This window comes from Sphaerodactylus townsendi, linkage group LG07 (genome assembly GCF_021028975.2).
Source record: "Sphaerodactylus townsendi isolate TG3544 linkage group LG07, MPM_Stown_v2.3, whole genome shotgun sequence".
Lineage (NCBI taxonomy): Eukaryota > Metazoa > Chordata > Lepidosauria > Squamata > Sphaerodactylidae > Sphaerodactylus > Sphaerodactylus townsendi.
Genome location: NC_059431.1, coordinates 94,388,585 through 94,460,673, shown reverse-complemented (window position 1 = coordinate 94,460,673; position 72,089 = coordinate 94,388,585). Strand labels below are relative to the sequence as shown.

The 72,089-nt window shown below is 46.6% G+C and overlaps 1 protein-coding gene across 1 annotated transcript; it reads left to right on the top strand.

Annotated features, from left to right (window-relative positions):
- Positions 1–25,955: 25,955 nt before the first annotated feature.
- On the top strand, positions 25,956–70,931 carry LOC125437020. The gene is made up of 3 exons (XM_048504390.1): positions 25,956–26,022; positions 69,527–70,405; positions 70,785–70,931. Exons 1-3 carry the CDS (start codon positions 25,975–25,977, stop codon positions 70,929–70,931), a joined length of 1,074 nt encoding a protein of 357 aa, XP_048360347.1. The 5' UTR covers positions 25,956–25,974.
- Positions 70,932–72,089: the final 1,158 nt, after the last annotated feature.

Below are 72,089 nucleotides of genomic sequence, written 5' to 3'. Positions count from 1 at the left end.
AGACTTAAACCAATCACAGGAAATGTCCTTACAATGATTTTTTTCCCATTTAAATTTGCACACAAGGAACTTAGAGCTAAAGTGTGGTTCTCTCTTTCCTCCTCTGCACCCCCATTTCTTTCCAGTGTTTATCTAACACTGACCAACAGATGGCAGAAGAACTCAGTATAATGATCCTTAACAGCCCTTTGAACTGTGGATGGAGGAAAAATGTTCCTAGGGTTGCTGTTTTAAAGTTTTCTTTCTTTCATTATTATTAGAGTGCCAGTTGGCGCAATAGACTAAATTTATTTGTTGTTCTCATTAAAGTCAATAATCTTTACTGACATTTCTAAGAGAAACTAATGGCCAACCTACATGGGATGAATAGGAAAGTATTGTTGCTTCAACACACACACACACACACACACACACACACACACAAAGAGGCTGTTGAAGATTGGTGGGTGGAGGAGCGGGAATTAACTCTTTCCTTTCTAAGCCATTTGCTTCCTCAAAATTCCCACTTTCCAAGTTGCTTCTGATTTAGCGGAAGTAACGGGGAAAGCTGCTTATACTAGGGGAGTGCACTGCTTTTCTCCCAGCTCCATTGAAGTCTGGGAAATTGTGGAGGAAGGGGAACTCTGGGGGTTGTTTTTCAAGGTAGAGGCACCCAATTTGCAGCATAGCTGCAGGTGACTCTCCTTAGAAGAACTCCTATAAAATAGAATCCTCTGATCCAATTTTGAGGAGAGTCAACTGCAGCTATGTATCAAATTTGGTCCCTCTGTTTTTAAATGAATACCTCTCTCCACAGAGTCCTGCAAAGATCTCCCACTGAATGCAACTCGACCAAAACTTTCCCAGGCTCCCATCCTCCCATTGTTTCCAATGTAGTAAAAACACTCTTCCTCCTGGGATAAAGCAAACAAGTATTCCTGTGAGCACGCACAGGTGAATGCCTCTTACTCAGAGCCGTATGGAGGGGAAATGGCACCTGGGGACAAAATCTGTTCTGGGCACCCATCTCTGATAGAAGAGGGGGGTGGGGGTGGGGGTGGGGGTGGGGCGGCAGCAGCTGTCCTGGGCTGGGAGTCTGTCAGGCGCTCCCAGGTCAGCCACCCCCCTAACCTGCATTGGAGGCGTGTGCCTTCTAATGGTCTCCGAAAGAGGTGGGGGCGGCAGAAGCTTGGCTGGGAATCTGCTGGGCGCTCCCCCCAACTTCATTGTAGCAGCCAGCCTGGGTTGGGAGCCTGCTGGCCATTCCTGGCCCAGCACTGGCTGCTGCTAGCCCACCCCCAACTCTGCCCTGTGGAGAGGCAGTGGAGAGGCACACCTCTGCCCTGTGGAGAGGCACATGTCTGTCCTGGGAGGGGCAGGAGACAGCCTGTGGTTATGATGTATACCTCAGCTGGCAAGCAGCCCCCGCCATTCTGTCACGTGGACAGCCACTGGACACTGGCTAGGTCCTGTGGAAAGGGGATCCGGCTGGCGCCCAGCGCCCCCCACAAGACATGTGCCCGGGGACGTGGGATACCCCATGTCCCCACTGATGGTACGCCACTGCCGTCAAGATGAAGAACATTTTTTATGCAACCACGTTAGTCTCAGCATGCAGTTTTGGTTGGGGGTGGCTGGTCAAGGACTAGTGGGTGACCCATGGGGTGACATTGTATCACAACATTTATTAGGCAGACTTCTTAGCAGGGAGGAACCTTATAATCTCAGAGTTATGGATTACACTATCAGACCCTGGCAGCATGGCCAATTGGCCATGCTGCCAGGGGCTGATGGGAATTGTAGTCCATAACATCTGGAGTGCCAAAGGTTCGCCACCACTGCTCTATGGGGTGGCTTGCCACTGCCTTCCCCAGTTGTCTACACTTTACTTCCAGCAAGCCAGCTACTCATTTTACTGACCTCAGAAGTATGCAAGGCTGAGTAAAACTTGAGTCAGAGACCTGTAACCAACTTCTGTTGGGATCAAACTCAGATCAAGAGCAAAGTTTTGACTGCAGAATTGCAGCTTATCACTGAACTGTGTGGGGAGGGGACCGACAGTCAAATTGGTGTAGTGGCTGAACATCACTCGGGAGGGGTCCCAAAGCTGGGGGTCTGGCAACCCTAGAATCAAGAATTCCAATACCACGAAATCATTTATTGTACTATGCCCAAGGGAAGAATGAAAGGAGCATGCAAGCATGCCAACAAGTCATTGTTGTGTCAGTCATGAATAGAGGTTTGTCATGGAATCTGAGACCAACATATGAACAATTTTACTGGCATTTACATGCCTAGTGAAAGTCTAACTCAGGTAGAAATCACCCTTAGCAAGTGGGTTTGTGGTTTATAATATTTTGACCACTGAAACACTTAGGTTTTCAAATGAGAAATTTAGCCTACCTGCTAAATGAAATGACCTGAGAACATCAGAAAGAAGAGGAACAGGAGAGAGGAAATGTACCATTTCAACCAGTCTAAGCCAATGATATCTAATAACATTAAAACTATGTTACTTAGGAAAACACAGATAACTCCTGTGAAGATTTTTGTCTGAAAAAATTGAATTCTAGAGATTTACATGAATATCTTAGGAGATTTTTCAAATACTGCTTCTTTAAACAATAAAGCAAGTAAAATCAGACTGAAACCAATATATATTAAGAGCAGAGGTTATGGTACAATTGCAAATATTCAGAGCAAAATGCAAGATAAGCAATCCTAGATGTACCTAGGAAAAATGTAGTATGATTAGAACTCTAATGGCCTCTCAAAAGATTCAAGGGGATTTTCATCATTTCCTGTTGCTCCTACACCATTAATTAGCTCTCTTGCTACATTTTTTCTGGGTCTCATAAAAATAGGGCTATTACTGTGTAAAACAAAGTTATAAACCTTTCTCTCCACATGGGCCCAAAGGCTTCTATCACAATAAACTGCAGAACAGCAAAGGTAGCAAGACAGCAATTTTTCAAAGCAGAATCTTTCAGATTTTGCTCTCACACTTTCCCATTAATCTAATCAACAAATGGCTCATTGCTGAACCAGCCAGCAAGACACTAAAAAACAGAAAATACCTTACAAGTTATGTCTTTGCTTATTTTAAAAACGAGAACAATAAATTCTAATATTTTCCTGCTGCAAGGGGTGGAACGTTGGGAACAATTTCATGTATTAAGGTTTATGAGACTTCCGTGCTAGTTTAATGTAAAGCTTACTGCAATAGAAACGTTCCAAAAGAATAAATTTCAGACATATAATATGAAGCCAAACAAGCAGAAAGAAGGTGGCTCAGATTCAAAAGAGCATATGTAATGCAACTGGAATGATGTCTGTGAAGTCCTTCTTTTAAAAACCTGAAAGCCTTGGCAGTCAACAGTTGGGCAAGGAGGGGTAAGAAGGGAAGTGATAGTAAGCCAACTTGTTAAGTGAGGGTAGTATGTTTGATCAGAAAGGGAAGCATGATTATAGTACTTGTTTGCACATCTGATTCTCCCTCCAGCTAGGCTCTGCCAACATTGCATTGGGAAATTTCTGGAGATTTGGGGTAATGCCTGGGCATGGTGGAGTCTGGGGAGGGAGCTAGGCAGAATGGGATATCACTCAAGGTCTTCAGTTTCTCCTACAGGCTATGGTATACCATAAAGATCATTTGTTGAAGCTCCCTTTATCTTCTGGGGAACTGATCTCAGTAGTCTGAAGGTCAGTTGTAAATCTGGAAGAACTTTGAGCCATACCATGAGGTTGGTAACACTCCATAGAAGCCTGGTTCTCTGTGAATGTATCCACCGGCAGAATCAAAGAAATCAGGTTTCAGCAGAGAAAATTAAGTGCACCTAAACAATATGATGTACATGATACCACCCTGCATATTTTCTTGGAACCGAAGCCAGATGTTGGCATAAGACCAGTGTGCTTAAACATATAAAGTAGGGGAAAATATGATAGATAGGTAGAATTGGGGGTGGGGGTGGTTATAAGTATTCCTCATGCTTCACACGCAGCTTTTTCCTCAATGCTCTTTCTCCAAACAAAGGAAAGCCCAGTGAGAATGCGGTAATAATTTTGGTAGACCGACAGCAGGATAAGAAGGCAGCTGAGGGTTCAGCATCATTTGCCCCTCACTTCTTCTACCGTAAGCCACCCTTCCCTCTACTGTTTGACCTGTGATTGGAACAAACCCATCTCTAGACACATAGGTCTGTTATTGTCTTATCCAGTCTTGCCATAAATGTGGTATTTCATGCAGCTTGCTTCATTTTGAGGCGACATTACAACCAGTTGATATGATTTGGCTCTCCGAGGGACAGTGGGTGAGGTCAGGTCTTCTGGAGGGATGGGGGGCATACTGGCAGCAAACAGAAACCTAGGAACTGTTTTAACCATAGCGTTTTTGCCCAAATATCAGAGCACCCCCATGGCACTGGTGGAGTAATGATATAACTTCTGGGGAGCACCAGGAGTGAAGTATTGCTGGTGACAGAGGCCTAAGCCTCAGTTTGGTGCTGGTAAGTTCCCCCCCTCCTGGCCTGAATGGCACTGGGGGAAGGAGCCCCCAAACCAGGGGCGTCTCTCAGTCCCACTGAGGGTCTGGAGCCCTAGCCAGTGATCAGATTGGATTTAGTGACTGACATGGTTTTCTTCCAAGAGGATAAATATAACAGATAAAACTGCATTGCTAACACTTTTCCAGCAGTAGTAAGCACTACTAAATAAAAATGGGACTTACTAGTGTGGCTCATTCTCACTGAATAGTGGAAATCAATAGGGATTATTTATGAGTAACTGGGAGCGCAAAACAAATAATTCCAAAATTCAAATGCACATACGCATTTATTTACCTAACTTCTTGCACCACTTGTAAAGCATGGCTCTTTGAAACAGACAGAATTCTCCACCTTTGCATATTCTGTAATGTCAAATTTTTAATGCAGTATTATAAAGAGCGTTGCCAAAGTTGTCAGTACATTTCGTTAAAAACACAAGCTTTTGGGACTGTTGAAACACCTACACTTTTGGAAACCATGCAAGACCCATTTCAAAGAAAACTCCAGTCCCTAAATTGCTTATAAACATAATATTAATCAGGCTGATGCAAGACAAAATGTTTCCAAATCCACAACCCAACAAAATCAGTCTGAAATTTTGTTGAATCACCAATTCCTGAAGGCCAAATAAGCCCACCAGAAAGACTCTGAAGGCCTAATATATAAGGATGTATCACAGTGATTAATTTTAATATGGCTTGTTTTTATTTGATTTTGAATAAGCGTCTAGACAACATAAAGTGAAGCCATGCTGGGCAGTAATGAGACACAGAGCCACATGGATGGAATGGCAGAAAACGGCTTTGTTCTTATCAAGTATGTGCAGTTCATATTACTACTACAGTTCAGAATTGTGCTGTTGGGCAAAAACTCCTATGGTTAAAACAGTTCTTAGGGTTTACTACAGTCACAGTCCTGTCACACACACATTTACTATGGAGTAAGCATTCTATATCACTGCTTTTTCATACACATGTCACCTTTATATTTACGTTCCTTTATATTTGTAACAGTTTATAACAGTAGCCCTAGCTGCTGGCTGAAACCAAAAATAGGCACTTTCTACTGACTAACTTTGGCTCGTTATGGGTGGAACCAGTGGTAGGATTCAAATAATTTAACAACCGGTTCCGGTGGTGGGAATTCAAATAATTTAACAACTGATTGTTTACAAGCACCATTTTAACAACCGGTTCTGCTGAAGTGATGCAAACTTGCTGAATCCCATCACTGGGTGGAATGCTCACCTTAGGACTCTTAGTTGCACAGTAGGGCTGTAGTATGGTACCCTCATGTTTCTTTGTTTACATGTGAGGAGTCATTCACTGCCTGCTCTGCAGATTGTTGCTGAAGCCTCAACAGGCCTCTGCTTTTCCTAGTTCTCTTAACTCTGCCCATCAACTCACTCTTAAAGACCCAGATCTCATCACACTCAGTAGTTGCAAGATTGCTGGCTTTGTTAAAGCCCTTTAAATCACAGTTATAATGATATACCTGTCATTGCAGTTATATTGGTGTTGTAGCTCCTTCCCCAAAATAACCTCCCTGCAGAAGAAAGAGGCAAAGTGATTCCTGGACCACACTCTGCTGAAGAAGGGGATTGTGCCTTAGAACTGATATTCTCCCCATCACCCTCCCCACACATCTAGGAGAGAGAAGCTTGCTGTTAAATGGTTAACCCACCATTCATAATGCAACCTACAGACATCCCCTCTCCCCAGCCTGCTGTTAACTGCAATGGCTCTGAAAGGGACAGTGAGAGGGAAATGACTGATCTGCCATTTGGATGTTTTCAAATGCAATAAAAGGCAACAATTTTGCAGCAATTTGGTAATTGTTCTGTAAATGGTAATGTTGTTCTCAGCCTAAGTTCTGGAATCCTGATGTGGAGGAATCTATTTTTACCTAAAGTCCCACAAACAGGTGTCTTGCTGTTAGTATGATAGTTTAAAAAGCATCTGGGATGTACTATCATTCAGCCTAATGGTTATTTCCTGTGACCTATTCAGCCTCCCTTTTTAGTCACAGAAAAGAAGCAGCCTATTTTTTTTTCAATTAAACACACACAATGAATCTAAAAGGGTGGGTTTCCAAAATGCACTCCAAAACATTTCAACTACAAGATCTATCCGAATATGGGAGAGGCATCGTGAAATTTGCAATACTATACAAATCCTAATTTGTCTTTCTTACAATGCAAACTCTCAGTTCTACCATCTTGGCTTGAAAGTTTCAAATTACCAGCCACCATTTAAATTACTGATGGAAGTAGTCGTATTGCTACCTTTAGTGTAATTTTTATCATTATTTTAAACTTGGCTTGCTAATTAAAATAATAACATTACTTCTCATTTGGTATCATTACTCTTTTTTCCAGTTTTTTGTTGTGTTGCACAATGTAGAATGTGTTTCCATGAACCCTTATTTTTAGCAGTTCAGTTGCTCATCTACATCTGCTTTGGATTATATTATTTCCCAGTGGAGACAAAAGATAATTCTGGATGTTGCCCAGAAAATATTCAGTGGATCCAATTTTTCACATATAGGGAGAATCCCAAGATACCAAAGCAGACATTTCTGACTTCCCATGTAGCTGACCTTTCGTACTCTGGAGACAACTTTAAAAGTTAAAACAAATTTTTATTTTCTCTGTCCTCTCGAAGAATGAAATCTTGTTATTCCTGTGAGTCCACCATCGAATGAAGGAAACCAAATTGACAATTTTACTAAAACAAAATAAAACACACCCATTTGCTTAAATAATTTTGATTCCATTTGAAAAGTATTCTTCACTTTGTTGTCATAATCACTGTGAATGCAGAGATACGTTCATCGGTGATGGACTCTCACATGAGGAGTTTTCTGTATACATTGGTGATCTCACCATCTTCTTCACACATGTGCTATAGTGTAACAGCACTTACCCATTTTTCCAAGAAGCCCTATGGGTGGCACAGCAGGAAAAAAGGATATGAAAATGCAAACTGGAAAGCACTGACAGTAGGAAAATGGCACGGAGGCGAGTGGGACCTTTGCAGGCCAGGTGGCACAATTCCGTGCTTCCCCAAAAGTTCAGGGTAAATCAGGTTTGGGAAAGAATACGTTGAGGAACATAAAAAACTTGGAATTGCAGTGGGATGTCCACATGGAAGCAACCATTTTATGAACATGCTGCAGGACAGCATCTATTTACTATGTGTAAGTTATATGTAAGTTTCTTTGCCTGAGTAAGGAAAGAACAGTGCTAAACTAGATAAGAAGAGAGGTGAACCGTTTACAGTTTTCCTCCTGTACAATGTCAGAGACCTTCCTTTGCTCAACCTGAACTATAAGGCATGTGATGTCAGCAAACTTATTTATTAGCAATCTGTGTGTACCTTGTGATTTTTGAGTAGGTTTGGCAGTAGAATATAACACCATGGGACCACAATTATGAGAAGACTATTTAATGCTAAAAAATTTCATAAGCAAGACATTGCTGAATATCATCCATCCCTTGAAAGGACAACAAACATACCACATCATGGCCAAATACACTAGGGGGTACTGTTCAGTCATGGAATATTTACGGCAATCTTTCTCTTTGCTTGTCTCTTATCTTGGCCCGCTTTCAAGCTGTGTCCTGCTCAAACATTCCTGCCAGAGTTTTAGCATACAGAGTAACTGATTATAAGAATAACAAAGATTCTGAAAGACATGTTGCTGGAAAGCTATGCACACAACTGAAATGTGACTTTCCCCCCCTGCATAGACTTACGGTAACTGCAACACTCGCAGGTAATCAAGCCAAGGAAACGAAACTTCTTTTCACACAGAATGATATGTATGACTTAGATGCTATAGCTCACCCTAATGTCCCACTGTGTCTTACCCAGAAGAGGCTTAGAGATTATCAAACAACAGAGAGCAACTCCATTTTCTGTCAGCAGCCTCAAAGTGAACATCTTGGGATGACGCAACAGTTCCCCAGCTGCTGTCTTTTCAGCTTGCCTGTTAGTTGTACCCCATACAGTGTTGTTTTCCTGTCTTTTCTTTCTCAACTATAACTTTAAAAAATATATTCAAAACTATGATACAATGCAGATGTCACAGACATCCATAAATAAATACATAAATGAAACAGAAACCTTCCCCCGTTGTTGTTGTTGTTGTTGTGGCTGCTGCTGCTCCTGCTAAAATATATTGCCTGAATTTTCCCTCAAGATTAATAAATAATTAGAGACCATGGACTTGACACTATCACCTTTTCTGCTAGAACAGACCCAATGAAGCCTCTGTCTTGCATGGTCTTTATGAATACAAACCCCACGTTCTCTGGTGTAGCCCCTTCTGTGGACAAAAGAGACCCTTATTTCTTTTTCATTGGTTGTAAAGATAGTAAGATTCAACCCTATGCCTCATTTTTTATAGAATGTACATATTTGACCTGAAGCAGCTTTTACTTCAACAAGGGAGAGGAGGAGAAAGAAAGAGAAAGAGAAAGAACTGGGAGAGGAAAATTGCACTCTCAAAGGTTTCAGAAACCATAGAGATTCTGATCTGAGGTGCAGTGAATTTGGGAGAGGGTAAAACATGTTCATAAAAGGAATGCATGCTCAGTGCAAAGGAGACCACAAGGGTGCAAATGGTCCCAGATTGCTTGTTTTAAATTAGATGCCTTTGTTCTTTTATGTATGCAATGTATGTATGTTTCAAAACTTATCAATGACAGCCATTCAGAGTGCATTATGCTTCCTCCACCTCGCTACATACCCTGTCTAGGGGCCTTCCCAGGGTTGCCAACCTGCACGTGGTAGCTTAAAATGTCCTGCAATTATGATTGATCTCCAGGCAACAGAGGTGAGTTCACCTGCAGAAAATGGCTGCTTTGGAGGGTGGGCTCTGTGGCATTATAGCCTGTCGAAGTCCCTCTCCTTCCCAAATCATGCCCTTCTCAGGTTTCACCTCCCGAATTTCCAGGTATTTCCAAACCTAGTCATGGCAACCTAGTCTGTCCACCTTTACCCAGCCCTCCCCCAGCCAAATAGAGTCCCATCAACCCATTAACACTAGTAGACCAAGCATGAGGCACAGTTCTAATATGAAGATGAGCAAGTCACCACTGGGAAGTTTGCATGAATCAGTTTTTGTTGTTTTGCCCTTTTGGTAAATAATGCAGTACCCTTAATAACATGACAGAAACAGATGTGATGAGGGCAATGAGTAAAGCATTTGTCAGTATATCATGTGTGCTCCATCACTCCAAATGCACTTTTTATATGAGGTAATTCAGCAGCAGATTACACAGTGCTAATTAGTATGCTAGTAATCATGTGCCTCTGACATGCTAACATAACTAAAATATATTAAAACTGACAGATTCAAAGCTTTTTTGAGGAAGTGGTTTCAAATAAATTCAGTTAACTTTGAGAGTCCTGTTCATTTCAGCTTTAAGTTTTTCAAACAGCATTGAAACAATCCAACGCTGACGACTGATATCAGGAATATTATTTGTGTTGGCTTCAAGGTTTTGAAAGCAGGCCTTTAAAGAGACATAATTCAAGAGAACTGAGATGTACAAACAAACACTGAATTCAGGTCTAAAAGAGTCATGTCTGTCTGCCCCCCCCCCACCCCATACACAAATGTCTGAGCCTTTCACCACACACATAAAAAGGTCATTTGATTAATGTTGCTATCCTAATGTTGCTATCCTAATGTTGCTATCATCATTTACTCAAAAGTACTGATATCTGAAGAAATGTTTTCTCTCATTTTATTCCCTATACGTTGTACTGGGAGGGCCTGGGTGGTAAAACAAAGTCACATTGAGTGAGCTGGTGGTGATATGAATGGCTAGAATGGTTGCTCAAGAGAATTTGCAGTCCAGTTTTGTGAGGAAAGGGAAAGTCATCTATTTGGCTGGTTTCAAACCTACACACAGGAAATGGCAAAGGATCAGAAAGAAGTCCCAGGAGACAAGCCAAATCTTAAACCCTAGGGAGACAACAAGCAAAGAGGCTGAAGGAAAGGTTAGTAATAGACTGAAAAAGGCAAGCTTGAGGGAAAGATGCACCAAGAATGTGACTCAAGAGCAGAGGAATTCAGAGAAGTAAGAAAGGAATAATGAAAGAAGGGCAACCAGTCATATTCACGTTTTCATTTTATTTTACTAGCTTAGATTACACATTTAGCTCACCAGACAGCAAACACCACCAAATGAAAACAGGTCATAATTGACAGAGACCTACAAGCCTACCAAAAATAAATACAGAGCCCAATCCAAAGGATGTGTGTGTGAATGGGCCTATGGAGCTGGTGCGCATTTGACTGCTCTGCTGCAACAGTGAGCAAACTGTAAGGTGAACAGGCACCATAGAGTTCGGTGGCACCTGATCCAGAAGGAAGGCTGCGTTGGTGACCTGGGCTCAGTCACTCTCTCCTAGCATCACTTACATCACAGGGCTGTTGTGAGGGTAAAATACTTGAAGCTGCCTTATACTGAACCTGACCATTGGTCCGTCAAGGTCAGCACTATCTATTTAGACTTGCAGCAGCTCTCTGAGACCTCGAGAAGAGGTATTTCACATCCCTTATGACAAGATCCTTTAAACTGGAGATGCCAGTAGAGACGTAGCTCCAAGGGGACGGGGGGGATGTACCGGGCGCGCGCCCCTGTGGGAGAGTGGCAGGGTGGAGGTGGAGGAACACACCAGTGCACTGGGTGCTTTCCCCCCTTGCTACGCCTCTGGATGCCAGGGATTGAACCGGAGACTTTCTGCATGTAAAGCAGATAGCTGACTGTTGAGCCATGGCCCCTTGCCAAAAATCAGCCAGAACAGACCTGGCTCACAGTACTTAAAAAATGGACTGATAACCCCATCCGCAGTACAATGCACTCAAACACACCTTTGCATAGCAAGTTCCACCCAAACAGTTAATGATTGGTTCCCCACCCTGGGACATGGACAATATACCACACTAAACTTTCCCTTCTCACTTAGACACAGTAAGAAACAGACTTTTCTCTGTGATACACCTCTGAAGATGCCAGCCACAGATGCAGGCGAAACGTTAGGAACAAGATCTACCAGACCACGGCCACACAGACCAGGAAAACCCTCCAGAACCTGTTTTATGGTTCTCTGCTCAGCCTTAGGAATTCCAGAAAGGTGAAGAGAGCATTTTTTCCCTAAGGAAAATCCCCGAGAACTGAGAACTGAACTGAGAACTGAGGCAAATTCAACAAACAAAAGTAAAATGTATTGAACAAACTATATGGGATCAGGAGATATTTCAGTGAATGGAAATCAGGTAGGAATTAACTATATACAAACATCAGTTTTGGCACAGGCACAGTTCTTAATTCAAGATTTATAAGTTGCTTAGATGTTACAAGAGGTTATTTACAGTTAGATGTTACTGATCATGGATTTATGATGACTTTGGGCTCTAATAGGCTGGCACCCTTTCAGTGCACACAGTACACATACAGCCTTGACACTGTTAGCTACCCACTTCACATAAATCTTCTTCCTAAAGTAACTAATATGCTAGACTGGGAATCCACCAGAATGTATAATTCCCATTCTAACTGGTTTAGGAATTCTTCTACACCCAGGAGATATATTTCTTCCCTTTTATTTATGATCACCTGTGGAAAGTTTCACTACTATTCTGCCTTCATCCTTGACTACTAAATAAAACTCCCAGTTTTCTTGTCTATTTTCTGCTTTCAGTGCCTGTTCACACTCAGTATATTTTAAGTCAGGTCCACTTCCTGAGTGAAATCTCCTCACAGTAGATGTTAACTTGCAGAATTCCAAGTCCAAAAACTCACAAATCTTTTCCTCTCAAGAGAGATAATTCTTCCCCTCTGTCAGCTGGCTGCTCCACCAAACAGAGCACAGGTCAGCATACCCAATCAGGGCTCTTTCTGGTTTTCAGGAAGTCTTTCCCCATGCTGCTGTGATAGCATCTTTTCCACTGACTAACCTGAACTTTTAAACTTCTATTTTACTGCGCACTCTGTCACAGCTACAAACTGCTCCTCTAGAGGATATAGGGCCAAGTAGATATTTTAAATGCTCCAACCTACAGAGCTAAGGTGGGAGGTGACTGATTTCTCAGTTGTGGCGATTTGCCTATAGGACGCTAGGTACATCCACTGTTGTACTGTTTTATTTTCTTGCACCTTACTTGACTGATACCTTGACTTTTTTATATTACTGATTTGTGGCTGCTATCATCATTTTGGTATTATTGGTTATCTGTTTCACTTGACTTTACAATGATTCCTTGTTTTTATGGTTTTGATCCTAAGGAACATGGAGCCATGTGAGGGGAAGGCAACCTCCCTGCCTCCCACCCCCCCACCCCCCGTGAAGCCTTCTGTGTTTTCCAGAATTTTGCTCTGTGGGTCTGTGAACCTGAAAGAACAGTGTGGAGAAAAGATTGAGAGTCTCCTGCAAAATAAGGGAACTGGAAAAAAAATCTCTGTCTTTTTCTCTGTACATAGAAATCCACTCCATTGGAGAAGTTGCTGCTGCATCAACAGAATGGCAACTTATGATCCAAGCCTATAAATTATATGAAATTGTTATTATTATGAGCTGTCTTAATTGTGAACAGCCTTGAGAATTTATTTGGAAAGAAGAATGTATAGTCCGGAAATAGTATGTATCACACAAGTTATTGAGAGAATGGCAAGCATATGTGCCATCTCCTCTGTAAATCCCACCATTTAAGTCATGAAGCAGAATTTCCAACTTCTGTTAAATAATTTAAAATTTCACATGTGTAATATGACAATAGGTTCTCACAAATTGTTCCCTAGGGCTACTCAGAAACCTCCGGGTCAGTTCACGTTCTGATTGCCCTTCAAAAAGATGGAGTCAATTTTTCAACAGGATGTTTTGGCTGTTCACAAGCAGCTTGAGTCTGTTGTCAGACTATTTTTCACATATTCAAACACTGCAGTGCAATTAGCAGTATTATATTCATGCACATTCTTACACAGCCCTATGATCATCCCTGTCCCACAGCCCCTCATCACTGCTGGCACATGGATCTACCCCTCCCCTCTTTGGATTGGGCTGCCTTTTATTTATTTAGAAAAAAAAATTATGCCACCTCTCCAGAGAACTTGTTCAAGGTGGCTGATGAAGTAAAATACAATAACATTCATTAAAATTATTTGAAAATTAACAATTAAGAATCCATTAATTATTGGTCGAATTGAACCAATTATGACAGAGCTTTGTCCATTATGAGTTTTATTTGCTATGATAATGGAAAGTGCTGTCACATTGTAGCTGATTTATGGCAACCCTGTGGGGGTTTCAAGACAAAAGAAGTGGTTTCCTCTGCGAATGACCCTGGTATTCCTTAGTGGTCTCCCATGAAAGTAGTAACCAAGGCTAACCCTGCTTAGCTTCTGATGAGATCAAGCTAGCCCAAGCCATCCAGTTGAGAATCTCTAGGATGAATATAATTCACTAAGGCTCATTCCGCACATGCAGAATAATGCACTTTCAAACTGCTTTCAGTGCTCTTTGAGGCAGTGCGGAATAGCAAAATCCACTTGCAAACAGTTGTGAAAGTGGCTTGAAAACGCATTATTTTGCCTGTGCGGAAGGGGCCTAAGAGAGTCAAGGTTTGCACCCTAAGAGTTTCCCTATCTTCCAAGAACTTGTACTGTGGACCAATCTGCCTGGCTACTTATCACTTATTTCCATGTTACCTTGCATGTTTTCATTTTCCATCAGAGAAGATAAAACTGGCTCCAGATTAAAATACCGATGTTCAGTGAAACGATCCTAAGTAGATGATAGCTTTTCTCCAACCTGAATTTGCATGAAGCTCTAATCACACCAAAGGAGAAAGAGTTTATCTTTGTTTTCAAAGGCTTCAAGGAAAGCATTCTCTCTTGGCTCTCACCGGCCAATTTCTAGGCCCCTTTCCTCTTTTGTCGTCGCCAGACAATATATGACAACAAGAACAGTTTGCATGCCAGCACCTGGTTTCCATTTGAAATGACATGAGAAGTTCCGATTCTGTGCTCAGCATCTAATGAATACCATGTGGCTATAAATTGGAGCAGTGCTGAGCCAGAGTCTAAGATTCTCTGACGCCCCTAATTAAACTGAGAAAACTACTCTACTCACCTCCTCCCTCAACAGTTCAAAGTATTTATGCTAACAACAACAAAAACGTTGGCATGAAATGAGGGCAAGCTCCCCTTCAGAAAAAAATGTGCCCTGATAAAGCGACACATTGAGCATGGCTTCTTTTCTTAACCGGAGAACATTACTGTTGCTTTAAACCAAAACAAGCAACTCACCAGTGCATCGGTGAGACAGGGCAACACAAGTAAGCAATTTCCAGAGGTTCTGATGACATATTTGTGACACATATTACTCCAAAATGGAAATTTGTCACCAAATATCTGAAAAGGTTCAAGGGAAGCCAAAACGTATTTTAATAAATTACTCAATGAAATTCTTCAGGAACGTTCCTCACACCCCCAGCTTGTCAGTGGATTTTGAACAGAGAGAAAATCAAAGTGATTTGGTTCCAAAATTCCTTCTGAGGAATTTTGAAGGAGCTGGAATAACTTCCCAGGAATTTCTCAGAGTGGGTTGTATGTGCATTCCTAGTGACCCGATTCCTCTTACAGGATTTCCGAAGGGTGATACTTTAGAATGGAATGGCTAGTTAAGTTTACCTGGTGGGAAAACATCAAAGGAAATTTGGACATTCTTTGTTTGAGGCAAACATTGAAGGAATGTAGAGGAGTAAAATTCTTTCAGGGAGGAGCCATTCCCCTGCTGCTGAGATTAAAAGTGATGTAGGTGAAATTTGAACCAGGGACTCTGACTTACAGTACACACTTTTGATCAGTAATCTGCACCAGTTTAAAGGGGATATCATATTCACAACATAAGAAAGCCCCTGCTGGATCAGACCGCTGGATCTAATCCAGCATCCTGCTTCACACAGTACTTCACACAGTAGCTGAAACAGTTGCCTTGGAGAGTCAATAAATAGGAAAAAGAGGTCAAGGCTTTCTCCTGATGTTGCCTTCTAGAACTGGCATACATCAGTTTTCTGCCTGGTATATGGAAGTTCTCTTAACTCCCTGGGACCAGTAGCCATTGATAGAATTTCCTTCCATGAATCTAATTTCCATGGCCCTCACTACATTCCACAATTTAATTACTCATTGAGTAAAGAAGTACTTCTGTTTATCTGCCCTGAACCTGTCATCTATCTACTTTACAGCGTGTGAGCTCAGATATTGTGGGAAAAGGAGAAAAGGCTTTCTCCATCTCATGCACAATTTTATAAACCTCTATCAAGCCCACCCTAGTAATTTTTCCCCCTAAAATTAAAAGTCCAAGCCTGCAGTCTTTCCTCATAGGAGAGGAGTTCCAAAATTCTTAAAGAATGCCAAAAGAACTTCTCTTTGCAAAAACCATACTGATTTTCCTACAGCAGGCTTCATTCCTGAACGTGCTCAGTGACTTTGTCTTTAATAATAATTTCTCCTAATTTTCCAGGAACATATTTTAGGCTAACTGGCCTGTAATTTCCCGCATTCCTTTATTACAGTTGGTGTGAGATTCAGTACTTCCCAGTCATGAGCAAAGGAGGTAGCAGAGATCTAAGGAGGTCGAATACACTGCACCACTTAATACTGTAGGGAGAGGATCACATTTTGGAATGCTTCCCAATGATTAGAGGTCTGGGCAAATACAAAGCGCCCTAAAGTTAAAAAACAACACCAACAGACAGCAACCTTTCTCCATCTTTTGTTAGCTTGGTATTTTCATGGATTTTTTCATGCATAAGAACATTCAAAGTTGGATTTTTTTTACTTGTAATTTGTAGTACCGCAATTCACTCTATCACCTCTCTGTAGTGATAGAATTAGAAATTTGGAGACATTCTCCTATGTGAAAGAGAGTTAGGGAACTGTATATTGTAAACTTGCCCTAACATCACATAGTCTTGCCAAGATCTAGGTAGAAGTTCTCCTGGAATTACAACTGAACTTCGACTACAGAGATCTGGAGAAGAAGGCAGAGGTGGAGCGAGGGGAAACTGCACCTGGGGCACGTGCGCACCCTGTGGGGGCCACGCCATTAGAAGAAGGAAGCTTTGGATGGTGGACTCCATGGCATCACATCCCTGCTAAGGTCCCTCCCCAGACTTCACTTGCCAAATTCTACATTCCCCAAGCTCCACTCCCAAATCTCCATGATTGTCCTAACCTAGAGCTGGCAATCCTGCAATAACCCTAGTTTAAAAACTGCCGTATGCTTTAATCGCTAATCGTATTAAAGTTGTTTTAAACTACTCCTCATTCTCCAAGGCCCTTTCCGCACGGGCCATTTACAGTGCCCTAGGGAGCTGTTCGTACCACCCTTGCTCCCCCCCCAGCGGCGCGAAGCCGCTGTTTCCAAACCTCGCTCCCCGAGCAAGGTTTTCTGGAAACAGCGGCTTCCAGCAGCTGCCGTGCGAACGGCAGTGGCTGGAAGGCGCCATCCCCCCCTTTCTGAATGACTTACCTTTCCTGCGACCTTCCGGCGCGTCGCCCAGGCCTGGGGACACACACCCCTGCCCTGCGACTTCAGAGCTGTCGTGCAGGGCAGGGAGGCGTGTCCCCTGGCCTGGGCGACGTGGCGAAAGGTCGCAGGGAAGGTACGTTGATTGGGCGACGGTGCAGCGTTGCACCGTCTTCCCTGCCTTTACTGGGACCGTTCGCACGAACGGTCCCGGGGTGTGTGTGTCGGCGTTGTATACGCCAATGAACCCCGCAGTGTGGCTTTGCAGAAACGGCCTTTGTCTCTGGGTAGGCATAGAAATGGTATACACCTCAGGGCTCTGCCTCATCGTTTTGCAAGTGGGAACCAGGCCTTACTGTACTACAGCCAAACCTAGAGCTTGTGGCACCTTAAAAGACTAATTAATTAATTTCACCAGAAGCTTTCATAAATCACAAGCAACTTGGTCAGATGCATGAAGTGTCTGCATTAAATTGACAGAAACATGAATAAAGACACAAACTGAAGAAAGGACCGGGGAATAAAGGCCCCCAAAGCCCAAAATGTAGGAGTGTTGACTTTCATTGCAGATCTGAGATTGCAAATGCCTTAGCAGACCAGTGCTCGAGAGCAGCAGCAGCAGCAGCAGCAGCAGCAGCAGCAGCAGCAGCAGCAGCAGAAGGCCATTGCTTTCACATCCTGCGTGGGCCACTGCGAGTAACAGAGTGCTGGACTAAATTGACTCTCTGATTCAGCAGGCTCTTTTTTATGTTCTCATGTTCTTATCTACCAGATGAAAACGTTTCATCAGCTATGCAACTTTATATAGAAGTTCCAATGATCCCTTACAGGGCTCATGATGGAAGGATGAATGGAATAAGACCTGTAAAGACACCTGACATAAAAAAGCATTAAATAAGCAGTGATCACACTTATCTCTCACCAAAGGCAAAGGACACCTAATTAGCCTGCATTTCATTAATCAGGCAATGGCTTCTCTCCAGCTGGCTTCCTTCAATTACTGTTTGTTTGTGTAAGGATTACGGTGTCTGGAATTATTTCTCTTGGTATTATGGAATGATGCAAAGAAGAGGTAGAATTCCCGTGGCCTGAGTCACTTTAAAATAGACAAAATAAACTTTCCTTGAAGAAATATTTGTAGGGGAACAATTCAGTTCTGGTCAGGGTTAGCAGATGATCTATCTGGTCTGTCCTTTAAGTTCCAAAAATTCATTTGGATCCCCTACACTTTTCATAACATGACAACAAGCAAGCAGTTCAATTAAAAATAGAGGTGTTTCTACCAGTGATAAATCTAATTTATGTGCACATCATGTCTTTCTCTGTAAATTAGGTTCCCTTAGACTAAACTTCAGAATGTAAACTCCTTGGTCATTTCTGCATGGTCCAAATATCCTGGGTTGAGTAAGGGGAATATCCCGATTTGGCCAAGAAGTTTGCACAGGTTTGTCCAGTGATATTTCCTTCAACCTGGGATTTTAAAAAATTGCCAATTTGGCTATTCTTTTAAAAAAATCCTGTGGTGAATCCGCTACCATGCAAACACCACAGGAGCAGAAACAGTTTATTTTTCCTGTCCAGCTGCCTGAACTCCTCTCCCCGCTGCCTGCCCCCCTGATCTCCCCACCTGATGTCATGTCAGTTTTCAATATTGCTGAGCCACCGAACGTTGCAACCCATAGGAACCAAAAAACGCAGCATTCAGACCCGTATTAAGGAACACGAAAGACACTGTCGACTTAACCATCCTGAAAAATCTGCAGTTGCAGAACACGTCTTAAACAAAACTGGACATAATATTTTATTTGGGAACACTGAAATTCTGGACAATTCAGAAGCTTACTATGTCAGACTGCACAGGGAGGCCATTGAAATTCACAAACACCAGGACGACTTCAATAAGAAAGAAGAGACGTTAAAAATTAGCAAAGCCTGGCTCCGAGTACTTAAAAAATGGACTGATAACCCCACCCACAGTACAATGCACTCAAACACACCTTTGCATAGCAAGTTCCACCCAAACACTTAATGATTGGTTCCCCATCCTGGGACATGGGCAATATACCACACTAAACTTTCCCTTCTCACGTAGACACAGTGTGAAACAGACTTCCCCCTGTGATACACCTCTGAAGATGCCAGCCACAGATGCAGGCAAAACGTTAGGAGCAAAATCCACCAGACCACGGCCACACAGCCCGGAAAACCCACCAGAACCAGTTGCAACACATGCTTCCTGAAACAGCCCCCCCAACCATGTTCTGCTCATAGTATCGACTGGGTGCCATTTCGCCTGGGTTAATCAGGAGTAGAGTCCCAAAATGTCACTATTTTCTTTTCTGTACATGTACTGGTTGCTTTCTTGCCTTGAAAGCTCCACCAGGGGTTGCCATAAGTCAGATGTGACTTTATAGGTGCTTTTTAGCCATCAACTTGTCGGCAAAAAGCGTCAATAAAGTCATATCTTGCTGATGGTGACTGCTAGTAGGATTTTCAAAGCAGGAGACATTCAGATGTGATTTGCCATTGCCTGCCTCTGTGTCATGACCCTGGCTGTTCCTTGGTTATTCCCCATCCAAATACTTGCCAGGGTTGGCCCTGCTTAGCTTCAGAGATCTTACAAGACCAGGCTAGCCTGGGCTATCAAAGTTAGGGTCTGTTGCTTATATCTGAGATCATCACAAGATTATTCGAGGAGATGGAAATTGCAGGATGAGCCTCAACAGGATTTCAGAACATGAGGTGCGCCCCCCCCCCCCGTGGGATCAGTCATGTGCCCCACCTATTCCAATAACAGGTTGCCAATTTGGGGGGGGGGGGGCGGCAGCTACAGGACTACTTTCCCTTTGAAAGCTATTTGACAGGTTGAAATGTAATAAGTAATGTTTTATAGATACAATACAAGCAGGCACAGAGTGGGGAGTGGGAAACCACCTCGAAAAAGGTCCCAGCTGAAGTCTGTGGTCACCATACCCCTAGCTAGGGTTGCTGACTCTGGGATGGGAAATTCTTGGAAATTTGGGGTGGAATCTGGAGAGGGTGGGCATTATACCTCAGTAGGGTATAATGCTGTAGAGTTTACCTTTCAAAGCAGTAATTTTCTGCAGCAGAACTGATCTCTGTAATCTCCATGCCCCAAGTGGAGGTTGGAAATCTGCCCCCCCTCCGAAGGAGGCAAGGAGAGCATGCCCAGCCCGCCAAAAAGAGGTTGTGTTTGGCCAAGCTGTGTGACCACGGTAAGGGCAAACATGTGTCCCTTTGTCAAGGGAGGGCTGGAGGAGATCCATCACTGCATCAAGGCCAAGCTGGGCATGCTTTCCCTTACCTTTCACCCCAGCAAGGCTAGGCAGGTCCCTCACTGCAGCAGGCCAGGGCCAAGCCAGCTGGGTGAATCAATCACTGTGGCATTGTGTTGGGCAGGTCAGAGTCTTCTTTTCTGTGGATCCACCATGCAGCGACAAAGACTTTCACTCACCCTTCTTTTTGGGCTGGTGTGTCCTCAGTGGCCTCAATGGCCAATCTGCCCCTGCACATGAACTACCTCTCTTTTTGACCAACTGAAGGCCATATTCTAAAGGCCAAAAATGACAATTTCCCATAGTCCTTTAACAACTAGGAACAGCGATGGGGAGAAAGTGAATCTAAACAGAGAACTGAGCTAGGAGAGTTTAACCCTCTCCACTGTTCCAATTTTTATTATTCAAATTGCCACCCAGGAAATGTGTTACTGGGGTAAAGTTATATGTGCCTATATGATTCTTGCGAGTTTCCTGACAGGGCAAATAGTGCTTTGTCTTTAAGCATCAGGGTCCTGGAGGATTCCTCAAGAATAAAGATCCACTTGGGAGATGGAACTTATAGGTTTACCCTTCAGGGTAGATCAAAAATCTGGGTCTCAGCCTGGGGTTTTCTGGTTCTAAACTTGCAAGCTAGGCAGTCACATTTTGGCTCATGCAAACTGGTTAAATCAGAATTCCTACTCTGCCCAGGGCTTAAACACTCAACCACTCCTGGGCCTCCTTCTGCCAGCATGGAATCTCTATCCTGCAGGAAATGAAGGGTGCAGGGGCTTGGTGGTGGGAACATGGGCCAAGTCTCGTATTTCTTCACCAGTGAGCTGCTTCCTTGTGGCCCATAATCTCTGCTAATCCTGTTGGATTAGATAAAGAACTTGAGGGTCTGGTGGTCTGCTCCTAGAAGAAGAAGAAGAAGAAGAAGAAGAAGAAGAAGAGAAGGAGGAGGAGGAGGAGGAGGAGTTGTTTGGATTTATATCTCCCCTTTCTCTTCTGTAGGAGACTCAAAGGGGCTTACAATCTCCTTGCCCTTCCCCCCTCACAACAAACACCCTGTGAGGTGGGTGGGGCTGAGAGAGCTCTGAAAAGCTGTGACTAGCCCAAGGTCACCCAGCTGGCGTGTGTGGGAGTGTACAGGCTAATCTGAATTCCATAAGGATGAGGGATGCATGTCCCAACATCTGGTGCATTGAGAACATCTTCTGGTATCGAACCTTTCAAAGCAGGTCCCTCAGTTTCTGTAATGCTTTGTAATCAGGGGCTCTGACTGGGGCGGGGGATGGGTGGTTTCCTCTAAGCCCCCTGATATTCCCCTGGACTGATCCCTGGTCTCCTTTCTCAGATGAACAGTTCGCTTCAGGTCTGAGTTCAGTGCTGCCTTGGAGGAGTGCTGAACTGCAGGGGAGGGTTTTTCACAAGAGGAAATAGCAAAAACAAACCAAGGCTGCGAGATCCCCAAAATCAGCTCTTCCATGCATGTTAAAAAAATATTTTAGAACACGTTCAGATCCCAATCGTTAATTTTTCAGCTCTTGTTACATCTAGCCGTGACTCTATCCTCTTGGAATACAAGATTATTACTGTCCTGGGACCCTTACAGTATTAATCTAGACTTTCCATCCTGTACATACCTCAAGACTCATTCTTCCAATCTTAAAGGTGCATCAATCAGTGATCCAAATTTTCAAAAGCCAAAGCAAAATAATTCCACATCATGGGCTCCAACATTCATGAAAATCAGTGCAACTTTAATTTGGGTCTTTTTCTGTGGAGTTGGCTGCTCTCCACCTTTCCAAGCATTAACCTGAGGTAATGATGTCCTCAATTACTATTTGTACTCTAGGTTGTTACTTTTTTTTTTTAAAAAAGCTACCCTTTGATCTTCAAGCCTGCACATCATTGAAAGCTAACCTGTTTCACGAACTGGAAATCTTTGCAACCTGAAGCCCTGGCTGAGCCTGCCAAAAGTAGCAGACCTGGCACTGGGACAATAACAAAATAAAAAGTCTGCCCCTCGTTGGCATTCTCCCACCCTTTTCTCCAGTACTTCACCCCACTCCCCATTACTAGAGGTTAAAAACCAGAAGGCGAGAAAGTAACTTTAGATTGAAATGCAATTTCTAGGAAAGCCAAAGGCACTCAGCAAAGCTGGCTGTGGTCCAGCAGGGAATTCACAAAGCTGCCAGTGTTTTCTCTTCCAGGAAAGCTGGAACTGGGTTCTGAATGCACTGCTGTTCCCTCCATCTTTCGGTGTCATCAAACTGACATTTATAGTGCTCAGTTGCCATAGACATGGTGGGCTGTTGTGTGTTTTCCATGGCATGTTGAGAACAGCAGCGATGGGCCAGCGTGTTCTTTTCATCTTGTGAAGCAAATCATCTTTCTGATTCATGAAAGCAAAGTCTGGATTTTCAACCATAACATTTTTAACTGTTGCTGGAACCCCACCATCCCTTTGCAGGTTTCAGGTGCACATCCCTCGCTCTTCCTTCCAAGCCGGATCATCCTGTCAACCTTGTGAGGTAACCCTGAGGGTGAGAGCGATTGGCTCGAGGCCAGCCAATAAACTTTGCGTCTGAGTAGGAATTTGAACCCAGGTTTTGCCAACCAAACACTTTAACTGCTATTTCACACTGAATCATGAAATTATTCCCTTTCTGTAAAGCTATATTATGGATTTTTGATGTAATAGGGAGCAACAGTAGAATCTCCATAAATCTACCCATCTCACTTATTTAAATCATACCATACTGGACTATGATCCCTTTGATAGCTAACAGCCATTATTAATTTGATTTTGTTACTGTCTCCATCAAATTGGCCATGCAAAATGAAATAATCCTTTCTTGAAAGATCTCTACAGCTCATGTCTAAATAAATTTTCCTCAGTGGAACATTGCTAGCTAGGAATTGTTTCCTTTGAGAAGACGGACAGTGAACCATGTGTCCAACAGCTTTTCATGTGTTGCGAATTCGTCTTATTGTTGATAGATTTTGCAAGCTGCCTCGAGGTCAATATATGGTGGAAAGTGGAAAAAGACTTTAAATTAAATAAGTGAACATTGATGACTGGTGGATATTAACTAGTATAGTCTATGTGATGCCAAAGTGAGCACAGACACTGACATATATTTTGCAGCTAAGGGGCAAGACTGGCCCTGCTTGTCTGAATGCTTCCTTGCTCTCTCATGTTCACATTGTAAATACGATTTTTTAACAATCAGTTCTCCAGGATTGTCATCTCACAGGGAAGCTCACTGTGCTGTGCAAAGCTTCTGTAGTTTGACCATCAAGCAACAGGACAAGGGGGGGGGGGGAGACTCGAAGGCTGAAGTTATTCAGAACAGCAACTCCCACTATGCATTAGTGCTTTGAAATGTCACCTTTCCCTCAATGGTTTATCATTTTGGTGTCTTAAGCAAGGCCTTGCCATCAGTTTGATGTCTTAAGAATGGCTCCAGAATTCTCTGAAAGTTATTGGCCTTATGCCTCAAATACCACCCAAGCAAAACATGTAATAATAATTGTCCAGAAATTAAACATTGATTGTGCCTTTCATGCTAGAATAAACTTCAAAGGAAATCTCCACGTGGCAATCAGAAAGTTCAGGCGCTAAGATCTGCTTTTTTGCAACCAGGGTCGGCCTTACATTCTTGAAGCTGATCGCTTCATCACCAACTAATTAGGCTCTCTCTTGACCTTCCTGCTTCAATTTGCTAGAATGGCCAAATCAGATTAAACAAGGCATCCATCTCATGGAACATTCAGTCCCTCATGTTCATTTCCAACTGCTTCAACAGGCACGTTCACATTGAGGAAAATTGCCTTCAGTGGTTGCTTCCAATTCTGTATTGTTCATAGTAGAGTTGCACCAGGCAAATATTTTCACTCTTCATGCAGTTCCTTTGGGTACATGTTCTTTTTAGGCAGTACAGGTGGCTTCCCTCAAATGAGTTTCACAAAGTTGATTAGAATGTAACCATTTGGATGTGTGTCTGAAAGGACATCCTAACAAGCCCTAACAAGATGGGCTTGAGTACCCAGTGAGAGCTACATTAGAGCAAAAATCTTGCTGCCCAGCACTCAAAGGCAATGAAATGGCCGGTTAATGGTAAAACAAGGAGCACAGGCTCTGTTGTGTGTATAGCCGGGGTGTGTTCACTCGTTCCCTCTTCAGAATCAGGCATTACAAGAGTGTTTCATTTGCCCTCAGTCATGACTTGAAGTGAATGGTTACACACGACTACGATATAATCATGTTAACTATGTGGCCCATTATGCATTGAACTCTTACCTCAGGACTCTTCCCTGAGCAGAGGGCTTGCAGGGGGCCAGGTCCTTACATGGAAACAGAGAACTCTTCCGACCTGGCTCTCTTAACGTTGCCCATCAACTTATTCTTAAAGGCACTTATTCTTATAGGCACAGATCTCATTACACTCGGTAGTCAAGATTGCGGGCTTAGTCTTTAAACTGCACTTTTATCGATTTTACAGTTCCGAAAATAATCCCCCAAATGAAAGAGCAAAGCAATTCCCTGGATGACATGCTGCTAAAGAAGGGGACATTGTGATTTAGTTGATGATCCCCCCCCCACACACACGCATGCACGCACGCACTGCTGCGGGGTTACCCAGCTCTGCTGAGTCTGGAAGAAAAACACCAGTCTGAGTGTAGTTGGGCAAGAAAACAGCAGATATAGACCTATGTAGTATTGCCAGATCCTCCATGGCCACCAGCAGGGGATGGCAGGGGGAGGAGTATGGTTGCCAGTTCCAAACTGGAAACTCCTAGAGTTTTGGAAATGAAGCCTGGGAAAGACAGGGAGCTCAGTGAGGTACAATGTCATAGACTCCACCCTCCAAAACCCCCATTCTCTCTAGGAAACTTATCTCTGTAATCTGTAGATGAGCTGTAATTCCGAGGAATACCTGGGCCCCACCTGGAGGCTGGCATCCCTGGACCTATGACTGTCCCATGTATATATGTACTATCAGGTTGCAACCAACATGGTGACCCAAGCAAACAGCTTTCAAAGCAAGTAAAAAGCAGAGAGTCACTTTGCTGTCACCTTCCCCTGTGGAGTCTTCCATGGTGGTCCCTCATCTAAGCATCAACCCTGCTAAGAATCTGAAAACTAATAAGATTAGTTAATACTATGCCATTCCACTCCCATACAGCTATCCTACAAGAACGGTTGCCAACTTTGGGTTGGGAAATTCCTGGAGATTCAGGGTGAAGCCTAGGGAGGGCAGGGTTTGAGGTGGGGAGGGACGAGACCAGGGTATATGTTCCAAAGCAGTCATTTTCCCACACAGGAATTGATATCTGTAGTCTGGAGATCTCCTGGTCATGGCTACCTAGAAGCCATAAATTCCTGAGTCTTATATAACATAAACCTTGGCATGGAGGTCGAAATTCCCAGGCATGAAAGTATTAGCAAGTAGGTATGTCTTCCCATTGAGACCAATGGAAGTAACTATCAGTCTGATTTTCTAATATAATTTGATTATCATTCTAAAGAATGTTTAAATTTTCAGAAAGCTCAGTGATCCGAATCCAATTCTGCCTCTTTTTTGCAGCATCCTTGTTCACAGTTCAGCCCAGATGATGATTCTGCTGCTTTTGTGGAGCAAACTTCCAACTGCGATTCCAGTAAGGGTGTTATTTCTTCAAATCGAGAGCAAAATAAGAGTGTGCTTTTAAAAATAGGGGAAGCCCATAAAAACCTGTGCTAGTATGAGCCAAAAGGTTTTTATTATTGTAGAGGTCCAGGGTTTCTAGCCTGTCCCAACCTAAAGACTTTGCCATCCATCAGGTTTATGTCTCCCCTGATGCAAATATCGCCCGGCAGTGGTGTGTTCTGTATGACCTTCAAATACCCTTCCTGTATGGCAGAAGAGTTGTGGGATTTGGAACAAGGGAACTATTGTCCTCTTTCACTGGAAGAACCTAACCCAGTAGAATATGGAGCCATGCTTCAGTGACTGCCAGACTTTAAAAAAACCCACCAGTTTAAAAATAAAAGTGCTTCTTTCAGTATTTTCATAACTTTCACAGCCCCTTTTTCATTAAAAAGGTGTTTTAGAATAGTTCCAGAAAGCTGGTGCATCATGTACTTCCCTCATTGGTCTCTTCTGAGTCTCTCATCCATGACTGAGATATCACTGAAACACGTGGTCCATAAATAAGGCTAAGGAAAAAAAGGCCTGTCACTTTAATAGAGACAGAAATTGGTCTTTGATGCTTTCAGGGTGCAAGGCTAACTAACATCACTTAATAATTGCAGCACATCATTCTGGTAGCGGATGGACAGCTGGAAATAACTGAACATTTGGCAGACTTATCCACAATGCATGGTGATTGGTTGATTACATTTTTATCTTACCCTTCCTACTGGCAGTCTACATAGATTTTACCTCTTCCATTTTATTCTTGAGAATCCTGTAAGATATGTTAACCCTAACCAAAGCAATATAGGTTTGGGAGTGAGTGAATAGTGAGTAGTAGTTTATTTACGGTTAACAACCAGTAAAACAACAATTCATAAAAGGCTGAATTCCAGATTATTTACAAACAAAGAAAAGTTAAAATATAAGAAAGTTAAAATATAAAGTAAAACTTATTCTAACATTCCTTTATAGGAATTAAGGGTCTCCTGTCCACCTGCTCTCCTGTATTTGTTTACTAAAACACAAAACCGGGCTACATCACTGGAAACTCTTGGTCCTTAGGTATGGGAGAAGTACATGTATTTGGTTGTATTTTTACCTTCTTGTGTCAACAGAGCTGTAAAAGACGCAGGATGAAAGGTGGTGAACTTCTGGCCAGTGATCGACATTAACCTGCCAGACAATTTACCTAAATGAAGATTGAAAGAAAGAATTTCTCATGCTGCATTTGGAAATCCTGTTTGATTGTAATACCAAAATAAACTTGGAAGCTCCAGGTTCCAGTACAACTTGACACTGAACCTGGTCTTTCAGTCTTGTGGTGGAGTTCCATCTAGTGCTTACTTATGGTGACCTGGTTCTCCAGCTTTAAGTCTGCTGCTCTTAACCACCACATCATCACTCTTAATTGTCTTAAAATAACAAATATGCCCCAGATTATTCTAGTTGCTACAAGAAATAGCTATGATGACTGCTGGGATGGATGAAGCTAATGTGGTGCCTGTAGCATATATTATAAAGGGGCTCTTGTGGCAGGCTCACCACAGTGGTACAGTCACACCTTCCCGTGGCATAATAGTGCATGCTGAGCAGCTTGGAAGCATAGGAGATAGCACAAAGCAGCAAGGAGCGAATACATGCCTGCACACACACAGAGCCCACTACATGTTACCATGCAGCATGCAGCTCCCTCGACATGTAAACAACAGCATTGCCAGGTTGTGAGAATTTGGTGAGAAACCTACTGGTATTTCGCCAGACAGTTTGCAAACATTTAGTGCGGAGCCCTCAAAAAAGTGGGTCTCATAAAAAAATGTTACTTTCAGTTTAATCTGGCATTGGATGACTGAGAAAATGCATTTTGAGTTCCTGTACCTACTGGAATCACCTTGTTTACTTTTGACATGGGGTTCCATCCCGTTCTGTATGTCTTTAAAATCTGGAATGGATACATATTTGTTGGTTCTTTTTTTTATGTTTGCTTGCATTTCTGTCAGTGCTTTTGGTGCTCTGATTTTTGCTGCAGATTTTCTAGATGTATTTGTATTGCATATACATACTGTGTCCTGATTTGGATAGCCCAGGCTGATCTGATCTTGTCAGATCTCAGAAACTAAGCAGGGTCGACCCTAGCAAGAATTTGGATGAGAGACCTCCATGGAATCCCAGGGCTGTGCCACAGATGCAGGCCCTGGCAAACCACCTCTGAACATCTCTTGCCATGAAAGCCCTACCAGGGATTACCATAAATCAGACGTGACTTGATGGCAAAAAATGCACATTTTATGGTTAGTGTATGTAATTTAAAGACATTTATGCACAAAGTGGACATTGTTGATACATGTAATATTCACATACAATGCAATTCTAGGAACGGAAGACTTTCCTGGCAATACGCCTCATTGAATAGTAGACCAACTAAGTATTGTTCATATTGTACTTGGCTGATTCAGTGATGTACAAATAATTGGGGGGAAGGGATAGTAAATATGGAAAACAGTCAGTGCAAAGGAACATTAAATGGTGCAACCCCCCCCCCCCTCCACACACACATTTTAATTTCCACAGTGTGGAAGTAAAACCAAACCAAGGACCTGGGGGTTGATACAGCAGGGATGACCAATTGAAAATCACCCCTACTAAAAATGCTGTACAATTTCTTATGGGTGAAATGTCCACCTCACCATTAAATCTTTGCATCTGTAATTAATAGCAAGGTGGAAAGTTTGTCAATGAAAACCTTTAGGGCCTTAAGGTGACCCACCCCCAATGTGGCTAAAATGCTAATTAAAATCTCAGTCGGCATGGAAGCTTTATCAATAAGAACTTGTTGTGGGGTGTCAACAGTGCAAGAATAATAGAGTGCTACTCACTCAGGATATAATAAGCCGCTTTGTTATAACACTACAGGCCCGCATTTCCACAGGGGTTGTCAAGGCCAGGAAATCTTCCATCTTTAAAAATGAGGGAAAGTGCAAATTAAAAATGCTTAAGTTGGCGGAGAAGAAAGAACAAACTTTTCCTACAGGAAAAATATAAATGGGGTACGTGTACGTTATAATTTTCAATTGGTTACCCATATATCACATCCAAACCTAGATACACAAAATGTTAAGAGTTATATTAAAAGCTCCGACTAGGCAACACTTCAGCAGAAAAAAAAAATACAGAACATATCAAGTTTGCAGATTTGCCAGATGTTTGAGCTTAATGAGAATGGTGCAAGTACATGTAATTATTCCTGCCTATGTTGCAAACTGCAGACAATAGTTAGGAGCACAGACTACTGTGAAGAGAATATGATCTAGAGACACTGGCAAGTTTAAACGAATATAAAAATATTAGTTAATTACTGAATTTTTGTAACTAGGGAAACATCTTCAATGTTCTCTTAGCCTGGATGTATTTTCATGAACACTTTAATTTCAAGCCAGAAACTATTTAAATACTCTGCATCTTAATTAGGTGGAAGGTGGAATGGTCATTACATTCCTGTTCTGTCATATTTAACCTTCTTCGCCTATTTCTCTTATCTGAGATTCCTATTTGTTGCCGTTTTCCTTTGATCTACTTGGTAAATTACAACTGATCAGAAAAAGAAGCAACCCAGCATGTGGTCTTAATGGAATGCTATAATTTATCCTGGGGCCTTAGAAAATCTGAATGTTCATTTCTGAAGTGACAAAATCCCAATCTGCTATGCAGAAGTCCATGCACATTTTGAATGTTTTCCCCTTCACAGTAATTTCTGCCATTCTATGGTTTTTCAGGATCCTAGAACATCCGATAACACAATGATGTCATTTATGCTTATGTGGCACATGCAGAATGCTTTTTGGGTAAATCCTGCCTTTCTCTCAGGGTTGGCGACCCTCGTACAATCAGGATCCAAACTGAACAACTGTCAAATCTACTGCAAAGTAAAAGATTGCAAAGCAACTGCACAGTAAGGGGTAGGTCAGTGGTGGGATCCAGAAATTTTAGTAACAGGTTCCCATGGTGGTGGGATTCAAACTGTGGTGTAGCGCCAATAGGGCTGGGCAGGGCACGACGGGGGCGTGGCTGGGCATTCCGGGGGCGGGGCATTCCTGGGCGGGGCTGTGGCAAGGACGCAGCTGCTGCGCTGGCCCTTGGGCGGGAAACGAATGCACGCAGGCGCAGGCTGCCACGCACGCCAGTGCACCTCCTGCTAGACTGCTTCAAGTTCTGCACGCTACTGCTGAGAGGAGGGGCATATCTAAGGCAAAAATCACGTGGCAAAATCACCAATTAGTAACCCCCTCTCGGCACACACAAATAATTAGTAACCTACTCTCGGGAACCTGTGGGAACCTGCTGGATCCCACCTCTGGGGTAGGTGCATAAAGAGCCAATAGTACAATAGAAATAAACAATACAAAGCTGGACCTCTTTCTCTCCCCCCTGCGAGAGATACCTTTGAACATACACAGGTTGCAATTTATTTCTAGGCATAAAAAGTGCTGGTTCATTTTTTAAAGCCTTAAATGGTCTGTCATCAGAACACTTAAAAGACCACTTTCATCTACATAGCCTAGCCATCAACTGGGGCCAAACTCTACACTCCCAACTCCTGAAGCAAAGTTGATGACCACAAAAGGGTCTTATTTTATGTCACCTGCATGCTGGGATTCCCTCTCCACAGCTCTTCACCTAGTGCTAAGCCTGATAAGATTTTGGTACCACATGGTCATCCTAAACAGAGTTGGCCCAAGCTAATTCCATTGAAGTAAGTGAGCTTAAAAGGGAGTAACTCTGCTTAGGACAGTGGTTCTCAACCTTCCTAATGCCGCGACCCTTTAATACAGTTCCTCATGTTGTGGTGACTCCCAACCCTAACATTTATCCATTTTACAGATGGAGAACACTGATGCAGAGAGTCTTAGGCGACCCCTGTGAAAGGGTTGTTGGACCCCCAGGTTGAGAACCACTGGCTTAGGATGATGCCAGAAAATATAACATGCTTTTTAATGAATACAAGGATATGATGAAATTAAAGTCATTCTCTGCAGCTATGTTGCAAAGAAATTGCATTTTAATGCTAAATAAGTAACAGGTTTGTGTAATAAGGGAGTCTACTTTTTAAATTTTGTTATCAGTTTGGGACTTTGTGGCCTTTTGTGGTTGGAGAGTATGGGATATGAATCTTTTACATAAACACAAAATGTTTTTATGCCTATGTTTAATATTGTGTATTGTTTAAATTGTTGCTGGAAGCCATCTCTGAAACTCTGTGATTCAGAGGGTAGGATATACCGGTTTCAAGTAAATAAGTATCTGCTTTGACTGAAGTGGCACAATGAAGAATCTTGATGTGGCTGTATCAGGATTCTTTAGAGTATCAATGCACACATGTACAGAAAAAGTGATAAAATACTTGTGGCAAACTTCATATGCATACCAACAGCAACACAACCAGCAATGAAAGAATGGCAGAACGCAAACACAACAGCATGGCTCTGGAATGATTTGATCATTTGGAAAATCAGAATATGCAGAGATACTTGGAAATGCAGAATTTTCTAAACATACAATCCATACTTTTGTATAGATTCCAAGACACCGGTTTCTCATTAATAGTGCAGACCCAAGTTGGTTTAGAAGGGTGTAACTGGCTGATTATGCATGCAGTGTTTCCCGGTGGCTGTCTGCTTCACTTTGGGTTTTCCTGAGGTTCCTTTGTTTGTTTTTTTGAACAGTAAAAACTCTCTGCGAAGTATCCACACCCAGCTAAGCATCTCCCACTTCCTTGTTCTGCCTGATTGGAAGAAATTGCTTTTGTGTGGGTGGGGAAAGGCAGGAGGAGCGAGGAAACCCAAGGAAATCCAAATACGTGTTGATTTCCCTTACTTTCTCTTTGTATTTTAACTGGTCTAAAAAACTGCAGGGAGAGTCAACCCTGAGAGCGTGGTGGGTTTTGAAGAGGGTGGACATGTCCATAACCATGAAGGCAACCCGAAGGGAATGTAGGCTGAAAGCGATGGACACCAAACATGCAAATGGTCTCCTGTTTAGGATTGGGTTGTTAGTGAAAAAAAAGATTTTGCATAAAATTTAGCCTATTTCTCCCTCAACAATCTTTCCCCACTTCCAAGTATTTGAAAAGGGTATTAGACAAACAACTGATTCTTCTCCCCATGCTTTCTTTACATTTAGCAAGATGTTTGTGCATCGTTCATGTAGGTAAGCATACCTGTCTATGAAATGAATATATAATGAGTGCTGATCTGAACTCTGATAGCTCTGAAGAGCGCATTTGCCAACACTACAGTGATCAATGCTTATCACAGGCTTCCTCGCCTCATTCTTTTTTTCCTTGCACTGGCTCACATCTGTCCGCCCTCTGGCTCACCTCGCCCGTTAGCTTCCCTCCTTTCTGATGAGGCAATTCATGATCTCATTTTTGGAATGTGTCATCTTGCTGCATGAGTTGTGTTCCAATGGCGAGGAGCTTAAAGGTTTATATTCCCCCCCCCAAAAAAATACTTGTTTTATCATTGACTCTAAATGGCAAAGATCAGGATGGTCGGGCATTGGGGTTGGCAGGGGTTAGGGTGTTAAACTAGGATCCTGGAGACCTAGGTTTGAATCACCCTCTCCTCCTGCCACTGAAGCATACTGGGTGACTTTGGCCCAGTCGTTCTCTCTCTCTCTCTCTCTCTCTCTCTCTCTCTCTCTCTCTCACACACACACACACACACACACACACACACACACACACACACACACACACACACACACACACACACACACACACACACACACACACACACAGAGAGAGAGAGAGAGAGAGAGAGAGAGAGAGAGAGAGAGAGAGAGAGCCCCCCCCCGCACCCCCCCCCCCCCCAACCCCCACCCACCCCCCCCCCCCCCCCCCCACACCCCTCCCCCCCCCCACCCCCCCCCCCCCCCCCCCCCCCCCCCCCCCCCCCCCCCCCCCCCCCCCCCCCCCCCCCCCCCACCCCCCCCCCCCCCCACCCCCCCCCCCCCCCACCCCCCCCCCCCCCCACCCCCCCCCCCCCCCACCCCCCCCCCCCCCCACCCCCCCCCCCCCCCACCCCCCCCCCCCCCCACCCCCCCCCCCCCCCACCCCCCCCCCCCCCCACCCCCCCCCCCCCCCACCCCCCCCCCCCCCCACCCCCCCCCCCCCCCACCCCCCCCCCCCCCCACCCCCCCCCCCCCCCACCCCCCCCCCCCCCCACCCCCCCCCCCCCCCACCCCCCCCCCCCCCCACCCCCCCCCCCCCCCACCCCCCCCCCCCCCCACCCCCCCCCCCCCCCACCCCCCCCCCCCCCCACCCCCCCCCCCCCCCACCCCCCCCCCCCCCCACCCCCCCCCCCCCCCACCCCCCCCCCCCCCCACCCCCCCCCCCCCCCACCCCCCCCCCCCCCCACCCCCCCCCCCCCCCACCCCCCCCCCCCCCCACCCCCCCCCCCCCCCACCCCCCCCCCCCCCCACCCCCCCCCCCCCCCACCCCCCCCCCCCCCCACCCCCCCCCCCCCCCACCCCCCCCCCCCCCCACCCCCCCCCCCCCCCACCCCCCCCCCCCCCCACCCCCCCCCCCCCCCACCCCCCCCCCCCCCCACCCCCCCCCCCCCCCACCCCCCCCCCCCCCCACCCCCCCCCCCCCCCACCCCCCCCCCCCCCCACCCCCCCCCCCCCCCACCCCCCCCCCCCCCCACCCCCCCCCCCCCCCACCCCCCCCCCCCCCCACCCCCCCCCCCCCCCACCCCCCCCCCCCCCCACCCCCCCCCCCCCCCACCCCCCCCCCCCCCCACCCCCCCCCCCCCCCACCCCCCCCCCCCCCCACCCCCCCCCCCCCCCACCCCCCCCCCCCCCCACCCCCCCCCCCCCCCACCCCCCCCCCCCCCCACCCCCCCCCCCCCCCACCCCCCCCCCCCCCCACCCCCCCCCCCCCCCACCCCCCCCCCCCCCCACCCCCCCCCCCCCCCACCCCCCCCCCCCCCCACCCCCCCCCCCCCCCACCCCCCCCCCCCCCCACCCCCCCCCCCCCCCACCCCCCCCCCCCCCCACCCCCCCCCCCCCCCACCCCCCCCCCCCCCCACCCCCCCCCCCCCCCACCCCCCCCCCCCCCCACCCCCCCCCCCCCCCACCCCCCCCCCCCCCCACCCCCCCCCCCCCCCACCCCCCCCCCCCCCCACCCCCCCCCCCCCCCACCCCCCCCCCCCCCCACCCCCCCCCCCCCCCACCCCCCCCCCCCCCCACCCCCCCCCCCCCCCACCCCCCCCCCCCCCCACCCCCCCCCCCCCCCACCCCCCCCCCCCCCCACCCCCCCCCCCCCCCACCCCCCCCCCCCCCCACCCCCCCCCCCCCCCACCCCCCCCCCCCCCCACCCCCCCCCCCCCCCACCCCCCCCCCCCCCCACCCCCCCCCCCCCCCACCCCCCCCCCCCCCCACCCCCCCCCCCCCCCACCCCCCCCCCCCCCCACCCCCCCCCCCCCCCACCCCCCCCCCCCCCCACCCCCCCCCCCCCCCACCCCCCCCCCCCCCCACCCCCCCCCCCCCCCACCCCCCCCCCCCCCCACCCCCCCCCCCCCCCACCCCCCCCCCCCCCCACCCCCCCCCCCCCCCACCCCCCCCCCCCCCCACCCCCCCCCCCCCCCACCCCCCCCCCCCCCCACCCCCCCCCCCCCCCACCCCCCCCCCCCCCCACCCCCCCCCCCCCCCACCCCCCCCCCCCCCCACCCCCCCCCCCCCCCACCCCCCCCCCCCCCCACCCCCCCCCCCCCCCACCCCCCCCCCCCCCCACCCCCCCCCCCCCCCACCCCCCCCCCCCCCCACCCCCCCCCCCCCCCACCCCCCCCCCCCCCCACCCCCCCCCCCCCCCACCCCCCCCCCCCCCCACCCCCCCCCCCCCCCACCCCCCCCCCCCCCCACCCCCCCCCCCCCCCACCCCCCCCCCCCCCCACCCCCCCCCCCCCCCACCCCCCCCCCCCCCCACCCCCCCCCCCCCCCACCCCCCCCCCCCCCCACCCCCCCCCCCCCCCACCCCCCCCCCCCCCCACCCCCCCCCCCCCCCACCCCCCCCCCCCCCCACCCCCCCCCCCCCCCACCCCCCCCCCCCCCCACCCCCCCCCCCCCCCACCCCCCCCCCCCCCCACCCCCCCCCCCCCCCACCCCCCCCCCCCCCCACCCCCCCCCCCCCCCACCCCCCCCCCCCCCCACCCCCCCCCCCCCCCACCCCCCCCCCCCCCCACCCCCCCCCCCCCCCACCCCCCCCCCCCCCCACCCCCCCCCCCCCCCACCCCCCCCCCCCCCCACCCCCCCCCCCCCCCACCCCCCCCCCCCCCCACCCCCCCCCCCCCCCACCCCCCCCCCCCCCCACCCCCCCCCCCCCCCACCCCCCCCCCCCCCCACCCCCCCCCCCCCCCACCCCCCCCCCCCCCCACCCCCCCCCCCCCCCACCCCCCCCCCCCCCCACCCCCCCCCCCCCCCACCCCCCCCCCCCCCCACCCCCCCCCCCCCCCACCCCCCCCCCCCCCCACCCCCCCCCCCCCCCACCCCCCCCCCCCCCCACCCCCCCCCCCCCCCACCCCCCCCCCCCCCCACCCCCCCCCCCCCCCACCCCCCCCCCCCCCCACCCCCCCCCCCCCCCACCCCCCCCCCCCCCCACCCCCCCCCCCCCCCACCCCCCCCCCCCCCCACCCCCCCCCCCCCCCACCCCCCCCCCCCCCCACCCCCCCCCCCCCCCACCCCCCCCCCCCCCCACCCCCCCCCCCCCCCACCCCCCCCCCCCCCCACCCCCCCCCCCCCCCACCCCCCCCCCCCCCCACCCCCCCCCCCCCCCACCCCCCCCCCCCCCCACCCCCCCCCCCCCCCACCCCCCCCCCCCCCCACCCCCCCCCCCCCCCACCCCCCCCCCCCCCCACCCCCCCCCCCCCCCACCCCCCCCCCCCCCCACCCCCCCCCCCCCCCACCCCCCCCCCCCCCCACCCCCCCCCCCCCCCACCCCCCCCCCCCCCCACCCCCCCCCCCCCCCACCCCCCCCCCCCCCCACCCCCCCCCCCCCCCACCCCCCCCCCCCCCCACCCCCCCCCCCCCCCACCCCCCCCCCCCCCCACCCCCCCCCCCCCCCACCCCCCCCCCCCCCCACCCCCCCCCCCCCCCACCCCCCCCCCCCCCCACCCCCCCCCCCCCCCACCCCCCCCCCCCCCCACCCCCCCCCCCCCCCACCCCCCCCCCCCCCCACCCCCCCCCCCCCCCACCCCCCCCCCCCCCCACCCCCCCCCCCCCCCACCCCCCCCCCCCCCCACCCCCCCCCCCCCCCACCCCCCCCCCCCCCCACCCCCCCCCCCCCCCACCCCCCCCCCCCCCCACCCCCCCCCCCCCCCACCCCCCCCCCCCCCCACCCCCCCCCCCCCCCACCCCCCCCCCCCCCCACCCCCCCCCCCCCCCACCCCCCCCCCCCCCCACCCCCCCCCCCCCCCACCCCCCCCCCCCCCCACCCCCCCCCCCCCCCACCCCCCCCCCCCCCCACCCCCCCCCCCCCCCACCCCCCCCCCCCCCCACCCCCCCCCCCCCCCACCCCCCCCCCCCCCCACCCCCCCCCCCCCCCACCCCCCCCCCCCCCCACCCCCCCCCCCCCCCACCCCCCCCCCCCCCCACCCCCCCCCCCCCCCACCCCCCCCCCCCCCCACCCCCCCCCCCCCCCACCCCCCCCCCCCCCCACCCCCCCCCCCCCCCACCCCCCCCCCCCCCCACCCCCCCCCCCCCCCACCCCCCCCCCCCCCCACCCCCCCCCCCCCCCACCCCCCCCCCCCCCCACCCCCCCCCCCCCCCACCCCCCCCCCCCCCCACCCCCCCCCCCCCCCACCCCCCCCCCCCCCCACCCCCCCCCCCCCCCACCCCCCCCCCCCCCCACCCCCCCCCCCCCCCACCCCCCCCCCCCCCCACCCCCCCCCCCCCCCACCCCCCCCCCCCCCCACCCCCCCCCCCCCCCACCCCCCCCCCCCCCCACCCCCCCCCCCCCCCACCCCCCCCCCCCCCCACCCCCCCCCCCCCCCACCCCCCCCCCCCCCCACCCCCCCCCCCCCCCACCCCCCCCCCCCCCCACCCCCCCCCCCCCCCACCCCCCCCCCCCCCCACCCCCCCCCCCCCCCACCCCCCCCCCCCCCCACCCCCCCCCCCCCCCACCCCCCCCCCCCCCCACCCCCCCCCCCCCCCACCCCCCCCCCCCCCCACCCCCCCCCCCCCCCACCCCCCCCCCCCCCCACCCCCCCCCCCCCCCACCCCCCCCCCCCCCCACCCCCCCCCCCCCCCACCCCCCCCCCCCCCCACCCCCCCCCCCCCCCACCCCCCCCCCCCCCCACCCCCCCCCCCCCCCACCCCCCCCCCCCCCCACCCCCCCCCCCCCCCACCCCCCCCCCCCCCCACCCCCCCCCCCCCCCACCCCCCCCCCCCCCCACCCCCCCCCCCCCCCACCCCCCCCCCCCCCCACCCCCCCCCCCCCCCACCCCCCCCCCCCCCCACCCCCCCCCCCCCCCACCCCCCCCCCCCCCCACCCCCCCCCCCCCCCACCCCCCCCCCCCCCCACCCCCCCCCCCCCCCACCCCCCCCCCCCCCCACCCCCCCCCCCCCCCACCCCCCCCCCCCCCCACCCCCCCCCCCCCCCACCCCCCCCCCCCCCCACCCCCCCCCCCCCCCACCCCCCCCCCCCCACACCCCCCCCCCCCCACCCCCCCCCGCCCCCACTCCCCCCTCCCCCCACCCCCCCCCCCCCCCACCCCAGGCCCCCCCACCAACCCCCGCCCCCCCAACCCCCCCCCCCCCCCCCCCCCCCCCCCCCACCCCCCCCCCCCCCACACGCACGCACGCACGCACGCACGCACGCACGCACGCACGCACGCACATCAGTTCAGTATATCAAAAGACTAAAAATATATTTGTATATATTCATTTTTTAAAAATGGCTGAGGCAAGTTTGAAGCAGAGACTTTTCTATCTCACCTTCATAATCCCTTTTACAAACTACCTCTGCATATAGATACATGAAGATGCCTTATTAGGTTTCTCAGATCCCTGGTATTGGTGGGCAATCACCAATCAATTCACTGAGTTGTGAGCCAACCCTCAGCTGGTCAGCAGGAGGAAGCAGGCCAGCTGAAGGGGTTCATGATCTGCACACCTGGCTCAATGATGCCACTTCCAGGTGGATGTAGAAGCTCCAGCATTGCTTTGGGGATACTCTTACTCCAAAACTCCATGGAAACTGTAGAATTTTGGGGGGAGACTGCTAGAGCATCCCTAGTGTGATCTGGCGGATCTACATCCACATGAACGTAACACTATCTTGCCAGCTGTGTGGATAACCACTCCTGCAAAGTTCATGCTGTTTGCCAGAGAGGACCTGGCAAGGCAACCCTACGACTTTTACAGAGTTGGACCATTGATCAATCAAAGCCAGTGTTGTCCAATTTGACTAGCAGCAACTTTCTAAGGCAGAGGTCTTTCATATCATCTATGTCAAGATCCTTTAAACTGGAGATGCTGGGATTGAACCTGAGACCTTCTGCACACCAAGAAGGATGTTGTAACCACTGAGTCACCCCCCCCCCCGGCTTTCTTTGTACTCATGGCGTAATGCATATGAACAATAAACTACCTGTTTTTTTAGTAAAACAAATATGCAGAATAAATACACTCATGTTTACTATGAGGTCAATAATTGCATGTGCATCATCAAGTCACAGCTGACTTATTTTAAGTCCAGCAAAGGGCTTTCAAGGCATGTGAGAAGCAGAGGTGGTTTATTATTGCCTTTCTCTTCAGAAACTTTCTTGGTGGTCTCCCTTCCAAGTACTGGCCATGCTTAGCTTCTGAAACCTGACAAGATCAGGCTATACCATGCCACATGAGGTAAGTAATTACTTAAAGCGTAATAAAAACTCATTTCTTTGGCCTCTGGGAACTCACAGCCAGCTGCTCTTTGACAGTAGGGGTGCAGAGCCATCCCCTCCACACAAGAAGGTCAGAGAATGCTAATGTGACATTTAGCTTTAAGTGGTGCTGACTGACATTTGGTTGAAAGAGGGTCTCAGGAAGAGGGCAACTTAATGATCCTGTGGAAATGAACACTATAACCGCGATTCCAAAAATGCACAGCTCTTCAATTTATTTCATTTATGAGAATAATTTCCTTTGTTGGCTTGGAGTGAGGAGGTGGGGGCTTCCATCTAAAATGCTGAATGACTTTCAAATTATTTTGCAGGAGAACTGCAGTATATCATAGGTTCTTTGCATGGCAAGCAGAACAGACCCTTAATAGAAGAAGTATTAACTGCCACTGAAAGTTTATAATAATGGTCTCAGAATAAGAATTTCCCTCTCAAACACTCAAATGCATTGTAAGCAATGTTGCGTCGCTCTGAAATTCTTTTCGGAATTTCAATTGAACTTCTGTGCATGGGCACATTTGGAATTTACCAGACTAGCAGGGCAATCCTAAACAGAGTTATTGCTTACTAAGTTTGTTAAAATCTATGGGTGTAACTTTGCTTGGCATTGTACTGTAAGAACTTGAGAACAGCAGTTTTGATAGTACTTTATTTGCTTGCTAAAACTGACTCGCACAAGTACATCACTTACAGAACAATTTCTTGACTCCTGAATCCAGCAATCAAATTGTCAATGTCAGTGAAACTGCAATTCTAAACAGAGTTACACCTTTCTAAATCAATTGAGGTAAATGGTCTTACAAGGGGGCAACTCTGCTTAGGACTATGTTGTTAGGCAAAGTCATATATTCCTCTTGTGCTGAGTACACATGATATGACCTTTAGAAAACAAATGCATGAGGGAGTGAAGAAAAAATTTGAGTCGTTCAGAAGGGAAAAATCCTCCTTTGGTTCACAAACAATATCATGCAGGAAGATGCCTTATACTGCACCAAGCCCCTGGCCCATCGAAGTATTGTCCACTGGCAGTGGCTGTCTTGTATCTCAGGCAACATTCTTCCACATCACCCATGACAAGATCCTTTAACTATAATCAGTGAGGGTTAACTCCCTACAGTGAGAAAAGATCCAGCAAAATCGTCTTCTTCTGTAACTGTTCATTAGCAGCACTATATTGACTTTTTAAAAACCTTCATATTGTGCCAGCATGGTTTAGTGGCTAAAATGTCAGACAAGGATCTGGGAAACTCAGGTCCAAATGCTCTCTCTGACATGGATGCTTGCTAAGGTCACCATGGGCCAGTCATACACTCTCAGCCTAAACTTCCTCCTAGGATTGTTGTGAGGATCAAATGGAGGCTAAAAGAACGATGTAAACCATTTTGAGAAAGATGTGGTGTAAATAAAGGCAGAATATTATATGAATAAATTGGAATTGTTTTTATTCGGTACTTTTTGTTCAGATGTGTAAAGTGAAAAGCTGAGTAGATATTTTGTATATACCAATCAATCATGGACAAACTACTATCTAAGATTATGACTGGCTTAGTTATGAGCATCATTGGCAAATACTCTTCTCATTAAGAGCTCTACATTAAACCATAATGCAGAATTTTTGAGGGCTGGGGGGACCAGGGAGTGGGAGAGACGGGTTGTGGATTTTGGAAAGCCTCCCAGTAGTATGTGGAACGCAGTGGATGCTGAGGCAAGACAAATGATATGGAAAAGCAGCTAGTCCAAAATCATCCAACAAGCCTTGTGATGGGTATTTGAACCCAGGTCTCTCCATTCCTAGTCCAGTATTCTAAACTTTATACCATTTAGTTCTTACAAGTTAGAAAGAGAATTGCTAACTGTGCAGCAATTTCGATCAGGGGCGGGGGGGGGGGTCCAACCCTGGGTCTCCAATGTCCTAGTCCAACATTCGAACCAGTGCACCAAATTGGTTATCATGATCCACTACCTCCCACTCCAAATCCAAGGGATCTTTTTTTTTCTGCAATCAAAATCTAAGCCATATGGAAAAGATCATTCACTACTCCCAAGGGAGATGGCTGGAAGGTAATTTGTACTTTTTTCTGATCACACCCACACACACACAGAGGGCCAATGCACACAGATTGATTGTCAAAATATTGCATTAAATGCTCATTACTGTACAGCAATGTGGCACCGCCCAGGACTACTAGTGGGATGCAAGAGGTACATCAACTGGTTGAGTAGGATTGTTTTTGTTTGTCTGGAATGCATGAATATGAAAACAGAGAGGATGTCACCAATCGAAAACACTGGATCCAATGTATTCCAACAGGAAAATCTTTGTAGAATAGATTTGTACAAAGAAAGAAAAGGGAGGAAATGAAAACCACCCTGTAGTCAACCCCGCCTTGGGGAGTGGAGTCGTGCAGCTAAGGGAATAGGCCGGTGAGAGGAGCGGAGGGAGGTTTCATCCTGGCCGAGGCGCGTCAGCAGCTGGAGTAGCGGGGTTTCATGATCCCACAGCAACTCTGCCCTGTGCTGAGTCTCTCGCACCTTTTATTAGGAGGTTTCATTGTGGAAGTGTAGCAAAGGGGAGGTGGGTGGAAAGGAGATGGCCGGGGAGACCGGGGAGACCTGGAGATCATCATGTGATGCATGATCTCACCTGGCTACGTGCTTGAGGAGAGGAGGCGTAAGCGTCTGAGAGCCTAATCCCTCACCACCTGAGAGGGCAAGACCATTGTCCCTGCGCCCAGTGAGCTGAGCCAGACACAGTTCATGACCCGTGACTCATAGGGGGGATGAGAGTGGGAGTGTAGATGCGACCAGCAACGCCAAGGCCGTAGAGTCCCATTGGCATCCCAACGTTCTACCCGCGGTGCTGCTGGGTCAGCAGTGCATCACTACATCTCCTCCTTTTTTTTTACACATTTTAGAAAAGGAGGGACCCGAGAATGCTAAAGAGGCGATTTAAAGGGGCGGCTTGTCTCCCTCCGCCATCTGGTCCAGAAGCTGACCAAAGCTGCTTGTGTAACACATTAGAACTTGAGCAACAGGGAGTAAGGGAAATTCGAGGGAGCTTCTTGCACACGTTACAGGCAATATTAGACACACATTGAGCGAAACAAGATCCGATGAGGCACACAATTAAACCAATGCAGAGCTGTACAATAACACTCAACCATCCTCCCGGCAGCCAGCTCCAGAGGGCTGACCACCAATGGGGCAAAACATCATACTTCAGATTAGATACAACTTCTTGCAGCTCCGCATTACTTTCCTTATGAATCAATTTAGGAATTATCAGAAAGATTAAAACAACACATGTATGTACATTCTCACAACCTTGGTGATGTAATAACAATAAGTAATCAATAAGCGGCCACGATTGTCTAGAATTAAACAGCCGATTCCTGCTGCTTTCGGAGGCCAAGGCGTCCAGAGCAATGGAGGTAGAATTGATGGAGCCATAGGGAGCACAGCCAACCCGGCCAATAGTCTTGGTGTTACAGGAAACAAGTCGGGGGGCTCCCACAAGAGTGCGAGGGACAGGCTCCATATAGAGAGGGGCAGCGTCGTTTTACCGACAGAGGGATGCAGTGAAGCCCAGGAGGCGGCGGCGTCCGGGCTCCTGGGGTGGAGCCGGGGTAGCAGAGAGTCCCGGCAGACAGACAGTGGAAATGCAGCAATAACAAATAACATAACTTCAAAAACTAGGGCATGCAATAGAATTTAAACAACAAAACATGGCTAAGCGATACATAGGCTGGATGATGGGCGGAAGGAAGGCAACCCGTGGTTGCATAATTGTCCAATGCATGGCTCTTGCTGTTTGATTACCAAAGCTACAGAGCGATGGCGTTAGAAGTCCATGGATTTCTCAAAAAAGGCGTAGCGAGAGCTACTGATAGTCTTTAGCATTGCAGGTTCAGTGATTCTCACGAGCAAGGTTGTGAGAGAGGCGTGTTCCAACAATTATTCAGCGGCTGAAGACAGCGGAGAGTTCCAAGGGGTTAATCTATCAGGAATGTTCCTGGCTGCAATTCCAAGTTTCAACCAGGGGCTAGAAGAGGAGAGAATGGCTGTAGATGAGGAGCAGCGACACACAGCGTCAACCTTTGAGCCATAGCTGGCCGAATGGCAGCCTGGAGGTTGCGATCTCCAGTGGAAGAATGGGTGTACTGGTTCCAGAGGTCCCTCCCATCTTGGCCCAGGCTGGAGGGTGTCAGGCTCTCTCAACAGAAGCGTGAGGGTGGGATCCTCCAGGGAGGCCCAGCTCCATCTCGGATGGGGCTGGCCTGGCATGGCTGAGCTGGACTCCTGTATAGAAGAGAAAAAAAAATAGCGGCGGCTTTTCCCCAGGGGTTTTCGCGTGCTGGCTGAGTTAATTAAGTTCTTATAGATGACAATGGAAAGCCCGAGCCCTGAGTGGGGCGGGCAATTTTGATAGAGAATAGAAAGGGAAGTACTTTGGATATGGTCTGCTGGATGAGACCTTGATTGGGTCAATAGAGGGGGGGGGAACTACTCCCCTTTTCGTTGTTTTGGCCAAGCTTTACGTTAGAGCGCAGTTGGCCCATTCCGACCAACGATCACTTGCAACATTCAAAGCGTTAAGAGATACAAGGCAGGGAATTGCCGAAGGCTTAGAGGAGAAGGAGAGGTCATATCCAGGTCGGATGTTTGTTTGTAAAACAATCCCAATCACCGTCTAAGGTGTGGGTTTTGCAAAGCAACTTGAACAATTCACAATTATAGTCATATCGTAATATAAAGCGTCTATAGGAAAGATATAGAGATGCAAAGAAAACAGTTCCTGGGCTTGAGGTTTTGATCACAGGAGCAAAATTGAGAGAGGTTTGCAAAAAACCCTTTATCAGATCCTAGATCTAGAGGTGGGAGTGCGTCAGCCCATTAGAAGAAGGGAGGGTGTGCAGAAAGGGGAGGCAGGGGAAGGGGTTTTGGAAGTCAGCTCTACAGCCCCTCCCGTGAGGACTTTGGCGGTTTGAGCTCGCTTCCTACCTTCACAGCGGAGGCTGTGTAATAGGTGTGGCTGAGAGCCCCCCCTTGGCACTGTGACTAGCCAGGGAGCCCTCAGCAGGGAATGTGGGAGCATGAAAATGATTTTGGCTTCATGTAAACTTAGCGCCCGCGCCAATGTGGCAGTGTAAGGCTCAGATGGGCCGAAGGAAAAGGTTCTCAAGGAGAGGTTTGAAGAAAAGTTTTGAAGAGTTTAAACTAAGATGGAAGTAGGCAGAGCAGGTCCCATCGGTATCCTGAGAGAACATGCAGAGCTGTGTCCCGTTTAAAGGCGGATGCTGTGATGGGCCGAGAAGCCTTTCAAAGGCATTGGCACACATAATCAGAAGGAGAAAAAACTTTAATTGAAGCACAAGGCATAGCTTAGAAGCAATGGAAAAATCCCCTATGAGGGAAAGCTTTGGGGTCTCTTGAAGGGGCAAGACATACAGAACATACATGGGCATACAAGGCACATATAAAGTAGCGAGGGAGGGATTACAACTCTGATTTGAGATTTTTTGCTCTCTCTGAGGTGCTGTGATTTTGCTGCCACTGGGAGCTTTGAGCTTAGGGCTTTGCACAGGCTCAGAGGCTATGAGATCTGGTTTGAACCTTACAGCTGGAAAGGGGGCCAAAGGGGCTTCTTCTTCACGAAGGACTTTTGGCTTAAGGCCATTGTCACGAGCATCTTCCCTTTCCATGCCTCATTGTCCTGTAGATTGGCTATGGGGCATTCTGAGGGAAGGAACTCAAAGCGGCAGTCCCTCTTCCGTCAGCATTCCTTTCTGCTGCAATTCAGTGACTGTGGACTCTGCAGAGATTTTATCACGATGCCATTCTGGGGCACTATGCCCGGAGGCATGAGTGACTTTGGAAGTAGAGAGGGCTAGCAGAGCAGAAGGTAGAGTATAGGCGTAGAGGGGCTTGAGCAAGCAGAGATTTAGATTAGCTGAACTTAGATTAGGAGACTCAGAAAGAGTGAGAGCATAGAGGCAGGGAGTGTTCCGTGTGAACTTGGCAGTTTCTGCAGGATGTTTGTCCATACTTGGATGTGGATGGCTCCCTGGTGCATGGGAGTGCGATGACCCCTGGGATGAGTGAACAACCTGTTCAGCGGCGGAAGCTTTTAGCAAGACCAGCCCTAATGGTCTCCGTGGGGATGGGATCACTATACTGAGCTGGAGCAGCGAAGAGATCTCATGGGAGCTCGGGGAAGGGGTTTGAGAGTCGCGGATCTTGGTTCCGGAGGCTGGGGAGATGCCAGAGGCGGGCCTCCCAGCCCGAGGCATTGGGGAGAAAGCGCCGACCCCTGGGCTTTCCTGGGGGTCTTGCAGCCACTCTAGGGAGAGAACCCTCCCCTCCCATCAGGGGTTGTAAGGCCCCGCCCACCCGCCCCGAGGGCAGCCTACAATTCCTCGGGAAATGTCCCTGGCTTGGCCCATGAAGTTGAAACACTACGTCTCGGGGCTGCCTCATGGCAGCCGGAGAGAGAGCAGCGACTAGAAGGCTGGCTTGATGGGGCGAAAGAACCCGATATCCCTGGCAAGCTTTGAGCATGTCGGCCAGCTCCGGGGAGGTTCCTTCCCTAGGCCTGTGATGCAGCTTTGCGGCACTCAGCCCAGGCGTTCTCGCTTACAGCAAAGCGCTTAAGGAGTTAGCCCTGGAAGCCTCCTCGTTGTCAACCTGCCTCTTGAGGGGCCTCCTGGAGCCCTGTTCCTACAAACTCAGCACTTAGGGCTCTTGAGGCTTCTGCGGGTGCTAGAAAAAAAACTTTTGGGTTGGCTGCCCGGCATTGCAGGGACTTTCAAAAAGCCTTGCCTTGTAGAGCGCATTCAGGCGACCGTAAGGGGTGGCCACCACCCGGCAGGAACGATCCTGATTGTTAGGGTTACTAGAAGGCATCAAAGCCATCGTGAAGCTGGCGTGACTGTGTAAGAAGAAGAGCCCTTGAGGTGGCTGCCCTGCTAAAGAAACATTGCGGCCGGTGAACTTCAGCTCTCCCCAGATCACAAATTGTGCAGGGCTCCAGGAGCATCGCGGAAGGTGGATCTTCCAGTCGTCAGGAACCATTAAGTGATTCCTGCAGCTGACCGCCTCTAGCATTGCCTCTCACATAGGGGCTGGTGACTCCTCACGATCCCGCGCAGCTTTCGCGGAGAGCTCAGTGAGGATGTTATAGCTTAAAGGCGGTTTTCGACAACCAGCCTTGAATAGCGCCTTCTACCCTCCCCCTCGAGTATCTGGCAGAAGTGGGCCGGGGGGCACAATGCAAGAAGAATCTCGGCATGCGTCTTCCGTCCAGGGTTTTCTTTCTTCTGCAGATGTCGTGGCTATCGTTCTCGCGAGAGTTTTCGAAACCAGCGCCATTCATGCGATGGCCCAAGCTGGTCAGATACAGTGGCCCGGAAAATGAAGGCGAACAAGCCGAACAAAGGAGGGCTGGCTGAAGCCTTAGCAGAGAGTTTGGAAGTGGAGTGAAGAGGCGAGGGGCGAAGGAGGGACGAAGCGTCCAATTTAGTGGATAGAGAAAATTCCGGGGTTAGAAATTGAAGGTGAAAAGATCGAGAAAAGGAGAGCTGACCCACCACAGCAAGGGAGCCACCATGGGTCCTGCAGGCTGATGGCTGACAAAACAGTTGTCTCCACGTCAGTAGCAGCGACATCGGTAGCGAGGCTCTGTCGCGAAAGGAGTAAGCGCCCGATGTTTTCTCCCAGTCCTTAAGATTCAATGTCCCCCACTCTGGGTACCATGGACGCTGAGCTTCAATCTCCCTCAACCAATTTGCGCGCAGCTCCGCTTCTCTTACGGGGACCCTGCCGCGACCGTTAAGCAGCTTTCCAGATTAGATCCAGCGATGCTTGTCACTTAAAGCCCTGCTTTTGCAAGCTCCCATACTCACCGGTGTTCCGTCGGACGAGAGAGAGTGTCCCTAGGGCCAGCGATGTCTCTGGATCACGCCGATCAAGAGGGGACAGGCGATACCCGAAAACGTTGGTCCCTGGATTGCGCCCGATCAGCGGACTCCCGGTATGTCGCTGACCCTTCCCAAGCTGACGGTGGAGCAGGGTGGAGGTTGAGGATTCCGGGTTTTTTCGGCACCAGCTTGTAGTCCAACCCGCAGAAGAACCATTAAAAGCTAAAGGAGATAAGTGAGAGCGGAGGAGAGTTCTCATCTGGCGCGGAGGCGTCAGCAACAGGAAGCGCTTGAGTTTTCATGATCCCACTGGCAACTCTGCCCCTGTGCTGGTCTCCTCGCACCTTTTATTAGGGTTTCATTGTGCCAAGGGCGTGTAAAGGAGGTGGAGTAGGGAGATGAAGCGGAGAACCGGGGAGACCTGGGAGATCATCATGCTGATGCATGATCTCACCACCTGGCTACGATCTTGAGGAAGGAGGCGTAAAAGCGTCTGAGGACCTAATCCTCACCTGGGGGGCAAGACCATTGTCCCTAAGCCCGGATGACCCTGACCAAGGCAGACAGTTCATGACCCGTGACTCATAGGGGGGGGATGAGGAGTGGGGGGAGTCGCGATGCGACCACCAAGGAGCCCATTAGAGTCCATTGGCGTCTAACAACCCCGTTCTACCACGGTGCTGCTGGGTCAGCAGTGCATCACTACACCACCCTTGTTAGGCTCAGATGGAAAACAGACATGGCTGGCAAGCCTGCTATCTTACATGAGGAAGGCTGGTCATCCTTTTGAAAAAAGAAAATGTTATCACATCCTACTCATCAGAGATTCATATTCCTGATAGTTTGAAGGCAAGACTCACGACAGGGAGGGGAATTCCCTGAGCCAATTTCTGCCCTTCCTTCATTAAATGCTAGCGTATGGATGAGGAAGTCAAGACACTCATGGCTATTGGATAGTTTTAAATTCACAGCTGGCCAGCTGTGGGCATCTTTCAGCAGGCTACAGGAAATGAGGTCCGCCTGTGAAAGAAAAATGCAACATTTTTAGTGAGCTTTTGTGTGATCATGCTGAAGGGTCACGTTTAATCACAGGCTACCCGGTCCTGAAATGAAGTGTGATGGAAATTGCCCAGTCTCTTGATTGTTTCCTCTTATGCTCCCGTTGCAACAAGTCAAGGCATCCTGTAGAACTCCTTATGAATGTTTGATCAGGTGCAAGGAGCACCTTAAAGGAAATTGAAATTTGTACAGCTTCAGGAAACCAACTTTAAAAATGGTGAGTAAAAAATAGAACACCATTTATTTTTCAATCTTTATGTTTTGCTGCAGGCTAAACCCCAAAGAAGACTCAATTAATACAGCCAGTTAATAGTTTGCGTGCCAGATTCAGCCTCCAGAGCACCTTTATGTGGTCTCAAGTCACCCTGATACACTGTGCATAAATGTTTTAATGAATAGAGTGCTCTACCAGCTTTTAGTCAAAATATAACAATATTTTTTTATCATCATGCCACTGATAGCAACAGGTAGGTAAAATACCAGAGATATCTTCAGGCTTTGGAGGCCTCCCCAGGAGTCAGAACTTCTTCTGCAAGGACTCACCCTAAGTACACTTTTCTTCAGTGGTGTTGCATGCAGGCAGCCTGACACTTCACTTACTTTGTGCCACATTGGCCTGGGCCCTCTGCTGCCAGCATTCCTGCAGGCTGAAACAGAATCCTGGGGACTACAGGGTCAGAGTCAAGACCTGCATGGAAGAGGCCTGGACGCTATCTCTGAGGTTAATGGAGAGGTTTCCCTCTGGGAAGGTGGTCTATGTCACTGGCAGCTCTTTCTGGTCCCTCTGGTCTTCCTCAGTCACTGACTTTGGCTCTTCACCGAGGGATTCTAAGTTAGAATCATTGAGGGAGTCATGACAATATCCCACATTTTAACATTGCCTCTTTCGTTTTTTTAAATTTTTTTGAAGACTACACTTGCAATCCTATGCAGACTTACCTGGGAGTAGATCCTAATGAAACCAGTAGGATTTACTTTTGAGTAGATTTGCTTAGGATTGCTTCTGATATTATCAAGTATGCACTTGTGTATAATACTGTGGTTGTGCAGTCACCCTTTTAGTACAAAACTTTATTACTAACTCCTATAAACACAAACACATTAAAGAATCGACAGAAAACCAATGCTTACAAGTCAAGATAACTACCCCAAGCTGAGATCCAAAACATCAAAAATGAAAACAAGTGTAAAGCGGATTAAGAACATTCACTGACTTAAACAAATATACACTATTAGACATATTCATTAGCTTCCATCACTGATCTCAATCATGTCAGTCTAAAGAAGGAATGTTTCACCGCACATTTAGCCATTTTGTTGTTAGATATATAATCTTATTATCATTTTTATTATCTTCATACTATCTTATTCTTAGTATACTCGTTCTCTCCTACTCTTCTAACCCTACCTCTGGCAAACTTATTTTACATTGTTCCGATAAATAGTTCAAAAATATAAACCAGGTCACCTTAAATTTTTCTAAGGAGTTTTTCTCTCAATTTAATTTAGTCCAAACTTTTTCTATCTACTCTCCTATGGTCGGGATTGTTTGTAGTTTTCAGTTTTTTGCCAAAACAATTGTGGCTGTAGTGATTAAGCAGAGAAACAAAACATTATTATGTTTTACGCTTTTATTATTACCTATACCTAACAAATATGATTCTGGAGTCATTTCAAATTTTGTCTTCATAATCTTTTGTATTTTTTCATGAATCAATTTCTAATAATCTCACACCTTCCTACATTGCCACCATAAATGAAAAAAAAGTACCCTTTTTAACTCCACATTTCCAACACATTGCAGAACAATTCTTATTCATCGCAGGTAATGCTACTGGTATAAAATACCACCTAGGGAAAATTTTATAGAAAATTTATTTGAGATCCATACTCAATGTAAATTTGTTAATATCTTTCCACAGTTTAATCCATTTGTCTAACTTGATATTTCCTCTGATGTTCTGAGGCCAATAGGTCATGACTTCTTGTTAACCACTTCCTGTTCAGTTTTAAATAATAATTGCCTATATATTTTCCCTATTCGTTTTACATCATCTTTACATCATCTTTAGTAGATTGGTGCAGCAAATCAGCTGACAACCAAAGAGAGGAGGTATCTCTCTGAAAGGGAAAAGATTGAGGGCTTTTGGATTTTGATTCCTGCGTGTTAACATCAAGTCCCTTAACTGTGTGCGTGGAAAATCTGCTCTGAGGGGTTTTAAGTCAGACAGTGAATTTGGCCTGAAATATATTGCATGCCAGTGTATACTGAGAACAAAAAATACATAGGCAAGAGAACTGGAAGCTTATTTAGTGGTCAAGGCTAAAGTGGAATAGTGAGAGACTTTCCACAGTGACCACAAATAAAGGGTAGAAGGAATGTATCTGGAAGACAGAACTATTCCTTTGCCAGTTAGAAAGGGAATTATAGGTCAATTCCCCAAGGTCAATTTATCGTGTGATACTCTCGTGAAAAAACATGGTTTAAGCAAGAACTCCCCACCGCTTAAGTGCCGAACACGGATTAATCCCGGTTCTGGCATGCGCTCCACCCCTTATCCCGTGTTTTTTCAAAATCTACATTGAAGTGCACCTTTTTCCCTAATCACGCTCCAAAGCCGGATTGGTGGGGAGAAACAGGGGACAGACGTGGCTTATTCTTCCCGCCCTTTGTACCTTCCAGCCAATCAGAGCACAGTGGGCTGTGTGCAGAGCGCATGCAGCCTTTTTGTGTGTGCCGTGCTGGGTGTGGCTATGAAGGAATGTAAATAGGAAGCTATGGTATAATGATTTCAATAAATTGTTTATGCGTGGCTACGTTCGAACGTAAAAACGAGAAGAAGAATAACATGAATTTTCAGTCAGGGTGGAGTAGTGTTCCCGCTCCAACACAATAGCCAATCAGAAGGCGGGGAAATTCTGCCTATGCATCTACCTAGCGACGTAGCTGTGGAAAAAAAAGGTTTTTAAAAAGTTCCCGCCCAAACACAACACAACAGCCATTCAGGACAAGGAAGAACAGACCCGTCGAGCAGATCACGTGTTCGTGGGGAGTGTTACATTGCTTGAATTTGCAATAGACATTGAGGTCTTCACTAGATACATGCTGCAGCGGGGAGGGAGAAACCATAATGAAAAAGTGCTGTTTCTTTTGTAAGCTGGTTGTATTCAGTGGGGAAATGGCCATACTCAAAGGAAGATTCCCTGTCTGCTGTGCTGGTGATCTGCTGGAAGTGTTGTGAAGAAAGGGTGTTTAACAGTGTAAAGTCTCTGTGTATACTATGAGAAAGGGTACCAAAACGTTAGAACTCAAGAGTTTTTTAAATCCATAAGTCAGTAATATCTAAGAGTAATTCAAGACAAAACTGCAAATTCATAAGTAATATAACATCTAAAAAACTGAGAAACTGGGGAAAGTTGATTAAATCATGTGCCAGTGAGAGAAACCAAAGACTGTGTGTAGTTTACTCCTGCCTGGTTTTCATCTATTGAAATATGTCCTAATTCCATTTTTGTGTTCAATAAATCTTTGCTTCTGTAGGTTGAACTTGCCTCAGTTCTCTCCTGCCTTGAAAAGAGGGATTTGTTTTAAGTGAAAAAGCTCTCTTCACCTTTCTGGAATTTCTTGGGTTCAGCAGATAAACTCAAAACCCTCACACACAACCTGGCAGGCAGCTCGGTCTTAATAAAAGTGGAAAAACCTGTATACATATTGTGAGAAGGCTGTTGGGGCACTACAACTATCATCTATTATAATCTACCTAGCACATATATCACCTGAACTACTGAATTTTTATTGGTTATCAGATTATTTTGGGATCAACTTGATGTGCTGGTTATGATTTTTAAAACACTGTGCATAGTCACTCATAAGGGTTGGGAAGATTGGCACAGACTACATCTCACAGATTATCAATGGAGTTGCTTTAGGACTAAAAGTTTTTGCTTTAAGCCTAAAAGCCACTATCAATTCAGAATGGGACATTTGTTCAGTGTCTAATATAGAAATAGCTGGGAGAGGAGATAGCTAAGAGGAGATTGCCCTAGATCAGTGGTGGTGAACCTATGGCATTCCAGATGTTCATGGACTACAATTCCCATCAGCCCCTGCCAGCATGGTCAATTGGCCATGCTGGCAGGGGCTGATGAGAATTGTAGTCCATGAACATCTGGAGTGCCATAGGTTTGCCACCACAGCCCTAGATTGCACACACCCCTATGGCCTGAGACCCAAGGTGTTTGATGGAACAAGTATTCCCATATGAACTTGTCCAGTTTCTGTGCTCATCATCTGAAGCTCTGGTCCAGGTGACTATAATCTGAAATAAGGATGGTGACAGAATGGGACAGGGACTCTTCTGTAATGGTGCCATGATGATTTATAAAACACCCTTTTCACAGATATTCAGTGGGAACCAAGTGAGCTAATTTTTGAATGCCAACCTAAGATATTCTTTATCTAATTATGTTTTTCCCATTATTTTAGGCCTTAGAGAAGTCAGAATAGAAATTATCAAAATTACCGATTAAATCAGTTTCCAGACTTGAAGCGTAAAGGCCAGACAACAATAGTAAGTAGAGCTCTGAAAATGTGTCATCCTTCTGAAGGCAGATAGATACTACTATTTACTACTGAGGATTTCATGAGGTTTGGATTCTTTTAGAGCACTTTGCTAATAAATGCAACTTCAAAGGCCAGCACTCTTGTGGTAATATCCTGTCAGGAAGTAAAAAATCAGAAACAATAAAATATGTCCCTTATTTAACCTGATAGATCTTTCTTCCAAATAGTAGTTAAGTCACATATCTTCTCTCTGGCAGGCTAATGAATTAAACTGCTGGAAAGACATACATTGACTCTAGTGCCCACACAGAAAAGACTGATGAGTTGGCTTCAGGATGGCTTCACTTCTAGACAATGCCCAATGATAAAGCAGAAGTCCTAAGTAGAACTGAGCCAAACTGGGAGGAGTTGCATTTTTAATTCCTTTTTATCACCATAAAACAATACACACACACATTTACAGCATTTTTTCCATATGGTTTAGGTCAGTGATGGCGAATTTATAGCACGGGTGCCAGAGGTGGCACTCGGAGCCCTCTTGTGGGCACGTGCACACAGAGTTCGTCATGTGGGGGTGGAAAATCACACACACCCCACACACACCTAGGCTGGCCTGGGTCATTGAGAATGATGTGTGTGCATCGCAGTGAGCAGGGAGGACTTGGCTGGCGGGCCTGCTGCCTGTGCTCTGGGTGGCTGCTGCCCGAGGGGGGGGGGCACAGATGAGGCAGAGATGCTAGAGAGGCACAAAGCGGTGTGAGCGGGACTTGCTGGAGGCTACAGCAGGCTGGCCCCTGCTTGAGCGCGTGGGGCTGAGGAAGAGGGAGCCAACCGTTTTTTCTAAACTAAAACCTCAGCATTCAGGTTAAATTGCCAGGTTGGCACTTTGCTATGAATAAGTGGGTTTGGATTGCAATTTGGGCACTCGGTCTCAAAAAGGTTCGCCATCACTGGTTTAGGTAAATGTGTGCAAAACTGTGAACCAAAGGACAAGAGAGGGGTGGGTAGGAAGAAGGAATGGATCCCAGTTGTCAAGGCAAGTGTACTGAACCTCCCTCACATTCAAATATACATCTCTTGACCATATGCAGTGTGAAATTCAAGTTCACATTTGGATGCACCTAGGGATGCCTTTGGGAGAGAAGACAACATGGTGTAGCCCAATCTCATCAGATCTTAGAAACTACGCATGGTTGGTACTTGGATGGTGGACCATCAGGGAAGACTGGGAATGAAGGCAATGACAAACCACTTCTGTTCCTCAGTTGCCTTGGAAGCCCTTTGCTGGGATTGTCATAAGTTGATTGTGACTTGACAGCACATGAGTAGGGACAGCACATATTGTATGCAGGGATGCCTTTGAAAATCTTCTCATCCAGATTTCTCCAAGATTTTGTTTGGCATTAGAAGTTAATAGAGTTGGTCGATACCAGCAAGATTCGTTCCAATTCGGATTCGGACCAGATTCGGATCAATGGGCTCAGATTGGCCAAATTCCAAACCTTGCAGATTCGGACTGCCCCAAATCTGCCGGAACGTCCGAGAATTTCGAATGCGTTTTTATTTTTGGGGTGTTTTTTCACGTTTTGGCCTGCAGGGGGCGCATTTTTAGATGTATCGGCACCAACATTTCAGGGTATCATCTGGTGACTGTCCTGATGATACCCCCAAGTTTGGTGCAGTTTGATTGAGGGGGCCAAATTTATGGACCCTCAAAAGGGGTGCTCCGATCCCCCATGCTTTCCAATGGGAGCTAAGGAGATGGGGGTTACCCTTTTGAGGGTCCATAACTTTGGTACTCCTGAACCAAACTGTACCAAACTTGGGAGGTATCATCAGAACAGTCACCTGATGATACCCTGATAGTTTGGCTCCAAAATGTCTAAAAATACACCCCCTGCAGGCACCCCCAGAAATTTGCCCAAAATTCTTTGCTCTGCAGTGACTTAGCTGCATTGCTGTCAATGGGGAATTTCTAGTGGAGGGCTGTGGGGTGCATATTTCTGAAGGTACAGTCACAAAACTTTCAGGGTATCTTCAGGAGAGTCTCTGGATGACACCATCCAGGTTTGTGCAACTTTGCTTCAGGGGCTGTGGGAGATGGGCCCTACCCTTTTTGGGTCCCGTAGAATTGAACCCCCTGAAGCAAAGTCCCCCAAACCTGGATGGTGTCATTATTAAAAATAATAAGTTAGGGTTTGGGTTAAGGCTAGAGCAGGGGCTCGGGCTTGCCATAGCGTTACGATGAGTTTTAGGGTGCTGTCCGAGAATAGGGCTATGGTCAGTTTCACGTTTCGGGCATTTATAACAATTTTGGGAACTATTTATGACTGAATAAATTAAATGAAAATAGTAAGTTGGGGTTAGGGTTCAGGCGGAGCAGGGGCTCAGGCTTGTCTTAGTATTACGTAGAGTTCTAGGGTGCTGTCCAAGAATAGGGCTATGGTCAGTTTCAGGTTTTGGGGTTTTGCATTAACCCTTGCCATTGCCTGAAACCTAACCCAAACTTTTTATTTTTATAAAATTTATTCAGTCATAAATTGTTCCCAAAATTGTAATAAAATCCCATAACCTGAAACTGACCATAGCCCCATTCTCGTACTGTGCTCTAGGAATCAACGTAACAATAAGGCAAGCCTCAGCTTCTACCCTTGCGTTAACCCTAACCCTAACTTAATATTTTTATTTAATTTATTTTTGTTACAATTTTGGGAACAATTTATGACTGAATAAATTAAATAAAAATAATAAGTTAGGGTTGGGGTTAAGGCAAGAGCAGGGGCTCGGGCTTGCCTCAGTGTTTCGTTGAGTTCTAGGGTATAGTCCAACAATAGGGCAATGGTGAGTTTCAGGTTTTGGGTTTTTATGAAAATTTAGGGAACAATTCATGACTGAAAAATTGAATAAAAATATTAAGTTAGGGTTAGGGTTAAGGCAGGGGCAGGGACTCATGCTTGTATTAGTGTTACGTTGAGTTCTAGGGCGCTGTCTGAGAATAGGGCTGTGCTCAGTTTCAGGTTTTGGGTTTTTATAACAATTTTGGGAACAATTTATGACTGAATAAATTAAATAAAAATAGTAAGTTAGGGTTAGGGTTCAGGCAAGTACAGGGACTCAGGGTTGCCTTAGTGTTACGTTGAGTTCTAGGGCGCTGTCTGAGAATAGGGCTATGGTCAGTTTGAGGTTTTGGGGGTTTGCCTTAAGCCTTTCCCTTGCCTGAACCCATATCCGGCCGGCCCCCCCTGTGTTCTGGCTGGTCCTCCTGCATATCTGGCCGGCCTCCCTGCATATCTGGCCGGCCCCCTGCGTATCTGGCCAGCCCCCCTGCTTACCCGGCTGGCCACGGGGAATATCCGGCTGGCCCCCCTGCATATCCAGCTGGCCCCATGGGTATCCAGCCAGCCCCCCTGCATATCCGGCGGGCCCCCCTGCATGAACTACTAATTATGCCAGTGTTAATGCTCAACATTTAAAAAGTAGGAATTGTATGTCCAAAGGGATATGCAGGCTTTCCTGTGGGATGTCTGGTATATGCAAATTTGACACATGACATTCAAGTAATGAACATGGAACATCAGCTTGAAAGCCACTGAATGTCTGAACACTGGAAGTGTGACATTTTAACAAAAACTAAATAGAATCACTAGAATAGAGAAGTCTATTACACAGTAATTTTTAGGATTCTTGTAAAGTACCAGTCTATTTGAAAAACTTCTCAACAAAATCTCTCTCTCACTCAGTACACTGCAGTGTCTAATTTCGATATATTGATGCTTTAATGACATGAATCAAAATTGTTTAAGAGCTTCTATTCCTTGTTTCCATCATCAACCAAAAGGATTTTGTACCAACCAAAAGTTGCATCACTCCAACCATTAAATGAGAAAGAGATAGAGACTGGGAAGGGCAGCCACAAAGGAGGTAGAAAATGTTCTTAAATGAACAGATATGTTGCTGGTGACCTTAATCCAGATAATTCATGCCATAGTATTCACCATTACTATGTATGGGTGTGAAAGTTGGACAAAAAAGAACGTAGACAGGAAGAACTGCAATGCTGGAGGAGGGTTTTACAGATACTGTGGACCACCAAAAACACAACTCAGTGGGTTTTAGATCAAATCAAGCCTGAACTGTCCCTAGAATCTAAAATGATGAAACTGAGGCTATTGCATGTTGGTCACATTATCAGGATACAAGAGTCACTGGAAAAGACAATAAGGCTAGGAAAAGTTAAAGGCAGCAGAAAAAGAGGAAGACCCAACATGACATGGATGAATTCAACAAAGGAAGCCATTGGCCCTCAGTTTGCAAGACCTGAGCAAGGTTGTTGATGATAGAATGTTTTGGAGGTTATTAATTCATAGGGTCACCATAAGTTGGAAGTGACTCGACAGCACTTAATATACCTGCACTTTAGAACTGATTTTATATTACTTAAATGTATCTGTTTAAAAGAAATCACATTACAACACAATCAGCCATTATTGTAAAACATAAATATCAATAAAGTCCTGTCAGAGGCAGGGTTAGTTATTATATACCACATTTACTAGAGTTAATATAAAACACTTCCCCTACTGACTTGACTATTTTGGGCCCCAATTTGCCCTCTATTCTCTTTGTTTGCATTGGTATAGCTAGTGTAATTTCTTTCTGTACTAGTTATTTTCAGTGCAATCCTATGCACATTTCTGCCATCTAAACCTGTTGAAGTAAGTGGATTTAGACTAGAATAATTCTGCACAGAACTGTAGTGCAGAATGTGAGCTAAAATTACAATTATTTATTTTATTCTATACCCCATCCTACTCCGGAAAAGCTGGGCTCATGGTGGCTTCTGACATATCAATCAATCAACATATATTATTATTAATAATAAAATCACTTTTAGTTAAATAATAAAGTCACCTCAATTACAATTCTAGGAATCTTTTTTCCTAGCAGAAAAGTAGTTAACAGTTGTTTTCTATGACACTTTTTCATTCTAGCTCCCCAAATGTTCACAAAGACATTACGCAGAGAAACATTTTGGGGTATCTATTAATTACTGAATTCTAGCAACAATAAAGAACGGTTTCTTGGTACTCTATGTTCACCACAAAATAAGCTTTCAAGATAAATGACTGAAAATGGATTTTTAAAAAAATAGCTTCGCCAATTTCTCCTTTGTACCCAGACCTTGTCAATAAACCTGTAGTTATTAAGAAAGAATGGAAGGGAAGATGGAAAGAGAAGCTGCCCCTTCAAAGAAGGAGGTTGCTCATTGCTGAAATATCAACACTACTGACATTACTGTTCTCTATAGTTGCTACTTAAAGATGAGTTTTAAAGCTCTCTTTGTCACATATGGCGAAAAGCAATTAAAGTTTAATTCCTGCCTAGATATCTGAAGACAAAAAAAGATTTGCATCCATAGAAGCTGACTTTCCTGCCTGTCCCATCTTGCTGCTACCTGAAATACTACCTTTAGGGGATGGAAAACCAAGAAGAATAGCTTGGAGGGAGCTTGGTATAGTTCACACAAGCCATTCTATGAAGAATACAAGCCCAAGGTTTGCATCACCAACACCCACATGTAGTTCCTATGCACTGTGAATGAGCTACATACAGTGCTGTATTTTATTTATTTATTTATTTGAAATTATATCAAATCAAGTGATGATATTAAGGATACATTAAGATAAAAGGAAAGGGGGGAGGGGAGGGGAGGGGGGAGGGGAGGCCAGCAAGGTGGAAACCATAGCAGCCTTCAACCACAGTCCTGGCATTTATTTGGCCACTAGCTTACAGTACTGGGTTGGATCCAGCCAGCTTTTTTTACTCAGTTCTCCCCCAATTCTCTTTCTTACTACAGCCCACATGGTTTTTGTGCATGCAAGTACCATGATTCCCAGCATAGTATTGCATGGTCAAAAGAGTCCTCCCATTTTCATCGGTGGAAAAGCTGTTTGGATTAAACCTATAGTCTTAAAATAAACATTAATCTTGTTGTATATTTTGCCAGGCCAGGATGCCTATTAAATCTATACTAAAAATGCCTATTAAATCTATACTGAAATCTATCTTTAGCCAAAGAAATACTTGCAAGACATAGACAAATTCTGCCAATGACTAGAAACATCCAAAAACTGATGAAATTGCACACGTACAAGCAAACTGATTTTGGGGCCCAGAGACTGAATCCAGGAAGGTAGGTAGATAGAACAGAAATGCAGCTGTGCAGCGAAAGGAAACAGCATTGAAGGTTTAAAAAACTGTGATGAGTGGGATGTACTAACCAGGTTCCTCTTTCTTTCCTGAGTCAGGAAGGAAAACAGTGCTGAAGCTCTTGGGTCACAGGCAGAAAACATCACAATGACATATGAGGGCAGGAGCCAGACTTGAAGCACTGAAATTGAATCAACTGGAAAGGGGGATGGATGGATCCTTTAAAAAAATATAAAATGAATGAACACAGGAAAACCAGTCCCTGTAAGTTTGGTCTGAGGGCATGTCTGCACAGCAAGTTGCTGGTTTGCCACTGTACCTCAGAATCAGAAGTCCCCCCACCCCCCAAAAAAAAGCTTGAGGAAAAAGGACTCAGAGTATTGTATACAATTAATATGTACTTTGTAAAAAAGAATGTGATCACTCTTATATGTCTAGGATGGAAAATCTAAACTAGTTTTGGGAGTACTTTTTCAATAAGGATTAAATTATTATAGTGCCATCAAGAATTAGGAACATTCACCTTGTTTACACTTTATTGTAATAAATGAATCAAATGCTGTGCTAATTATAGCTGCAGACTGGCATCTGTGCCCACATGGCATATGTATATGTATTGCAACATTTATAATCTGCTTTTAGGAGGAAGACTCGAAGCAGTATGCATATTCAAGGTACGTGTGTGTGTTCTTAGCTGACTTTCCCCCCTTATACTACGGCCGATCTCCCATTGAAAATTAAATGCAGATTAATCCAAGTTTAAACGTAAACCGCACCTTTTACTTGCGGTTTCATTGTCCTCACTGCACCATGTTTCACTTGAAGACACCTGTGCCTGCCTCGGATTCCAGCAATGCAACAATCCCCACTGCTGCGCAATTGGTTTGCCTGGCATCTCCTGATTGGCTGTCGTGCTGTGCTGGGGCGGGAACAGGAGAGTCCTGCTCCTGTCACTCTTCAGAGTGGTGCATGTCCTCTCGCTTAGTCGTTATCTCGGCCAGAGGTGAGAAACAAAGAACTAAGGAGTCTTGTTGCCGAGCGTTCCCGTTCTCTCGTTTCCTTGTCAGAGCGGTTAAGCATTAGACCGAAGAACATAAGGAGCTGAGTGAAAAGAAAACGAAACCAGAAAAAAACTGCATGCGCATTGCAGATTGGCCGCCGCACTCTGATTGCCTGGAAGCATTTGCGTCACTGTGTATGGCGGGAAATTTAAAAGCAAATCAGATGCCCGAACCTCCCCACAAATCTGGATTGGTACCGAGCTCTGCAGAAAAGTTGCACAAGCAACCAGGTTCTGGGGGAACGTGGGATAAGGGGGGGGGGAGCAATAGAGCCGGAATTGATCTGTGTTCCAAGGCTTGGGAGTGGGTAGGTCATGAACAAACCTCGATATTTTGGGTGCCTATCCTGGGTTAAATCGCCAGTGAGGAAATCGCCTAAGAGTGGAATTAGAGGAGGTAGTGGTAGAAAGCAACCTGGTGTGGAAATTCTATACCAGTTAGAAGAGAGCCATAAACAAGCATCTAAATACAGCTTAGTTCCTAGTGCAGGTTTACCACCTGAAACCTTCCATGCCAGTGGTTTCTGTCCTCTCCCAACTTTCTGAAATGTAAAAGAATTGTTTTTGGTATCCTGCTTTTCTCTACCAGAAGGAATTTTAAAGCAGCTTATTATCACATTCTCTTCCTCTCCTCAACAGGCACCTTGTGAGGTAAACAGAGCTGACAGAGTTCTGAGAAAACTGGGACTAGCCCAAGGTCACCAGGAAACTTCATGTGAAGGAACAGGGAATAGATCCCAGTTTTCCAGATTAGAGTCCGTTGCTCTTTACTACACTATGTTGGTTCTGTCAGCTTTCACGAAGGAGGAAACTGGTACAGGACAAGATGGAGATGACAGACGACCTGTCTTTGGTCTTCATTCCCAGAGACAGAGTGTCTTTGGTCTTTATTCCCAGAGACTCCTTAGAGAGTGGGGAGCCATGGGGATTATCCTGATCCACTCTTCTCCAATTGTATATGGAAAGATTGTCTGCACAGATTTACTGGAAACACAACAGATGTATTTAAAATGATAATAAAAGAGCTCCCGGGCACAAATCCATGCGTATATTTAAAAGAGGGAGGCCAGCACAAATGGGGTCCAAAACTGTGTATTTCTTTTGCAAAATTCAAGCATCTGTATACCACTCTGCTGTTCAAAAGTAAATTGTTTCTTTTACTTTAAAGAGGTTTGGCTTTGTTATACCTCTCTTCCTTTCCATCCAACAAATAAAGAGAAGCCTATCTGGATTGTGTGAAAAACGCACAATCTGTGCATGTTCGATGGAAGAACTGGTTTCTTGAACTATATGGATGTTTTATTCCCATTTATCTACTTTCCCAAAAATGTTCACATCCTGATTATTTTCACTTTTATGATAGTATAGTTGGTAAAGAAAAATAGCATTAAGAAAAGGAGAAATACACTGAGCAGCAAATGCCTATGGATCTCTCTTAGAAATGTCCAAAAGGTGACATCTTCAAGTGATTTTTTAATTAGTAATGTTACGTGGGCCAGTATCTTTCTTTGAACTGTGTGAGTAGCATAGACCGTTCAGACCTGAGGCGTCTCTACTGAACTGACAGGTAATCGTTACCTGTGGGAAAGCGCAGATTCATACAAAAGAAAGGAACACTGAGCTCTTTGGTTCATAGAGATTTTGTTCCCCAAAGGACAATCTAGTTTTCAGTTCCATTTAAAATGGAAACTAACCCTTTTGGAGGATGCCAAGTGACCCCATGAAACACTCCTGTCTTCCAAATATAATTTCTTATTTTCAAGGAATTTCCATCATAAAAAGAAACAAATAATGATAGTGAATAAAAAACTGAACTAGCCATAAGTAAATCTTCATGTCAGTGCAGGAGTGGTAATTTGGAAAGACTGATATAGAAAAATTTCAAGCCAAAGTACTTGGATTTAAAGTAATTTCTTATGGACGCCCATTTAAACATTAAGTTAGAAAGCTTAATACCCTTCAAAGCTGCTCCCTAGCTCAGAAAAATCCCTCTGCCTGGAATAACATCCAAATTCAAGACAGAACATTTTCTAGAAGCAAAATAACTTTATTTGTTTAATTTAAACTGGTGTCTGTGAGAAGAGAGAAATGTGGAAATATTTATTTGTAAAATTCTTTCCCCATCTTTTGGCCTTTGTGTGCACCATTACGTCACATCTGACTTATGGTGACCCCATAGGGTTTTCAAGGAAAGAGATGTTAGAGGTAGTTCGCCATTGCCAGCCTCTGCATCAGATCCCAGGTATTTCTTGGCGGTTGCCTACTGAAATAATAACCAGGGCCAATGTGCTTAGCTTCTCAGATCTGACGAGACCAGGCTAGCCTAGGACCTATAACAGGGCCTACACATCAGGTCAGAAAATCATCATTTAAAAAATCAACATGAACAAAGCTGCAGCAGCAGGGTAGGATCAGCTGAGAGCTCCCCAGTTGGCTCTTAGCATGAACAGGGGTTGCAAACATTATAAGCATGCCAACTGCCAGCTATTTTATATAATATTTGGTATTTTCATAGAATTATAAAGTTGGAAAAGACTACAAAGGCCATGAAGTCCAGCCCCCTCCTATGCAGGAATACACAATCAAAGCACCCTTGACAGATGGCCATCCAGCCTCTGTTTAAAAATTTCCAAAGAAGGAGACTCCGCCACCTTCCAAGGAAGTATTCCACTGTCGAATAGCCTTTACTGTTAGGAAGTTCTTCCTAACATTTAGGTGGAATCTCTTTTCCTGCACCTTGAATCCATTACTCCTTGTCTTTGTTTCTAGAGCAGCAGAAAATAAGCTTGCTCCTCATCAACATGACATCTCTTCAAATATTTAATCATGGCTAGCATGTCACCCCTTAACCTTCTCCAGTCTAAGCAAACCCAGCTCCCTAAGTCTCTCCTCAAAGGGCATGGATTCCAGACCTTTTACCATTTTGGTCACCCTCCTTTGGATCCATTCCAGGCAGCTTGTCAATACCCTCCTTGAATTTTGGTTCTCAGAACTGAATACAGTATTCTAGGTAATGTCTGACCAGTGTGGGATAGAGAGGTACTATTACGTCCAACTATTTAGACACTATATTATACTATATTTTGCTGAACAAATAAAATATTGGGAAGTCCTACTATTGTTTCTATTGACCACAAACCCGTATCTATTAAATTATACATCTTGGCATACCAAACTACACCATCCTCACACGAGAGGGGATCTGACCCATCAAAAACAAAAGTTTAGATCACTTGATCAATCTGTTTGATTCAAGTGATTACTTCAAAATACTTTTGGTTTTATAGTTAACAGAAGTATCAGATTTGTTAACAATTTAAATTTCATTGATCTAATAACGTTAATGCTTTAAGATAATTTGATCATTTCCTGGCAATAGCTCTACAACATCTACAACATCTTCCTTACCATCTGCTATCTGATAATTTTAACTATAGATATGGGGGATTAAATCTGAAATCAAACAAGCAAACAAAACCTTTATTGGGCATAAATTGAGCAAACATAAAAATATAAACTCATGGCCAGAACCTGTAACAAAAACTGAGCCATCTTCTCCAAAACAAGAGGACCGTCGCTATTCAAGAGTCACATGATAGTTCGGCTTAAAGGACCGTTCGTCTTGGATAAGAGAGCAGCCCCCTCTAAGCAGAGAATATTTTGAACAAATAAACAGAATATGCTCAAGAGTTTCCACAGAGAACAGGCAGTTTGTACAAACTCTATTGGGGGGAGGGTATATTACAGAAGCATCCCTGTTGCAGAGCTGATGGCAATGCATTGCATCTGGTCCTCGTAATGACCCACCTTTGTCTGGGCTCAGTTAGATGGTACAAATATTTAGCAGTCTGCCCCAGTTTTGGGGTAATGCCAAAATAAAGCAGGGAACATGATGTCATAGCACAGCTTAAAATATATTGTTTTTCCTGGTCAAGAAGAAGAAATCTTTTGCATGCAAGACAGATGCTCTACAGAGCCACAACCTCTGCCCTCCATCCAGTGAATGGATAAAGGCTCCATCTAAAATCCTCAATGACAACAGGTATTTTTCCAGTAGGTTCTGTGGCATGCGATTTGTATCCAAGTTGGGGGCTGGGAAATTTTGAGAGAGAATAGCAAGTATTCTATCAGTTAAACAATATTTGAAAACCAGTTCGTCCCACGAATAGACTTTTGGTCCCCACAAAGCATTATCACAAAGCTCCAAGCATCACTTTGCCTGGCAGAGCAAAATTAGATTTTTTCCCCCCCAAATTTTCCCAAATTAATTTTGTTACTTGGGACATACTACTGGCTTCTCCTGTATAAATTACAGAACAGCTCAAGGGGCCTGTGTAAATCAAATTTGCCAGGTGTTCTTCAGAATCTCTAATGTACAATGCTCAACAACAAACCACTGTTTACTCACTATGGGCATAAACACTCCACCCTTTCGAATGGCAGCTCTACAAGGCTGAAGTTAATGAGGAAGGTCAGGGGCATAATTACTGAGAGAAAAATACTGGTTTTAAACACTTAATCAGTGGGTATGTCATGGCTTTAATGAGCTGTTCATTTACAGCTTTGGGGGTGGGAGTATACAAAGATTTTAGCCAGAAACAGGCCAGCCTCTGTACAATTTCAGGGTTTAATTAAGAAGATGGAAGGTTGGATTTTTTCAGCCAAGTCTTGTGTAATTCCATCTGCTCTGAACTCAGCAGAACAGGAAGCTATTGACAGGACACTTGGGGCCTACATCTGGAAACAACATGTTTTGAAGCCTTTATAAAGCTTGCACTCAAAAAGAAAAGAAAAGAAAAAAAATAATAAGCAAAGTGGGATAAGGAGCAATGGAAAAAGATGAGGGAGAAAGCAACTCAGCAATCAATGGGCGTTTCTTTGAAAGAGACGTTTCTGAGGTGAATAATTGGTAGCACTGGGTAAAAGGTTTGTCTAGGAAATAACAAAAAGGCTGAGGTGCCTGTTTCAGCAGTCCTGGTTCTGAAAAGCCTCCTGCTTCCACAGCTGGCTTCTATCATGGCTGGGAACAAGCCAATTCTTTGTTCTTTTCTGCTCAGTCTGTGGAAAAGCAGGCAACCCAGTGCTGTTTCACCCATTACAGAGTTGGCTTGGTCCCCCAGGAGTTTTGTGAGCAAAGGTTTCTACATTACTTGTAGAAATATATTTGTCTGGGAGCATTTTGTGTCAGCAGGATGCTAGGTGCACAAAGAAGTGGCAGCCACACTGATTAAAAGATAAAGGTGAGTGTTTCTTAGAGAACTACATTTCAGATAGGAAAGCTAACAGACTGGGACAGCCTGCAGCTACCTTGCTAGCTAGGGAAGGAGGGAGGAACCAACTTCCAAGAAGGAGGAAATTAGACCTACGAGTATCAGTTTAAGGACAGGAAAAAAGGTCTCTTCAACCATACAACCTTATCTAGGTGACCACTTGCCCGCCCCTCCTGGGCCTTCTTCTCAGTTCCTTTGCATGCTGGACATTGCTACTACCATTTTGCCCAAATCTTTGGAAGTTTGACATGTGAATTTTCAACACTGAGTTGATTTTTGAGGGCATCATCTTCAATCCCAATAACTCATCTCAGTGGGCAGATCAATCAACTGAAGTTTTACTGGGGGAAGGTATTTGGAAATATCTGAGTTGGCTGTATAAGGCCCTTGGCTGAACATCTGATTCCTCTCTTCTATATAGATAACTTTTAATCCACAGAGGCTAAGGCCCCTTCCGCACACGCAAAATAATGCGTTTTCAAACCACTTTCACAACTGTTTGCAAGTGGATTTTGCTATTCCGCACAGCTTCAAAGAGCACTGAAAGCAGTTTGAAAGTGCATTATTCTGCATGTGCGGAATGAGCCTAAGTTTTAATTAGTGGATCTAAGAAACAATACCAGTTCTTTAGTTTCCAAAACCATTTTGGTTCCTATATTTTACTACAGTAGAAAATGAAAAAAAATCTAGTGAAAATAGCTTTTCTTTCTAACAACCTGTAAGTCGCTTTTGTTCATGAAACCCATTAAATATGCCCATTATCCACAGGTAGGATGGAAGGTTTTTTTTTTTTATGTTATTAAAGGACACATAATGTAACTTAATTAAATAATTAACTTTTATCATGGCCCATCTTTCTCACTGATTCAATGCTGACTACTAGTGAAAGACAATGTTGTCAAATAGCATGAGACATCCAATAAACAATGCAATAGGCCTAGGATTATGAAAATCACAAAGTTAAAAAAAACAAATATTGGATGTGATTTGTAATCAACAGAGAAAAATGGAATTACAAAAACAGAAAATAGGGCTGTAAGAGCAAAATAGTACATACAATAATTGAATAGATTATAATCCCGTTCCTTTTTTAAAATCCTCCTCCTTTATACTGGAGCCCTTTATAGAAATGCCTTTCTGAACAATTTTGTGTAATTTGTGTTCTTGTATTTTCTTTACAATTTGGGTAAAGAACTAGCTGTTTTGAGAGGGTGGGGGCCCACATGAGAAGTCAGTGAGCATGGGGTGGGCCAGGCCCCCGCAATAAGCTGTGTTATCATAGCCATCATAGTTTTATATGCCTTTTATAGTTTTTATCATGTTTTATATGCCCTTTATAGTTTTTATCATAGTTTTATATGCCTTTTTCCCTTTAATTTGGAAACTGGGGGGAGGGGGGTCTATCAGTTATCTTTGGGACTGGGAGCCAGAGAGGGGGGCACCAGCAGAGCTTTCCACATCTGATCTTTACTTTACTGGCACAATTTTTGCCTTGCATATTATGCCATAACACCAGGAAAATTATAACTTCATTTGATGCTGTAACACAATCACAAACAGGGGTGGGGGGAAGGAAAGAAAGGATTTCCCCTTTCTCAGGTTCCAAGCCCCAGGGAGTTATTCCCTCAGGAATAATTCCTTATTGACTTTAAGGATCTCCCTAATAATAAACACCAGAGCCCGTATTGCCTTACAGCCCCACAACAAAAGGTTTTATTTATAATAAACGGTAACATCAAACATTTCTTTGGTAGGGTTGAGGAACTTAAACAAAACAAAAACAAAAAGAACAGAAGTACTTATTGTCATTCAGACAGTTCGCTTAAACTCTCAAATGGTCCTATGACCAACAGTGGGTCCCTGCCTAGAAGCTTCCTAGGGTCACCCTAATTTTTATATTTTCTGTAGCCCTGACAAGGTTTTGGGCTCAGACTCCTTTTCTGGAGTCTCCCTCACTCCAACTCTCCCCAGAGAAAAAAAACCCCACAGCACTCCAGCTGCGTCCTTTTCTTCTCCCCAGCAATTTCCTCCAGCCAATCAGGACTGGGCAGGACTTAACTATTTCAGGGCAGTCTCTCACTGGAAACCACTTCCCAAATATGGGCATTTGTCACAGATGCCTATCAGCATTAACATAACCACTGGTGTTATACTCAAGGAAAATCCTCTTGTAACACTTCACCAACAATGGATCATTAGTTTCATTCAGCAAATGCAATTTGAGGATTGCTTGTTTCTTCCCCATCACTTCCTATGTTAGGCGCATCACTTCTGCCCAAGAAATCTAGAAATCTACAATGGTATAATAGCTGTGAATCAGAGTATTTCTCTTGGTTTTTATTAACTGAGCATGTGGGGTGGATGGGGTGGGGGGTATGTTTCAAATCAGCACAGCCACCGAGGGGAAGAAAGGATATAATATGCATTAATTTCCTTGCCTGCTTTAGTTTCCCCATCGAGCAAATATGTTTCTCATGAAATTCCATGGCTGCTGCTATTTTCCAGAGATATGTTGGTAATTAATTCATTATATATATTTTGCCAAAGGAGTACATTTCCCACTGCTGTATAAATAATTACAGATTCACATAAGTGAAAAATAAGTAACTTTTGATGTGCTATCCTATACCTGATTACATAAACAGAGGAGTAGAGATGATTTCCTATGTCCCATGCCAGAATTTCGTTCTATACTGCATCCCATACTTCCTTAAGGCTGGTTTAACCAGGAGGATTTCTAAAATTAGTTCTGGAACTAAAGCATGCAATGACTGCTGCAGTATTCAATTTATTTGTATTTTGTACTCCTACCTAATCTCACTGATTTATGTGTGCATCCCCCTTTTCTCTCAGAATGAGTAGTGTGCAAGATAGAAACCACACAAAGCACAGCAGTGGACAGACTGGAGGAAAGCCCTGATTGGACAGACCCATGGGTTTGCATACCCCTTCCTAAATCCTGTGGCACTGGACATATTCAGATGAACTTCTAGCTGTCTTCTAATCTGAGACCAATCTGTGGTTCAGAACTCTGATTTATAGGGAAGAAACCAACTCCCATTTCCCAAGCACCTTCATTTGCATATCCTAACAAAAGAGTGATTTAAGTACAAAAGATATTTAACTTGTTCTACCCTTGTAAGGTAGGCCAGCATTATTGCAGATGGTGAAGGCTGAGGAGATTGCTTAGGAGTCGCTAGAGAGCTTCGAGACAGGCAAAATTTGACCAGCTCCCTCCCAGACCACTGCTCTTAACATCCACACTACACCAGCTCAGGACCCATGATGATTCTCCCTGTTAAAATTGTATTTATACTAGAGTAGGGTATTTTTTTATGGACAGAGTCTGTTGAACAAGTGTCTGACAGTCTGTGGAATCTTCTGGTATGGGAATGCAGAGCTGGAGAATGCTTCACCTCTCTGATTTCTTCAGAGGGTAGCTGTGCTGGTCTTTGATTTCTATTTACCAGGCAGCAGTCAAAACTCCTCCACCAGCAAGTTTCAGCTAGAGTGACAGTTGAGTTGCCACTCCCAGTAACTGTCACCTGCTGGAACCTTGGATTTCTCCTCTCACCTCCGACCAAACTAATGGGCTGACTCACCCACTGCATCATTCATTGGTCCTTTTTAACCAGGTGTCTGAAATTGTAGCAGACATACTTTATTGTATTGCTTTGATTTAATTTGTTCTTAAGATGAATGACAATTATCTCCTATATGGCACCTGCGGCCTTAGGACAACTCCCAGATTTGTAATAACTCTTCAAGCCATCTTTGCTTTTAGGGATCTTGTCGGTGGAGAAATGTCAGAGGTCTTGTCAAAGGATTGGTGGTGGTGATGGTGGGGGGAGTTGTTGGCTTCCCTCCACATTTTATGTGGTTTTATAAAAAAAAAAGCCTTGAATTTCTACTTGAACAATATTGGATGGCACAACTGACTTAGAGAGAGACTGAATAGAAAGAGGATTCAGGTTTTAAAGAGGAGAGGGACCTCAGCAAGCATGTGATTCTTTTGATTCCACCCTCCAAAGCTGCTATTTGCTCCAAGATTATTGATCCCTGTGATCTGGAGATCAAGAGAACTTCAGGTCCCATTTGGAGGCTGGAAATCCTAGTTTAGACAGTACACTGAAAAAAGGCACAGAGGTTTTATTACAAGAATGCTCTCCTGAACATTTCTATTTTGCACATTTTGAAGAATGATACTGGGGGAGCCTTCGTGACTTCAGGCACAGGTGGGAGCAACCAGAGGTATTTTATAAGACCACAGCTCAAACCTGGGAGGATTAACTTTCCCCCCAAGCTCCTAACATTACATGCATGGGATCATATGTGTATGGGGAGTTATGTTACAACTTTGCACTTGGTCCGTAGGACTCTTTTTTTGGGCTTGGTCAGGGCTTTTGTAAGGCTGTAACAGTAGAAATGCAAAGGATTATTATTGATGCAACTCTATTTCTCTACTCTCTCCCGTAGGTCCCAATGTCATCAGATGAGGAGATCACAGAACTCAAAAGGCCTTCACCCCAAAGCCGAATACAGGATTTTCCCCAATTGACACAGCCTGTCCATGCATCTCTATACTCCATGTGTCCTATCTGTTTGGGAACCTTTGACAACATGCTGTACTTAAGCCCCTGTTTACATAGTTTCTGCTTTCTTTGCACGCAGGACTTGCTGGAAACCAAAACAGAATGTCCTTTCTGCAAGCAGCCTTTTGGTTCTGTTTTTCATCCTGTGAAAGTCAAAGGAAACCCTAAGGAGCTCCCACCTTTATCTCCCACAAGACACTCTAAGGGTTTGTCGCCTGCCAAAAAGTGCTCCCAAAAGTCACATATTTGTTTGTCTCCCAAAAAGCATACCCAAAAAGTGGTTCCAGTTCTACCTTTCAAAAAGCATCCTAAAGAACTAGGCATTCCTTTACATGATAGAAGTCATTCTGAAGATCCCATTTCTTTCGCCTGTAAAGATGAATCACCTCCTGAGAAGCTGAATCATCTCCTCTCCAGTACTGATCAGAAGAAACCATCACTTTCAAAAAGAGAAGTTAGTTCTGGGACCTGTTCTCATGAACCGTGTTCTGTAAAGTCATCAGAAGATCTTGGCAGATTTATAAACCAGCAGAACCCTCAGAAATGCTCCCACTGGTCTGTCATTGAGAAAAAGCCAAATTCAGATGAGACTTCTTCAGGATTAATGCAGAATGAAAAGGCTCAGAATACCACAGCAGACTTGCCGAAATGTGGAGACTGTGCTCCAGGCAGTCTTCATAACAGAGCAACATCAGCCAAATTATCAAGGCCAAACATTCTAGAAGCCACTCTGATGCTTTTTTTGTCTGGTATCTTGCTGTTTGTATGTCTGTATACCTATTTAAGTTTAATTCTGTTCTATAAATAATAAACCATCTAGTTAGATCTGATTGAGGATATTCCAGACTTTGGGTGAAGGGTCAGAAGAGGACAGCGAAAAGTAAGAGAGAACTAAAACTGCAAGCCGATGCAGACTTACCGTACACTTTCCTGGGAGTAAGTCTCATTGAATAGACCTGAGTAGGATTCTGAGTAGACCTGCTTAAATTGCCGTAGCTACTTAGAAAAAGAGATTTCTCAGTGGAGGAGGGCAGTTGGCAAACACAGGAGGTGGGCATTTGGAGGAATGTGATGCATGGAAGTAGAGGGACCAGGGACCGAAGCTACATAATCAATTTGAAGTTCTCTCCCTTTTCTGTAAGGTTGAGGCACATGAGCAAATTGGAGAATATGCAAGTAACAGAAGGTTCAGCCAATGGAATGGACCCTGCAAAACCCCAGAGAAGACATGTGGTGGTGGTAGGGGACTTTCTACTGTGGGGAACAGAAGCAGTGATTTGCAGGCCTGACAAAATGTCTTGAGAGATGTGCTGCCTCTCTGGGGCAAAAATCTGTGATGTCACAGAGAGGCTGACAAGACTTGTCAAGCCCACTGACCATTATCCCTTCCTTTTGATCCACATGGGAACAAATGGCATTGGAAGACGAAGCTTTTGGGACATCTCAAGGGATTTTGAAGCTCTGGGAAGGAAGCTGAAGGTTCTGGATGTGCAGGTTGTCATTTCATCTCTATGCTCAGTTGAAGGACATGGCCCAGGGAAGGAACAAAGAACAGTGGAGGTGAACAACTGGCATTGCAGGTAGTTTGGCCATTTCGGCTTCTTGGACCATGGCCTGTGGCTTCATGAAGATGGACTACTGGCAAGGGTCAGATTGCACCTCATGGCTGTAGGTAGGACAGAGGCATATCTAGGGAAAATGTACCCAAGTGCAAAATTTGATTTTTTTTGACCCCCCGCCCCCATGGGTGGCTGCCCTCCCCCACCACAACCAAACATTTTTTGCACTAGGTCTTGAAGGCAGGGTATGGACCCGGGGGGGAAGGAGGAGGGGTGTGGAGGGCATTTTTCTGCCACAACCCAGGGATATTTGACCCTATATGTCCCCCTAGGGCAGGGGTCTGCAACCTGCGGCTCTCCAGATGTTCATGAACTACAATTCCCATCAGCCCCTGCCAGCAGCTGGCAAGGAGGCTGATAGAAGATATGAATATATTTATCTAGACAGGCTTCTGGAAATGGGCGTTTTGCTAGGAGAGCTTACAAATCTGATCCCTCACAGAGGAACTTTTACAAATTGAGTTATGTGGGGTAGGGAGACAGTATTCAAGTAGGAAGGAGTATGTTTAGGTGGGTGGGAGCGTGGTGGCCAAGTTTGCAGATGATACCAAATTATGTAGGGTGGTGAGAACCACAAAGGATTGCGAAGAGCTCCAAGCGGACCTTGATAAATTAGGTGAGATTCGGAAGTCAGAACAAGTGGCAAATGCAGTTCAAAGAATGTAGCAAAGAGGAAGTCTCAAAGTGAAGATGCGCACATAGGGGCAAAAAATCCAAACTTCACATACACGCTACAGGGGTCAGTGCTCTCAGTCACAGACCAGGAAAGGGATTTAGGCGTCTTAGTTGATAGTTCCATGGGAATGTCAACTCAATGCATAGCAGCTG

Excerpts from the sequence above, each read along its gene's own strand:
- LOC125437020 (XM_048504390.1), top strand. The coding sequence starts at position 25,975 with ATGATGATTCTGCTGCTTTTGTGGAGCAAACTTCCAACTGCGATTCCA. Across the intron at positions 26,023-69,526 it reads AACTTCCAACTGCGATTCCA|GTCCCAATGTCATCAGATGA; the intron begins GTAAGGGTGTTA and ends TCTCTCCCGTAG. Across the intron at positions 70,406-70,784 it reads TGTCTGGTATCTTGCTGTTT|GTTGAGGCACATGAGCAAAT; the intron begins GTATGTCTGTAT and ends CTTTTCTGTAAG.